The sequence below is a fragment of the Syngnathus acus genome, chromosome 5 (assembly GCF_901709675.1).
Source record: "Syngnathus acus chromosome 5, fSynAcu1.2, whole genome shotgun sequence".
NCBI classification, from domain to species: Eukaryota; Metazoa; Chordata; class Actinopteri; order Syngnathiformes; family Syngnathidae; genus Syngnathus; species Syngnathus acus.
In genome coordinates this window covers 13,131,056-13,189,888 of record NC_051091.1, presented here as the reverse complement: position 1 = coordinate 13,189,888, position 58,833 = coordinate 13,131,056, and the positions used below count along the sequence as shown (strand labels likewise).

The 58,833-nt window shown below is 48.7% G+C and overlaps 2 protein-coding genes across 3 annotated transcripts; both read left to right on the top strand.

Moving 5' to 3' along the window:
• The first annotated feature begins 28,746 nt into the window (after positions 1–28,746).
• On the top strand, positions 28,747–38,820 carry ddx27 (DEAD (Asp-Glu-Ala-Asp) box polypeptide 27). 2 transcript variants are annotated; one of them, XM_037252521.1, is made up of 21 exons: positions 28,747–28,952; positions 32,073–32,222; positions 32,712–32,771; positions 32,851–32,989; positions 33,051–33,109; positions 33,373–33,456; positions 33,855–33,960; positions 34,038–34,214; positions 34,580–34,730; positions 34,923–35,022; positions 35,655–35,796; positions 35,868–36,021; positions 36,237–36,318; positions 36,399–36,576; positions 36,647–36,753; positions 37,101–37,194; positions 37,282–37,373; positions 37,450–37,582; positions 37,665–37,755; positions 38,402–38,461; positions 38,559–38,820. In XM_037252521.1, exons 1-21 carry the CDS (start codon positions 28,869–28,871, stop codon positions 38,572–38,574), a joined length of 2,259 nt encoding a protein of 752 aa, XP_037108416.1. In that variant the 5' UTR covers positions 28,747–28,868; the 3' UTR covers positions 38,575–38,820. The 2 variants fall into 2 exon arrangements, with proteins under 2 accessions (XP_037108416.1, XP_037108415.1); XM_037252520.1 differs by having other exon boundaries at positions 28,757–29,027.
• A 2,404-nt stretch (positions 38,821–41,224) lies between these two features.
• mcm2 (minichromosome maintenance complex component 2) lies at positions 41,225–47,997 on the top strand. Its single transcript, XM_037252506.1, has 20 exons — positions 41,225–41,474; positions 42,030–42,229; positions 42,854–43,026; positions 43,212–43,342; positions 43,407–43,545; positions 44,133–44,230; positions 44,366–44,487; positions 44,603–44,810; positions 44,901–45,035; positions 45,100–45,291; positions 45,404–45,497; positions 45,574–45,652; positions 45,714–45,885; positions 45,952–46,078; positions 46,143–46,255; positions 46,600–46,758; positions 46,826–46,900; positions 46,975–47,157; positions 47,234–47,389; positions 47,542–47,997. Exons 1-20 carry the CDS (start codon positions 41,469–41,471, stop codon positions 47,650–47,652), a joined length of 2,673 nt encoding a protein of 890 aa, XP_037108401.1. The 5' UTR covers positions 41,225–41,468; the 3' UTR covers positions 47,653–47,997.
• The last annotated feature ends 10,836 nt before the right edge of the window (positions 47,998–58,833 follow it).

Sequence of the window (58,833 nt, the reverse complement as noted above, 5' to 3'; positions counted from 1 at the left end):
AAGTCACCTTATTATTGCAATTTTACCCGCAGAATCTGATCTTAGTAACGTGAAAAGACAAGATATAAGTAACTTTAAGTAACCATCATTGTCCAATGTGTCTAACCTGTTTAAAAAATATGACAATAATTTGGATTTGCACTGTAATTACTGATATTGAGTAAAATACACCATGGAATCAAACAAAAAAGAAATTACCTCATACAATGATTGACAGCTCAATCTAAACAAATGAACGTCTGCCGACAGTGTCTGACACATTTGAGTTGCAAATATGAAAAAATAATCTGAAAAAAATCTGAGAGAAGAAACACATTAAAGAGCATTAGAAACATTTTATGTTTCATCTGTAACATCTGGAGACACCAGAGCTCTATAAACTTCAAACGGACAAAGTCGTCTGGCTGTCTGAAATGTTTCTATTGCATATCTTGCACTGTGCTGTCCGTCTTTTGCCGTCATAAAGGTAATTACGAATCGTAATTTACGATAGCCGAAGGTAGTGTTGGCTCGTGAGTGAACGATTCGTTCAAAAAGAACAAATCCTTTCAGTGAACGAGAGTGAACGAATCACTTCCTAAAGTGATTCGTTCTTTTTTTCCTTTCATATATAACTTCAACCAGTAGATGTCAGTAATTGTTAGGGATGTGATGCTGTGTTGTGTGACGTCATGAGGCGAGCCGCGGGAGTTGAATACAGAGAGTGACTGGAACAACAACTGTCGTCTTGGGTCTCATTTATATCAATACATATATTACGCACAAACATGGTGTCAGAAGTGACTGGACCCGACCACGGTTCGGCTGGACGGCGCTGTGCTTCACTGCGGGGCCAGTGAAAGACGGTGAGGAGGGACAGACGGACAGAAGGCAAAGACGAGCGAAACGGCGGTTAGCGACCTGCTAGGCTAACGACACCACCCGCCATGGTGACGAATATACCACCACCGGAGGAGATGAAGATGAGCGGCGACCTGGCAAGCAATTGGGACAATTTCAGAGGGGAATTTGAAGACTATTTACTGGCAACGGGGTTATCAGAGAAAGAGCAACCAGTGCAAGCAGCAACCCTACGGAGAGTAATGGGTAATGAATGTCGTCACATTTACAAGCATAACTTGGGTCTCACGGTGGACCAAGGGAAGGATGTTAAAGTTATTCTTGATGCTTTGGAGGAGTACTTCAAACCAGCTAGAAACGTCATATTTGAGAGATTTGTTTTTGGAACCTGCAAGCAAGAAGAAGGGGAGCCCATTGATGTGTTTGTAACGAAACTGAGGGAGAAAGCTGCTTCATGTGAGTATGGACAACTCAAAGAGGACTTGATCAGAGACAGACTGGTGCTGGGTGTGAGTGATGAAAGTGTGCGCCGCCGGCTGCGCAGACAAAAAGATCTCACACTGGCATCGGCCATAGACATATGCAGAACGGCGGAGATGACAGACACGAGGATACAAGCGATCACGCAGGATAGGCCTCCGGAGACAGTGCACACAATGGATGGCCCGCGGCCACGTCCCCCGCCCAGGCAGGAGCGTCCGGACAGAATTCCACATCAGACACCTAACACATATGACAGCGCTATGTGCAGATTCTGCGGCAACACGCACAGGCGTGGGCGTGATTTTTGCCCAGCCTTTGGAAAGAACTGTAGGAGCTGTGGGACCGCAAATCATTTTGCCAAGGTTTGCATGAAGAGGGGCCAAGCCACAAGACAGCTACACGCGGCAGACGGTGAAGTACCCGAGGACATGGACAGGTCTGACATGGAAGCACACATTTACACAGCGGAGAGCATAGGGGCAGTTCAGGGGCGAGGGAAGAAATGGTTTGTTAACTTGAAAATGCATGGTGGGTTTCAGAGGTGCCAGATAGATTCGGGGGCCACATGTGATGTCATGATTTTCAACCAGTCCCTTACTGAGTCCACCGTCCCATCCTGTTTAAAATCCTCCACTATAGTCCCCCTGCCCAAGAAACGCCACATCACCAGCCTCAATGACTACCGGCCAGTCGCACTCACCCCGGTGGTCATGAAGTGCTTTGAAAAGCTGGTACGGGGTCACATCACAGCACTCCTGTTCAGAGGTTTTGACCCCCACCAGTTTGCCTACAGGGCAAATAGATCCACAGAGGACGCAGTAGCTACAGCCCTCCACGCTGCACTGTCCCACCTGGAGCAGCCGGGGAGCTATGTGCGGATGCTCTTCGTGGACTTTAGCTCTGCTTTTAACACCATCCTCCCCCACAGACTGGTGGACATACTGGAGGGCCTGGGACTTCCACATAATACTTGCAGGTGAATTAAGAGCTTCCTGACGGGTCGCAGCCAGAGGGTGAAAGTGGGCCGTCATACATCCACACCTCTCAGTCTTGGTACCGGCTCCCCACAGGGCTGCGTACTGAGCCCACTGCTTTACACGCTCTACACACATGCATGCACCCCCGCCCACCGCAGCAACACCATCGTGAAATTTGCGGATGACACAACCGTGGTGGGGCTCATCTCAAAGGGGGATGAGTCTGCCTACAGGGACGAAGTGGTCCAGCTATCGGAGTGGTGCGGAGAGAACAATCTGCTCCTAAACACGGCTAAAACCCAAGAACTGGTCATTGATTTTAGGAGGAAAAATAAAACGGACATTCCACCACTCATCATCGACAGGGTCTGTGTGAAGAGGGTGTCCTCCTTCCGCTACCTGGGAGTCCACATCGAGGAGGACTTCACCTGGGGCGTGAACACCTCTGAGCTGCTTAAAAAGGCCCAACAGAGACTCTACTTTTTAAGGGTGCTGAGGAGGCACAGCATTACACGGAGACTGCTGGTGTCCTTCTATCGCTGCTCCATAGAAAGCACTTTAACGTACTGTATATGCGTTTGGTACTCCAGCTGCACTGCTGCTCAGAGGAAAAAGCTCCAAGGGGTCATCAACACAGCACAGAAGATCATTGGCTGCCCTCTCCCCACACTGGAAGACCTACACAGAACCCGCTGTCTCAAAAAAACACAGAACATTCTGAAGGACACTTCCCACCCTGGCCACTCCCTTTTCGAACTGTTGCCATCAGGCAGACGCTACAGATTAATTAGGTCGAGGACTAGCAGATTCGCCAACAGTTTTTACCCTACAGCGGTAGTCACATTGAATGCAGCTAAACGTAAATGATTATGTCTGTGTATGTTCTTCTGTGGGTTTTTAGCTTGTTTTTTTTATCTTTTTATTCTATTTATTCTATATATTTTTTATCGCATGCGCGGATCGGTTGGCACTTTTTAAATTTCGTTGTACATGCGACAATGATAATAAAGATCTATTCTATGACCATAAAAGACATGAGAAGACTTGACCCTGGGGCAAAGCTACTACCTAGCCAGACCAGGCGAGTATTGTATTCAGGCCAATCCATGCAATCCGCGGGCATATTCCGCACAAAGTGCGTAGTGAGGGGTAGAGTACACAGGCTACGGTTCGAAATAGTGAGAAGTGGGCAGAGACCTCTGTTGTCAGGCAAAACGAGTGTGCGGCTAGGATTGGTGCACTTCACCATCCCAGAAGAACTTCTTATGGTGAGACACAGCAGCTCAGGGCCATTAACCAGACAACATCTTGTACAGACGTACGCAGATGTTTTCAACGATCCAGTTGAGTCACTCCCAGGGGATGTTCATTTTGTGCTAGATAGTAATGTACCCCCGGTGCAGGCTTCCCCACGCAACGTCCCGGTGGCCTTCAGGGAGGCAGTCAAGGCCCAGTTAGATAGGTATGAGGCTGATGGCCACCTAACGTCAGTGTCTGAGCCTACTGAGTGGATTAGCAACATGGTGATTGTCAGGCAGGCAGAAAAGTTGAGAATTTGCATAGATCCCAAGTCATTAAATCAGGCTCTAAAGAGGTCCCACTACATTATGCCAACACTTGAAGATATGTTGCACAAGCTGCCCAGGGCCCGCATCTTTACACTAGTAGATGCAAGAGATGCCTTTCTACAGTGCAGATTAGACGAAGAGAGCAGTTACACCACCACGTTCTGGACGCCGTGGGGCAGGAAGCGGTGGTTAAAGCTGCCGTTTGGAGTGTCTGTGGCCCCAGAGATTTACCAGCGAAAGCAGCATGAGCTACTGGCAGGGTTAGATGGGGTGGAACCTATAGCAGATGACATATTGATTGTGGGGTGTGGGGGGACAGATGAGATAGCCACACGGGACCATGATGCAAAGCTGTTAGCGCTCATGCAAAGATGCAGGGGGGTAAAGCTAAGACTGAGTTTTAAGAAACTAGTGTTCAGGGTCAGAGAGGTCAACTTTCACGGACACATCCTATCAGCGGAGGGCCTTAGAGCAGACCCGGAGAAAATCAGAGCGGTCCGGGACATGGCACACCCCGAGGACGCCAAGGCCGTGCAGCGGTTCATTGGGTTTGTGACCTACCTCGCATGGTTCATGCCTCGCCTCTCTGAGGTGTGTGAGCCACTACAGAGATTGTTGGACAAAGATGTCCCATGGCATTGGCTGCCAAAACACGACGCAGCGGTCGAGGAGATTAAGCGACTCGTCACGTCGGCCCCGATCCTGCGATACTACGATGTGACCAAGCCAGTCACCATACAGAGTGACGCGAGTCAGAAGGGACTTGGCTGTTGCCTGCTGCAGGAGAATCAGCCGGTAAGCTTTGCTTCGCGGGCACTTACTCAGACGGAGCGGAACTATGCACAAATCGAGAAGGAATGTCTGAGCATAGTGTTCGCGTGTCAGCGATTTCATTACTATTTGTATGGGCGGGGGGAGATCACAGCGGAAACCGACCACAAGCCACTCATCTCCATTTTCACCAAGCCACTCCTCTCAGCGCCCAAACGACTCCAGAGCATGCTGCTCACGCTACAGGGATATAATCTGAAGGTGGTGTACAAGCCAGGGCCCGACATGCACCTCAGTGACACCTTGAGTAGGGCCACGGCTTCACCGCAGGGGCCTGGCACGAGATATTCAAAACAGACTGTTTGCTGCATGCAGAGAGCACAAGTGGACGCTGAACAGATAAATCAGGCTGAGCATCTGAACGTCACCAACCAACGGCTGAGGCAGATAAAATTGCACACAGTGGGTGATGGGAGTCTTCAGCTGTTGCAGGAGGTGGTGCTCCGTGGTTGGCCAGATCGCCGGGAGGACACTCCATTGGCAATCAGAGAATACTGGTCCATCAGGGACGACGAGATCAGCGCACAGGATGGAGTGCTTTTCAAGAGTCAGCGAGTTATAGTGCCCAAATCATTGCGTGCTGAAATGTTGAAACGCATCCATGCCAGCCATGTAGGAGGAGATGCCTGTTACAGACAGGCCAGAGACACGCTATACTGGCCCAACATGCACGGTGAGATCGTGGACGATGTGAGACAGTGCTCAGCCTGCAACGAATATGCACACGGACAGCAGCGGGAGACGATGATGTCCCATGCACTCCCTACACGACCATGGCAGATCCTCAGCATGGATCTGTTCACGCAGGCTGGCAAGGACTTTCTGATCATGGTTGATCATTATTCGGATTTCTGGGAAGTAGAGTTGCTCCCAGATCTTTCAGCTGAGACCACGGTGCTGAGGTGCAAGGCCCAGTTTGCACGGCACGGTCAGCCTGATCGGGTAATTACAGACTGTGGTGCCCAGTTCGACTGCGAAACGTTCAGGAGGTTTGCGAGAGACTGGGACTTTGACCATGTCAAATCCTCTCCCAGGTACCCAAAATCAAATGGGAAGGCTGAGTCAGCCGTGAAGATTGTCAAGAGCCTGTGCAAGAGGGCAGAAGGGCGGGGACCGACCCTTGGCTGGCCATCTTGCAGTGGAGGAACACGCCTACGGAAGGCATGCTGAGCAGCCCCGCGCAGAGGTTGATGTCTCGCAGACTGAGAACGCCACTCCCGGTTGCTGACACACTTTTGGAGCCGAGTGTGGTGGGGGGGGGTTCCAGACAGGCTGCGAGTAAAACACCAGACAGCCAAACTCTGGTATGACAAATCGGCCAGAGATCTGCCCGAGTTGTGTATCGGACAGGACATAAGGATGAAGCCCCTACCTGGGGACAGGACGGGCAGGTGGCGGAGAGGAGTATGCTTACAGCTGGTGGGCCCCAGGTCATACCTGGTGGACGTCGAAGGGACACTGTACCGCCGTAACAGGGTGGATCTGCGACCTGCGGAGAGTAACGCCGCAATGCCGGGGCAGCACGGAGTGCAGCACATCAGCCCACCAGCTGACAAACCCGGGGATCCACCTGACACCGCGATTGACACTACGGGCGACACTGACACAGTCGCCCAGGAGGTCGCACTGCAGGGGCAGAGTGACGTCCACCAGCCTCAGAATGGATCGCCTCTACATACACCTGTGCCAGGGCGCAGGACGGCCAGTGGCAGGATTATAAGAGCGCCGAAGAGACTGGACTTGTGAGCTGTGTGGGTACTGAGGGGCCTCGCGGTCAATTGGGTTGTTGATGGAAACGAATGTGTAAAAACAAAAAAAACAAAAAAAAAACAAAAAGACTTATATGTTGTACACTGCTCTTTGAAATGTGAGTTATATGTACACTGTTCTTTAAAATGTGAGTTAGGAGTTGTTTAAGTGTTCGCTGATACGTAAAGACAAGAGGGGGAGACATGTTGTGGGAATTTAACTTTGATCTTCATGTATAAGTTGCCATCTATGTGTCACGATCGGGGGTGTGGAAATGGAGCAAGGACGACCAAATGCAGCTTGGACCAGGGTTTATTGTAGCAAACTCAAAAAGACAGACTCGGCAAACTGACGTGACTTAACAACAAAACCGATAGGACTGACCGCCAAAGACGTAAAACAAAAGACAGGAACCAAACAACCTCGTGGCAGTGACACATGCATTGTCCACACATCTCATGCAATGCTCCGACGGCGAGTGACACACAAACAGAACTTAAATACAACACAGGTAACGAGAGGCAGGTGAGTGTGATTACACTGATCATGGGTACACAGGAAGGGAGGGGCGAGCACACAGACACACTGACAAACTATGGACATGATCAGGGACACATAGCAAAAGGGGGGACGAGACATGACAGAACCCGAACAGAAACCATGGCAACCTAGACATCTAACAAAACTGGGGACGAGACATGACACTATGAAAGGGGAGATGTTAGGGATGTGATGCTGTGTTGTGTGACGTCATGAGGCGAGCCGCGGGAGTTGAATACAGAGAGTGACTGGAACAACAACTGTCGTCTTGGGTCTCATTCATATCAATACATATATTACGCACAAACAGTAATGCCCATTGAAGCTGGTGCTACCTCGCCGTAAAACAAAACGAAGAAGAAAATCAGCCAATCAGCAGCGCCAGCGAGCGTTAGATGGAGGAGGGACTTTACGAGTCAGTATATATTATTTCCCGTTCATGAACGAGTCAGTGACGCAATTTCCCGTTCACGACCGGGTGAGAGACTGTTGCCAACGGATCAGTGTATAAGTGTTGTATTATAGAAAGAAATGTGTTAATTACCCGAGCCAATTATTATTATATATAATAATTTGTGGGGGGTTGTGTAGTTGTATTGTTTGATGTGTATGGGTTGTTTCCACTGGATGTAAAAAAAACAACAACGTATCAGTGTGTGTGTGAGTGTGAGTGTGTGTGTGTGTGGGGGGGGGGGGGGGGTAGGGTTAGGGGGGATTCATTGAACGATTCGTTTGAACGAATCCTTTGAGTGAACCGATTCTAAAGATTCAGTTCACCTAAAAGAACTGGAATGCACATCACTAGCCGAAGGTACCGCTCCCGCTGACATGTTTGTGCATGTCTGATATAAAGGGGCGTGATTCTCCAATAAACACGTTAGGTAGGTCGAGAGGGCACGACTGATTCATTGACAGGGTAGCGATCCAATCATGACGCCATTCTCAGCCTGCGCTCCTACCGTGTGATCGATATTACTTTTTTAAAAGTATTGTTAATTTTATATTCAAACTGAAAACATAAACTAAATAACACGGAAGTCATTCAAGTCATCGTGTCTCAAGTCAAGTCAAGTCCCGAGTCTTTAACTTCCAAGTCCAAGTCGAGTTTTTTTATTTTTGTCAAGTCAAGTCACAAGTCATCAAAACAGTGACTCGAGTCGACTCGAGTCCAAGTCACAGTGACTCGAGTCCCCATCTCTGGCTTCTGGCGCCAGCGGCTCCGCGGCCGCCGTCGGATTTCGCTCCAGCGACGGCGGACCCGCGGCCGCCATCGGAGTGCCTCCCGGCGCCATCAGACTCGGGGCCGCCATCGGGCTCCACCCCAGCGTCGCAGGACCCGCGGGCGTCGCCAGACTTCAAGCCAGCTGCGCCGGACCCGCGATCGTCCCTGGCCGGGCTCCCACTGCTGCGCCGCGTGGTGGCTCTTGCAGCTGTGCACTGCTCCGCCTTCCGAATGCCACTGATTGCGGTCCGGACTTCCAAACGCCGCCGATTGCGGCTCTGACTTTTTGTATGCCGCCGATTGCGGTTCGTGTTCCAGAGTTGCCACCGATTGCGGTTCGTGTTCCAGAGTTGCCGCCGATTGCGGTTCGTGTTCCAGAGTTGCCGCCGATTGCGGTTCGTGTTCCAGAGTTGCCGCCGATTGCGGTTTGTGTTCCAGAGTTACCGCCGATTGAGGTTCGTGTTCCAGAGTTGCCGCCGATTGCGGTTCGTGATCCAGAGTTGCCGCCGATTGCGGTTCGTGTTCCAGAGTTGCCGCCGATTGCGGTTCGTGTCCCTAGAGTTGCCGCAGATTGCGGTTCATGTCCCTAGAGTTGCCGCCGATTGCGGTTCATGTCGCCAGAGTTGCCGCCGATTGCGGTTCATGTCCCCAGAGTTGCTGCCGATTGCGGTTCATGTCCCCAGATTGCCGCCGATTGCGGTGCATGTCCCCAGAGTTGCCGCCGATTGCGGTTCATGTCCCCAGAGTTGCCGCCGGCCGCGGTTAGGACTTTGCCATGGCCGGTGAGGTCATTTGGACTGGTGCGCTTCTCCCCCGCCTCCCCTGTTCGCCACGTGGGGGTTTCAGTTTTTGGGTTTGTGGGGGGGGGTCTGTTGTCATGGTTTTTGTCTGTGTGCTCGCCCCTCCCCTCCTGTGTGCCCATGATTAGTTTGATTATTCTCACCTGCCTCTTGTTACCTGTCGTGTATATAGTCCTGTCTGCCTCTCACGCCCCGTCAGATCATTGTTGTCTTGCTGTCTTTTTGGGTCCTGTTGTCGTATGGTCTTGCTGTGTCATGTCCTGCTGTCTTCTTGTTTCACGTCCCGGTCAGTCAGTCAAGTTATTGTTTTGTTAAGTCATGTCAGTTTGCCTTTTGAGTTCCCTTCAATAAACCCTGGTCCAAACTGCATTTGGTCGCCCTGCTCCATCCGATCCCTGACAAAAAAAAAAGACAGCTACACTATTCTCAAATCTTTGACCGCTCTTCTTCTGCATGGGCCTAAAGCAATCCCGTAAGGAACACGTTTCAAATCAACCCCAAAAGATGAAAACCAAGGACATTTTTGCTATACTGTTTTTTATTTTTTGCAGCAGCCCACGAGTAACGCTGCAAATGATTTGGCCCAGCCTGGAATTGGCAATCTTGTAATTGCCGAAGGACTGATCCTTTATTTATTCATTTATTTATTTTTAAAAAATCATTGTCATGCATTAAAATGCATTGTTTTGTAAGCGTACCACGCAAAATGTACATTCCGTGGTTTTCAAATTTAAAAGTAGGCTGATAAATATGTATATACGCATTTAGTAAAAGTTCAGAGTACTGGGGGAAAAGTGTTCAAGTACAGTAGGCAAATATTTGCCCTTTTGGCTTCTTCTCATTTCTGCTAACGAGCTGCTTGAACTTTAGTTCCTCCCCCGCGGATTCATCAAGTCACCCAGTGGACCACTGAGAATTGCCTCACGCACTTCAAAATCTTCAGAGGAAAAACAACCCGAAAGGTCGCGTGGCCTCCGAGGACTTAAATCACAAAAGGATGATGATGAACACGGCCAGCATTTCGGTCTCCTCTGAGGCTTAATTGCCATTGCCAAAACGCGTGGTTTTTTTTTCTCTATCTGTACTGTCAAACAGACAGACAGGTTTTTTTTAAGTCACACACTCATAATATGGCGAGCCATTTGAGCATTTATTCTATATACTTGATACCTGACATTAGTGTTCTTCACTAGTTCAGTCTTTGTCAGTACTAGTTGGACATTGAGCCACACTAGTTATACATATTGTCATACAAGTTGCACAGAAACTTAAACCACTCACTCATTTTCAGCAACTAGTTTGAAAGTTGAGTATGTCAACTAATGCTGACATAAGTGTAGTTAGTGACACCTATAAATACACTAGTAGTGCCAAAATCCCAGCTAGTCAGCTTTTTGATGCCCTTGTGGCCTACTGGACCAAGCTGCCCCAAATATCCACTAGTGCACTAGTGAGGTCTAAAATGTTCACTAGTAGACACAAACAACAGTCAGGATCCGTCCCCCCACCCGAAGGCGGAGGGAGGCTACCCTCTCGTTCACCGGGGTGAACCCCAATGTGCAGGCGCCCAGCCGGGGGGCAATAAGTATACCCACACCTGCTCGACGCCTCTCACCGTGGGCAACTCCAGAGTGGAAGAGAGTCCAGCTCCTCTCGAGAGGGCTTGAACCGGAACCCAAACTGTGCGTGGAGGCAAGTCCGACTATATCTAGTCGGAACTTTTCTGCCTCGCACACCAGCTCGGGCTCCTTTCCAGCCAGAGAGGTGACATTCCATGTCCCAAGAGCCAGCTTCTGCAGCCGGGGATCAGACCGCCAAGGTCCCTGCCTTTGGCCGCCGCCCAGCTTGCACTGCACCCGACCCCTTTGGCCCCTCACACAGGTGGTGAGCCCATGGGAAGGGGGACCCACATTTCCTTTTCGGGCTGTGCCCGGCCGGGCCCCATGGGCGAAGGCCCGGCCACCAGACGCTCGCCTTCGAGCCCCGCCTCCAGGCCTGGCTCCAGAGGGGGGCCCCGGTGACCCGCGTCCAGGCGAGGGAAATCTGTGTCCATATATCTTTTTCATCATAAGGGGCTTTTTGAGAAAATAAGTGACTGATTCGAGTTAAAAAAATATTTCACCAAAAAACTACTATCAGTGATTCTCATTATATACGGCACTGTTATTATGAAAACCGGTTTCCATCACTTCAGTGCCTGCAGGTCAGATTTAATATAAGATGATTGATTATCTTATGACGCAAAAGCGGATCAAACGGCAAACATTCTGACCAAATATATCATCATGAAGAATAAGTGAAAGAATACATCTCAATAACGTAATAAAGAAATCAAAACGGCAACACGGTGACGGATATCTGGAAATCAGAGCAGAGCTTTAACTCACAAACACCTGGTGACAGATGTGAGGAAACGGGAAACGCTTCCTTAAAGTCGGCCTTAAGAAACAGGTGGCGCGTATCAATGTCCTTGAGCATCCTGCATTGTTTGAAAACGAGAATGGTCGCTAGTTTCAATAGAGAAACTCCCCTTCATTTTCAGTGGCAAAAGCCCTGTCAGCCATAGACGTCTTTTAGACGTCTGGTCTCGTAAAGACCTAATTTAGACGTCTAAAATTGGTTACGGTATAGATCTAAAATAGACGTCTAAATTAAAAACATCTCCTCCGTGAGTCGTCTCCTTACCGTGGTGGAGGGGTTTTTCGTGTCCCAATGATCCTAGGAGCCATGTTGTCTGGGGCTTCATGCCCCTGGTAGGATCACCCATGGCAAAAGGGTCCTAGGTGAGGGGCCAGACAAAGCACGGCTCAAAAAGCCCCTTATGACGAAAAAGACATATGGATTCAGATTTCCCTCGCCCCGACGCGGGTCACCGGGGCCCCCCTCTGAAGCCAGGCCCAGAGGTGGGGCTCGAAGGCGAGCGTGTGGTGGCCGGGCCTATGCCCATGGGGCCCGGCCGGGCACAGCCCGAAAAGGAAACGTGGGTCCCCCTTCCCATGGGCTCACCACCTGTGGGAGGGGCCAAAGGGGTCGGGTGCATTGTGAGCTGGGCGGCGGCCAAAGGCAGGGACCTTGGCGGTCCGATCCCCGGCTGCAGAAGCTGGCTCTTGGGACATGGAATGTCACCTCTCTGGCTGGAAAGGAGCCCGAGCTGGTGTGCGAGGCAGAAAAGTTCCGACTAGACATAGTCGGACTTGCCTCTACACCCAATTTGGGTTCCGGAGAGTGTCTGGAGTTGCCCACGGTGAGAGGTGTCGAGCAGGTGTGGGTATAATTGTTGCCCCCCAGCTGGGCGCTTGCACATTAGGGTTCACCCCGGTGAACGAGAGGGTAGCCTCCCTCCGCCTTCGGGTGGGGGGACGGGTCCTGACTGTTGTTTGTGGCTATGCACCAAACGGCAGCTCAGAGTACCCACCCTTCTTGGAGTCCCTGGAGGAAGTGGTGGAGAGCGCTCCTTCTGGGGACTCCATCGTTCTACTGGGTGACTTCAATGCTCATGTGGGCAATAACAGTGAGACCTGGAAGGGCGTGATTGGGAGGAACGGCCCCCCCCGATCTGAACCCGAGCGGTGTTCTATTATTGGAATTCTGTGCTCGACACGGATTGTCAATAATGAACACCATGTTCAAGCATAAGGGTGTCCATGTGTACACTTGGCACCAGGACACCCTAGGCCGCAGTTCGATGATCGACTTTGTAGTCGTGTCATCGGATTTGTGGCCGCATGTTTTGGACACTCGGGTGAAGAGAGGGGCGGAGCTGTCAACTGATCACCACCTGGTGGTGGGTTGGCTCCGATGGTGGGGGAAGATGCCAGTCCGACCTGGCAGACCCAAACGCTCTGTGAGGGTCTGCTGGGAACGTCTGGCAGAATCCCCTGTCAGGAAGAGCTACAACTCCCACCTCCGGCAGAGCTTTTCCCACGTCCCGGGGGAGGTGGGGGACATTGAGTCCGAGTGGACCATGTTCCGCGCCTCCATTGTTAAGGCAGCCGACCGGAGCTGTGGCCGTAAGGTCGTTGGTGCCTGTCGTGGCGGAAATCCCCGAACCCGCTGGTGGACACCGGTGGTAAGGGACGTCAAGCTGAAGAAGGAGTCCTATCGGGCCGTTTTGGCCTGCGGGACTCCGGAGGCAGCTGACAGGTACCGGGTGGCCAAGCGGAACGCGGCTTCGGCGGTTGCTGAGGCAAAATCCCGGGCGTGGGAGGAGTTTGGCGAGGCCATGGAGAATGACTTCCGGACGGCTTCGAGGAAATTCTGGTCCACCATCCGGCGTCTCAGGAGGGGGAAGCAGTGCACCGTCAACACTATTTACAGTGGAGATGGCGTGCTGCTGACCTCGACTCGGGACGTCGTGAGTCGGTGGGGAGAATGCTTCGAAGACCTCCTCAATTCCACCTACACGCCTTCCATTGTGGAAGCAGGGCCTGGAGACTCTGAGGCGGACTCTCCAATCTCTGGGGTCGAAGTCACTGAGGTAGCTGAGGCAGGGCCCCGGGGATGGATGAGATCCTCCCGGAGTTCTTAAAGGTTCTGGATGTTGTGGGGCTGTCATGGCTGACACGCCTCTACAACATTGCGTGGACATCGGGGACGGTGCCTCTGGATTGGCAGACTGGGGTGGTGATTCCACTCTTTAAGAAGGGGGACCGGAGGGTGTGTTCCAATTACAGAGGAATCACACTCCTCAGCCTCCCTGGTAAGGTCTATTCAGGGGTGCTGGAGAGGAGGGTCCGTCGGGAGGTCGAACCTCGGATTCAGGAGGAGCCGTGGAACAGTGGACCAGCTCTACACCCTCGGCAGGATCCTTGAGGGGGCATGGGAGTTCGCCCAACCAGTCCACATGTGTTTTGTGGACTTGGAGAAGGCGTTCGACCGTGTCCCTCGGGAGGTTCTGTGGAGGGTGCTTCGGGAGTACGGGGTGCTGAGCCAACTGATAAGGGCGGTTCGGTCCCTGTATCACCGATGCCAGAGTTTGGTCCGCATTTCCGACAGTAAGTTGTCGAATCGTTCCAGTGAGGGTTGGACTCCACCAAGGCTGCCCTATGTCACCGATTCTGTTCATAATTTTTATGGACAGAATTTCTAGGCGCAGCCGAGGCATTGAGGGGGTCCGGTTTGGGGACCTCAGCATCGCGTTTCTGCTTTTTGCAGACGACGTGGTGCTGTTGGCTTCTTCAAGCCGTGATCTCCAGCTCTCACTGGAGCGGTTCGCAGCCGAATGTGAAGCGGTCGGGATGAGGTTCAGCACCTCCAAATCCGAGTCCATGGTCCTCGGTCGGAAAAGGGTGGAATGCCCTCTCCGGATCGGGTATGAGATCCTGCCCCAAGTGGAGGAGTTCAAGTATCTTGGGGTCTTGTTCACGAGTGAGGGGAGGATGGAGCGCGAGATCGACAGGCGGATCGGTGTCGCGTCGGCAGTAATGCGGACTCTGTACTGGTCCGTCGTGGTAAAGAGAGAGCTGAGCCAAAAGGCAAAGCTCTCAATTTACCGGTCGATTTACGCTCCTACCCTCACCTATGGTCACGAGCTATGGATCGTGACCGAAAGAACGAGATCCCGGATACAAGCTGCCGAAATGAGTTTCCTCCGCAGGATGTCCGGGCTCTCCCTTAGAGATAGGGTGAGAAGCTCGGTCATCCGGGAGAGACTCGGAGTAGAGTCGCTGCTCCTCCACGTTGAGAGGAGCCAGATGAGGTGGCTCGGGCATCTCATCAGGATGCCTCCTGGACGCCTACCTGGGGAGGTGTTCCGAGGATGTCCCACCGGTAGGAGACCCCGCGCTGGAGAGACTATGTCTCTCAGCTGGCCTGGGAACGTCTTGGGATCCCCCGGGATGAGGTGGATGAAGTGGCTGGAGAGAGGGAAGTCTGGGAGTCCCTCCTAAAGCTGCTGCCCCCGCGACCCGACCCCTGATAAGCGGAAGAAGGTGGATGGATGGATGGATGGATGGATGGATGGATGGATGATGGATGGATGGATGGATGGATGGATGGATGGATGGATGGATGGATGGATGGATGGATGGATGGATGGATGGATGGATGGATGGATGGAAATGAAAAACATTATATATGATCATGTTTCGAAATTTTAATGTCTGAACCAGCTGTAAGTTGTATAAATAATGTACAGAAGTTGTTTGGATTTGTGTTTAACAAGCATATTGATCCGTACATGTGAATTGGTTATTTCTGTAACCTGATATAGACGTCTATTTTAGGTTATAGACATCTAAATTACGTCTATGTGTAGACCTGAAATAGACGTCTATATTAGGTTATTTTAGGTTATTTCATAGACGTCTAAATTACGTCTATATATAGACCTAAAATAGTCGTCTATATTAGGTTATTTTAGGTTATTTTATAGACGTCTAAATTACATCTATATATAGACCTAAAATAGACATCTATATTAGGTCTATCTGTCGACCTAATTTAGACGTCTATATTAGGTCTACAAATAGACTTAATTTAGACATCTATTTTAGGTCTACACATGGACCTAAAATACACGACAAAATTAAATGCATCAAATACGAAATATTAAACCGAAAAACAATCTGAAATTTGAATTGAATTGAATTGAATTCATTCGTTTCAAACAGGCAAACCACACATAACCAATCAAATGAAGACAAATACACTCAAAAGCACAAGCAGGGTGAAAGACATTCAAACTATGACTCTGTACAAACAACAGATACAAACAGAAAAAAATCCACTGCACAAAACAGGCAGAGCCTACCTTTTTGAAAAGGAATGGGAAGTTGTATACATTTATAAATTTAATATTCAATATTAATATTGTACAGAAGTTATGATGCTCTGTTTTAAACAACATTGATCCGTGTTAATTGTGGTTATTTCGGTAACTTGATATTAGGGCTATAGAATAGCCTAAAATAGACGTCCAAATTAAATCCATCAAATATGATCATATTTCAAAATATAAAACTCTGAACCAGCTGTAAGTTGTATAAATAATGTACAGAATTTTAAACAATCATTATTCATTTCAACCATACGTCTACTTGTAGATTGTCTGACCATGTGGGCTATTGAATTAAATACATTATATAGTGTACGCCCAAAAAATAGCTCATCAAGTGGATCAGAGTAAAATAATTATTATAATATTTAATAATTATAATAATGATTAAATAATTATTAATAATTATTTAATCATTATTAAATAATTATTTAATAATTTTGTCATCTATTTTAGCTAAAATAGATGACAACATTTGATCCATCAAATATGATCATATTAAACCCAAAACAAAAATGTTTTAAACAACCATTGATCCTGTCAGGGTCCAGGGAGGTGTTCTTTTCAGGTCCACAGGTGGCAGCCGTTAGCAAAGTGGCGGCGGACTCAGGTGCGGCTCATCAGGCTCGTTAGGGTAAGGCTTTTAAGGAGCGTGTTGCCAGCGGCTCGTCAGTGTCTGCCTATGTGATCTCCCCCACGGTTGTGCCTCTTGCTCCTTGATCTCACTCCTAGTTCTCGCCATTGAGTTCTCTGACCAAATATGGTGTGTTTCACACTCTTAGGTTTCCTCCACGGACCATCGCCAAGATCCACCCCGCTCTGGCCGAACTCCTCACGCTCCGTCATCGCTGCTCCTGCTCCTGGCTCAGCTCCTCCCGCTCACCCTCCACGCTATCACCTCCATTAAAGACTCCTTACTCGTTCTGGACTTCCGAGTTGGTTTTCTGCATGTGGGTTAGAACAATCGCTACAACGATGACAGAACACTCAGGCCAATCAGACCCAGCAGAGCCACTCAGACGAGGCCTCGCAGACCAGCAACATCAACTCCAGTCCCACGAGTCCACTCTCCAAGCCCTCCTGGAGCAGCAGCAACGAACCAACCTTCATCTGGAACAAGTGACCAGATTGCTTCAAGATACCCAGGTCAGAGAAACCCCCTCACCGCCAGCTAGCGCCACGAGCACCTCAGTCTCGCAGCAGCGTCTGCACTTCGGCGAGGTTTGTTCCCCTCATCCGGAGAAATTCTCCGGAGAGGGTGGTAGTTGCAGAGGTTTCCTCCTGCAATGTTCACTAGTTTTTAATCGCTCTCCCCAGTCTTTTTCCCACGACGGAGCAAAGATCTCATTTATTTTGGGACTCCTCACGGTCAAGGCGCTAAGATGGGCGAAGCCCGATTTACTGACTACAGGCATTTTGGCTGTTCTTACGAAGAATTTTTGAGAGAATTTAAGCAGACCTTCTCGACCGAGACCGATCAGACTGGTGTGTCTCGCCGGTTATGGGGGCTTAGGCAAGGGAACTACCCCGTGTCAGATTTTTCCATTGAGTTTCGCACGTTAGCAGCCGCGTCCGGGTGGGGCCCTGTAGCCTTGAAAACGGCGTTCTTTCAAGCCTTGGATGAGTCCCTATAGGACGAATTGGCAGTCCTGGAAGAACCAGACACTTTGGACGGCCTAATTTCCCTGGCCATTCGTTTGGACAATCGGATTAGGGAGAGACGGAGAAGCTCCCGATGGGAGCGAACGGAAGGAAGATCAGTCCTTTTTAGCCAGGCCCAGTCCACCGGGGCGATTGCCTTGCCAGTCCTAGCCCGAGCCCATGCAGATTGGCCGGACTCAACTATCTCCGGAGGAACTGCAGCGGTGCCGAGAGTCCCGACAATGTCTGTACTGCGGCTCCCCGGATCACTTAGTCGCCAGCTGTCCGATTCGGCCAAAAGAGAGGGTCCGACGGTCGTAAGGGGAGGACCGCCGGACCATCCTCAGAGTATGAAGTCTCCTCGCCTCTCCCTACCCGCAATGATTTCTGTCCACAACCATAGCTACAAGCTACCCGCGCTGGTCGACTCGGGGTGTGGAAGAGCCCAGATCGAGACGGAACCTCTCTCAATTCCTCTCTCTGTCTCTGCCCTGGATGGGAAGGGACTCTCTAGCACAGGGGTGGGCAAACTTTTTGACTCGTGGGCCGAACTGGGTTCTAAATTTGGACCGGAGGGCCGAACCAGGAGCAGATGGACGTAGTGTTTGTGTGAAGTAATATAAGCGACCTGTAAAGGTCATTGCATAAAAGATTTTGGCCTTTAGTAGGTAGTAAAGCATGGATATTCCAAACAAGTTTTTTGAAAACAAATGCATTTATTAACAGCATTAAAAAAAAAAGATTACTAAAAAACTGCTATCAGTGATTCTCATAAAATACGACACTATTATTATGAATAACAGTCTCCATCACTTCAGTGCCTGCAGGTCAGATTAATGAAAAATGTTTATCTTATGAGATCACATCAAACAGCAAACATTCTGACCAAATATATCATCTTGAAGAATCGGTGAAAGCATACATCCAAATAAAGTAATCAAAACGGCAACACGGTGAGGGGTATCTGAACATCAGAGCAGAGTTTTAACTCACAAACACCTGGTAACAGAGGTGAGGAAACGGGAAACACTTCCTTAAAGTAAGCCTTAAGAACTTTACAGGTTAAGATTAGTCGCAAACAGTTGGTGCATCAATGTCCTTGAGCATCCTGCATTGTTTGAAAATGAGAATGGTCGCTAGTTTCAATCCCTGCTATGTGTACAAATCATATTCAAAATGCATTTTTTTACAACAAACTTGAGAGCCTCCCCTTCATTTTCAGTGGGAACAGTGTTGTTGGTCTCCCTTTTTTGCTAGTGCATCATAGTCTGGAGTAAAATTTGTTGTGGCAATTCTTAGGAGAGATCCGTTTACCTCGATCTGTGACGGGTTGATGTGGCTGAACGTCACGTCGCGTACGTCGAGCCAAATTGGCCACTCTTTTAACATTCGGCACTCACGTCTTTTCTTCGGGCCACTCATTTTAATGGAAGGATTCCAGGGGAAGGTTTGTGGGTGGCTTTAGCGTAAAACTGTATCTGAAAGCTCAGCGAGCGAATTACAAGAATGCTGTCGTCACAGCCCATGCTCTAAATTCGGGACTGATACAAATAGAGCGCGAGTGCGCCATGTCCGTACTACTGAGTACGTACGTACACGCACTTGTGAGTGTGCACCGAGCTTTCTGACACGGCTTCCGGTAGTAAATGCGCAGGCGAGCGGTTCCCCATCTACTGGGGAAACGCAGTCATTGCAGGCAAATTGACAAAAAAAAAAGTTTAATAATACAATTAATTCAGGGTTGGCGGGCCGGATTAAACGGTCCCGTGGGCCGGATGTGGCCCGCGGGCCGTAGTTTGCCTACCCCTGCTCTAGCATCACCCAACGCACCAAACCCGTGGAGCTGCTCATTTCTGGCAACCATCGAGAACTTATTTCATTTTTTGTCTTTCCAATCAGACAGTCAACCCTTGTCCTTGGCTTCCCCTGGCTCCAGAGACACAACCTCCAGATCAACTGGTCAGAGCGCCATATCGAGTCCTGGTTCACGAAGTGCTTATCCTCTTGTCTTCAGTCTGCCGTGCCATCTCGCCCGCCCCTAGTGACACCCGAGGAACCGGCTTTTATTGATATTTCACATGTTCCCGGAGAATACCATGACCTAAGACAGGTTTTCAACAAGAGCAAGGCTTCGTCCTTACCACCTCACCGCCCCTACGATTGCGCCATAGAGCTTCTTCCCGGAGCCCCGCTACCGTCCAGGAGGCTCTAAAACATCTCACGCACAGAATGACAAGCTATGGAAACATACATTAACGAATCACTGGCCACTGGCATAATTCGCCCTTCCTCCTCACCCCTGGTGGCAGGATTCTTCTTCGTGGGCAAGAAGGATAAGACTCTCCGCCCTTGCATCGACTACCGTGGCCTCAACCTCATCAGTCAAGAACCGGTATCCCCTTCCCCTCATTTCATCAGCATTTGAACCAATCGAGAAAGCCACCATCTTCACCAAGCTCAACCTCCGAAACGCATATCATTTGGTCAGGATCCGCCAGGAAGATGAGTGGAAGACCGCTTTCAAGGCCACTTCGAGTACCTCGTCATGCCCTTTGGACTTTGCAACGGCCCCACAGTTTTTCAAGCCCTAGTCAACGATGTCCTCCGGGACTTTCTCAACTTATTCGTGTTTGTCTATCTGGATGACATTCTCATTTACTCGCGAAACCCCTCCGAACACCGCCGTCATGTCCGCCTGGTGCTACAGCGCCTCCTGAAGAACCGATTGTACATCAAGGCAGAGAAGTGCGAGTTCCACAAACCATCCGTCACCTTCTTAGGGTTCATCCTTGAGCGTGGACAGGTTCGACCAGACCCTGATAAGACCAAAGCCGTCCTGGACTGGCCTGTTGCTGAGACCCACAACCAAGTCCAACACTTCCTCGGGTTTGCCAACTTTTACCGCCGTTTCATCCGTAATTACAGCCAGACAGCCGCTCCCCTAGTAGCACTGACATCAACCAAGACAACGTTCACCTGGAATTAAGAAGCCCAAGCTGCGTTCATTACTCTTAGAGAGGTTTTCTCAGGCGCCTATACTCGTACATCCGGATCCCAAGACACAATGGACGCGTCCAATACCGGAACAGGGACTGTTCTGTCCCAACAATCGGACACTGATGGAAAGCTTCACCCATGTGCATTCTTCTCCCGACGTTTATCTCCAGCGGAGAGGAACTACGACGTAGTGGACCGAGAACCTCTGGGCATCAAGCTTGCGCTCGAAGTGTGGCGCCATTGGTTAGAGGGCACCGAACAAACCGTGGTGGTCTGGACAGACCATAAGAACCTAGCCTATCTACAGTCCACGAAACGCCTGAATTCCCGACAATCTCGCTGGTCTTTGTTTTTCTCTCGATTCAATATGTCCATCTCTTATCGCCCAGGCGCCCAGAACACGTAACCAGACGACTTGTCCCGACAATTCGCTCCCGACGAGTCAGTGGAGGAACCAGCTCCCATACTTCCCCCCCCCCCAGTTGCATCGTAGGCTCCCTCTCCTGGGATGTCGAGGGGCTTGTTGCTCAGGCTCAACTTCGGGAACCCGATCCAGGCACGAGCCCACGGGGAAAGACCTACGTCCCTTCCACAGTCTGCTCCCGCCTGATTCACTGGTTTCACTCGGCCAAGTTCTCTGCCCATCCCGGGACCAGCCACACCATCGTGTTGATCGCCAGACGCTTCTGGTGGCCATCCGTCCACAAGGACGTCAGCGAATACGTTCTCGCCTGTCCCATCTGCGCTCGCAACAAGTCCTCCCATAGACTGGACTTTTACAGGCTCTCACCATACCCAAACGCCCCTGGTCCCATATTGCGTTAGATTTTGTGACAGGCCTGCCCGTATCACAGGGAATGACCACCATCCTCACCGTCGTCGACCGCTTCTCCAAGTCATGCCATCTTGTACCGCTCAGAAAGCTCCCCTCGACGTCCCAGACAGCTCAGCTTCTTGTCAAACACGTATTTCGTCTCCATGGCATCCCGCAGGAGATCCTGTCCGATCGAGGTCCCCAGTTCATATCCCAAGTGTGGAAACAGTTCTGCTCAGCCCTCGATGCGAGGGTCTCCCTGACATCGGGCTACCATCCCCAGACGAACGGGCAGACCGAACGCATGAACCAGGAGCTCGAGGCCGCGCTCCGATGCCTTACCTCCGATAACGCGGCTGAGTGGAACAAGTATCTTCCATAGGTGGAGTATGCACACAATTCCGCTGCCACGGGACTCTCTCTGTTTGAAGTCACGCTACGTTATCAACCGCCGCTGTTTCCGGCCGACGAGAGGGAGATCTTGGTCACTTCGGTTCGTCACCACATAAGACGCTGCAAGAACATCTGGGCCGACGCTATTAAGGCCCTTCACCACTCCGTTGAGCAGAACCGCAAGGATGCCGACCGACGACGCACGCCTGCCCCGCTTTACTCCACAGATCAGAAGGTCTGGCTTTCGTCTCGGGACGTTCCCCTCAAGTCCGTATCGTGGAAACTGGCCCCCCGCTTCATTGGAGATCCTGGCGGTGATCAGTCCCTCAGCGGTCACGGCGGGGGAATGCCCGCGAGAGTCACCGAGGCTAATGTTGCCCGGCCAGCTAGCCGTCCGCTCGCCCCCATATATAAAAAAAATATTTTCTCAACGGATTTACACGATTCACGAAAATACTTTAGATGGAAAAAAACATGGAAATCTGCGGATCCACGGAAAATTCTCATCCCTGTTCCACGTCTCCCAGATTAAGCCGGTCGAGTCTAGCGCGCTCCTTCCTCCGGCCGTGCCCGCGCCTCCTGCCTGGGATCTTGATGGGGACCCGGTCTACCCGGTCCAACGGATCGTGGACTCCCGTCGGCGGGGTCGTGGGTGGCAGTACCTCGTTGACTGGGAGGGCTACGGCCCCGAGGACTGGTCTTGGGTGCCCCGTTCCTACATCTGCGCAGGGAAAAAAAAGTTACAAAACCATATACTCCGGATGAGCTTTGGGATGATGGCATGGCAAAGATGTAATTTCCCTTTTTTACCCATGGATTTGTGACTCCAGATTTAGCTCAAGGAGCGGCACGTGAAAAAGTAGGTGTTTATCTTCTGATGTAATTAAAATGTGCACCTAACTTTGTTTTGCGCTCAACACGCCTTGGAACTCTAAGGCAAATCATTTCAAAAGTTAAAATTGTGTTGCGTCACTTTAACAGCGGTTAATGGGTGAATTGTCAAATCAGACATCTTCTTTTTCCCTTTCCCCTTTTCAGACTCCAAGCCTGGAGATAAGAGGAGCATCTGTATTAAAAGCTGACCGGACTCCACAAGGTACAGATTTTTTATTTATTCTTGATTATCGAAGTAATCACATCTGCCTTGCGTTATCTTTGGAAATTGATCTGTTATTGGTGGTTTGAATATACTTATGTATGCTTAGCTACTGTCGCGCATATGCAAAAAGTGTATGCCGTAATTGCAATCTTCAATATGGAACTTGCATTTATGACATGTCATTGCCTTGACTTTCACACTCCGGAAACCATGGCGGATGTCAAAGTGCAAAATAAAACCCAGGTTTACCCTGTACATTTTCATCATTTGGATAAGAACAAGCAATTTTATCAGTACTATTTTAAAATAACATGATTGGATGTGTACAACAGCCAAATTAATTTGCACCACATTCAAAGGCACGGACAGAATGCTACTATTTTTTTTTTTTTTTTTTCCAAACAGGGCAAAGCTAGGAGGTGAGTGTGAAACGCCCATGACAGGGAAAAGTAACGTTTTTTTTGGTAGGCATTAGTCATTTAAAAAGAGGTCATAGCTGCAGTAATTTAAGTGAGTATTTTATTTCTATTTCTCTTTATTCTCAGAGTTTCTGAAGGTCATTGTGGAGCCCCCTCTGGCAATCCCTGGGCTGAGGAGCCTCAACTCTCGTTCAGAATGTGACGCGGCGAGTGGACGGTGCCCATGACTGATCTAGAGACCTTTGACATGATGTCCAAGGAAATAAATGACAAACAAGATGCAAGACTGAATAACAAAATGATTAAACTTGGAATTGGTTAGTCAAAATTTTGGATGTCCCCCCCACACACTGTTGATAGCTTACAAATGGAACCTGTAGGGTTCTGTTTGGTTTAATTGCTGTACTGTCAAAGTTACTGACTTTTCAGTTGTTTTTTGCTTGATTTACAAGAAAAAAAGTCCTCTATTAAATTTGGTCTACTCTTAATTCCACTCTTCTGAGACACTGTTCATAATTCCTTGTATACAGATTGCAAAGCAGTCTTGTGTTAGCAGGCCGCTGATTTGAAGACCTGCATGTTTCCAAGACCATGGACCGGTATTATTAGTTTGAAATCTGTACTGTAGATTAAAAAAAGACAACAGTGAAGGCTTACAATGTGGTGGCTGCGCTCCATGTTGACATTTCTTTCTGTTGTAGACTCTACACAAATGACAATGACAACGTTCAATATGCGTGCGCGTGTGACTCGTGCAGAAAGCCCTCAGTTTTGTTCTATTAAATAGCCCCCATTTTTTAATACTGTATGTATAGTTTTACATTTTTAAACATTTGATTTAAAAACATTGCACATTTATATTTGCGATGGTTGGATAATGTTTGAAAAAATGTATTTATTTAGGTTCAATTATCGTGTTGGTTCATTTTAACATCAAAAGGTGTACTTATATCTGCACGTAACATAAGTATGACTGTTACTGAAACCTATTTCTGTATTAAAAAATGTAAATTTTCACACCCTGGACCATCACTAATCAAATGCATTATCACATCCTGGAACTACACAAAGGTAAGGATCACAGGTTAAATGTATTGAAGAGAACCTCAATGTTGAATAGATGTTCAAATGATCACTAGCTATTAGCAATTAGCTATCATTCGAACGTCTACTCAATAAACGTCTAAAAAACCTTTCACATATAGACGTCTATCCCATAGACTTCTTTTAGACGTCTATAGCATAGACTTCTAATAGACGTTTTTTTAGACGTCTTTTAGACGTCTATATTCGTTACACTTTTAGACGACTTTTAGACGTGTTTTAGCCGAGACGTCTGGTTAGCATATAGATGTCTAATACAGTGGAGCCTCGGTTTTCGACCACAATCCATTCCAGAAGGCTGTTCGAGAAGTGAATCGTTCGAATTCCGAATCATGTTTTCCCATTACAAATAACGGGAATAATTTTAATCCGTTCCAAGCAGAAAAAACCCCACCTTTTTTAAGCATAGTTTCATTTCTGCATTTTTGTCCGATCGCGCAACTGCAGCGCACCGCCGAATGCGCAACCGTAGCGCGTCGCCGACCGCGCAACGGCACCGCGCTGGTCGCATTATTGTGACAGAGGCGGCGCTGAAATTTACAAAATATTTTTAAAGTCCTGATGTACTTTCCAAAATTTAAGTGGACCTCAGTGCGCAGGGAGCTTAATTTTGTCCGATCGCGCAACTGCAGCGCACCGCCGAACGCACAACCGTAGCGCGTCGCCGACCGCGCAACTACACCGCGCTGGTCGCATTATTGTGACAGAGCCGTCGCTGAAATTTAAAAAATATTTTTAATGTCCTGATGTACTTTCCAAAATTTAAGTGGACCTCAGTGCGCAAGGAGCTTAATTTGGCTCGATCGCGCAACCGCAGCGCGCCGGGCGCTCACTGTCGCATTGTTTAAGAGAGTCTTTGTGTTTTAGGATGGCTTTACTGCTCCCACTTGCTTCCTTTGGAGGCATGATTAGAGTTGATGCAATCCTCAGAGTAACGAGAATGTAATAACGAACGGAGTCAGTTGGCATGGTCCTCTCGGCTCATCTCGCGAGGTTCGACAACCGAATTTTGTCTGACATCCGAAGCAAAAAAAATTCAAATTTTCTGTTCGAATACCGATTTGTTCGAGAACCGGGACGTTCGAAAACCTAGGCCCCACTGTACATTGGTTCTCAAATGGGGATACGCGTACCCCTGGGGGTACGTGGAGGTACTCCAGGGGGTACGTGAGATTTAAAAAATATATATACCGGTATTAAAAATAAAAAAAACACAGCAAGCCTGATTGTCTTGAGAATTAGTTATAAAAAGTTTGATGAAATACAAATGTATGTTTTATATTCAGTATTCGATTTTAATCCTTAAAAAACGGACTCTCCACAAACCAATAGCAGTCACCTGCGGTTGCCTTGACGACGCACTGTAACAAGGAGATGTGGCTAAAGCGTAGCAGCGATGCTGCTGTTAAAAACACGGAGAAACAAGTAAAAAAGAAGGCAAAACCAGAGCCGACAAAGTACCGACAGTACATGGAAGACTATTGTTTGATGGGATTTATGTCCACAAGTTGTAACCCACCCAAAGCGCTGTGCTTTTTTTGCGGGGAGAAATTAGCCAACGCTAGCATGAAGCCGGCCCATCTCCAGCGGCATCTCACCACAAAACACGGATGCCATGTTGGTAAGCCACCGGAGTTTTTCAGGAGGAAACTTTCTGACTTCAAGTCATCCCAAGACACAATGCAAAAAGCCTCCACTATATCAGCCAAAGCCCTGGAGGCTTCTTATGCGGTTACTTTGCTCGTAGCTAAAGCCAAAAAACCGTTCACCATAGCTAAAGAGCTGCTACTCCCCGCCGCTGTTGGCCGAAACTATACTAGACAAAAAAATCTGCGGATACATTAAAACCTGTGCCTTTGTCTAATGACACCGTTTGCCGCAGAATAGACAAAATCAGTGCAGACATTGTCGAACAAGTTGTGGGAAAACTTGGAGACTCTTTTTCACTCCAGCTGGATGAATCCACAGATGTCAGTGGGAATGCACAGATTGTTGCTTTTGTGAGATACATTGAGACTGACGACATTTGTGAACACGTACTTTTCTGCAAAGGTCTGGAGGGCAGAACAACCGGAGAGGACATTTTTAATGTCGTTAACGCATTTCTCTCTGAAAATGGTATCCGCTGGAAATCCTGCATCAATGACGGGCAGTGCGAAGGGCTCATTGCGCGGATTAAATAGGGAAAATCCCGACATTAAGTGGACTCAGTGTGTGATTCACAGGGAAGCGTTAGCGTCCAAGAAAATGTTGCATGATGTTTTGAACGACAGCATCAAAGTGATCAACTTCATCAAGTCAAGGCCACTTAATGCACGTTTGTTCCGCCGCCTCTGTGAAAACATGGGAGCTGAACACACACAACTCCTCCTGCATACAGAAGTGCGCTGGCTCTCTCGAGGGAAGATACTCAACAGGCTGTTGGAGTTACGAGCTGAAGTGCACACCTTTCTGACAGAGCACGGATCTCCCCATGCCACCTTGTTCGAGAGCACGGACTGGCTTGCAAAGTTTTGCTATCTGGCAGATATATTCAGCAAACTGAACGAACTGAATGTGTCTCTGCAGGGCAAAGACACCAGCATCCTGAACCTGTTTGACAAGGTGGGTGGTTTCCTGAAGAAAGCAGAGCTGTGGAAAAGGGCATGTGGTCAGGAGAATTTCACCTGCTTTCCTCAGGTGGATGCTTTTCTCTCCAATGAAGATGTGGAGACAGCTCCAGTGAAGTTAGTCATAGTGGGACATTTGGCTAACTTGATAAATAATAATAATAATAATAATTCATTAAATTTGTATAGCGCTTTTCAAAAACCCAAAGACGCTTACAGGGAACAAGGCAAAGACATACATGAGGGGAGGGGGACGGGGAAGAAACAATCGGATAAAATTAAGAAGGGCTTTCATTGCTACTTTGCTGACATGGAGGGGAAATCTGCACAGCTGAATTGGGTGAGAAACCCATTTCTCTTGTCTGAAGCAAAGAGAAGCAAGCTTCCTGTCACTCACCAGGAAAAACTGATGGAAGTGACATCTGACCAGATGAAGTTTGGCGCATCCACTTTCACACAGTTTTGGGTGTGTGTGAGGCAGGAGCACCCTGAGCTGGGACAGAAAGCTTTGGAGCAGTTGCTGCCCTTTGCCTCCACATATTTATGTAAGACCTCCTTCTCTGCAATGACTGTGATCAAAACAAAGCAAAGAAACAGACTGAGCCTGGAGAAGAACTTGATCACAGCAGTTGCCTCCCTGCCACCAAGGATGACAAAGATCCTCAGTGAGGTACAAGCCCATGTTTCTCACTAAAATGTAGTATGAGTGCAAAAGACTCATTCAAGCTTCAAGACTGTTCAATGCTTGTTCAATGCTTGTCAAATCAAAATCAAATGCTCAATGCAACAATTCAATTTTAAGAGAAAAAAGTTTCATTTTTTTGTATCCCAAAAGAGGTAAAGTTGATTATTTTTATGAGCAAATCTTTATTTATTATTAAGTTATCAATTTATTTTGTAAAGAAGATATTTATTTATAATTAAGTTAATTTATTTTTGTGAACACATTTTTAGTTATGTATATTTTTATTTCCTTGCAAGAAATTATTACAAGAAAGATTAATATCAATTAGCAGTGTTCTGCATACAGTATTTGAGGTTTGAAAGGGTTTATGCCTTCTTGGTGGTCACTGTTTACTGTTTATCTTTTTTGTTTCTATATGCATTGTTTGAAACATAAATGTGTCTGCCAGGTACATTGCTACAAGTTGTTTAACTTTAATAAATCAAACACCGATGGCACAATCCTGTACCTCTTTCTTTTCGGCCAGAAATGTGTTGCACTGGTCAGGGGGTACATGGCTGAAAAAATATTTCAAAGGGGGTACATCACTGAAAATAATTTGAGAACCACTGGTCTAATAGACGTCTATTAGACGTCAAAATGCTCGCAGGGAGTGTTGTTGGTCTCCCTTTTTTTTACTAGTGCGTCATAGTCTGGAGTCAAATTTGTTGTGGCAATTCTAAGGATAGAGCCGAGCTGACACACGTAGGTCGAGCCAAATAACTGTCCACTCTTTTTTAAACACTCGGCACTCAGTGTCCACCTTTCTTTTTCTTGGGCCACTCATTTCAATGGAAGGATTCCAGGGGAAGGTTTGTGGGTGGCTTTGGCGTAAAACTGTATCTGAAAGCTCAGTGCGCGAATCTCGAGAATGCTGACGTCACAGCCCACACTCGAAATGCAATCTCGGCACTGATAGAAATAGAGCGCGGAGTGCGCCGGGTCCATAATACTGAGTACGTACGCGCACTTGTGAGTGTGCACCGAGCTTTCTGGCACGGCTTCCGGGAGTAAATGCGCGGGTGGGCGTTTCCCCATCTACTGGGGAAACGCAGTCATTGAAGGGAAGTTTCACAATACAATATTTCAGGTTTGGCGGGCCCCGCGGGCCGCAATTTTTCCATTACGCTCTACCATCAGCGACTCCCGGAAGTTCTTCTCGCGTGCCCCGGAAACAGACTCTTACAACTTCCTGTTGACTCGTCGCACGTGTAAGTCGGTAAAGGTCCTGGCCGCTAAGGATTCGAAAACAAGAAGGACGCAAGACAAACTGTTCTTTCGCTATGTTGGCGCAACTGGGCCTGATCGGAACCATCCGGGACGACGAGCAGAGTCCGGAAGAACCTGACAGCGAGTCCGAGTATGAGGTAAGGGAGGTCGGCCGGGCGGTTCCGGGAGCCGATCTCTTCCCGAGGAAGGCGCACTTCCACAACTTCAACCATGTGAGAACAACCAAATTGGAAAAATACTTATTCCTTAAAGCAGGGGTCACCAACACGGTGCCCGCGGGCACCAGGTCGCCCGTGAGGACCGCATGAGTCGCCCGCAGGACTGTTCTAAAATTAGCTCGAATAGCGGCACTGGTCAGTGAACTGCATCTATTTATTTTACAGTCAAACCTCGGTTTTCGAACGTCCTGGTTCTCGAACAAATCAGAATTCGAACAAAAAAATCGAGATTTTTTTGCTTTGGGTGCCGAACAAAATTTGGAGGTCGAACCTCGCGAGATGAGCCGGGAGAACCCGAGAAAACCCGACCGCGCGGCCCGGATGCCGACTGACTCCGTTGTTATTGTATTTTGTTACTTTGAGGATTGTATTAACCCCTAATCATGCCTCCAAAGAAAGCAAGTGGGAGCAGTAAAGCCATCCTAAAACACAAAGACGCTCTTAAAGCAATGCGACAGTGAGCGGCCGGCGCGCTGCGGTTGCGCGATCGGACCAAATTAAGCTCCCTGCGCACTTGGGTCCACTTAAATTTTGGAAAGTACGTAAGGACTTTAAAAATATTTTGTAAATTTCAGCGACGCCTCTGTCACAATAATGCGACCAGCACGGTGCAGTTGCGCGGTGGGCGACGCGCTACGGTTGCGCGTTCGGCGGTGCGCTGCAGTTGCGCGATCGGACAAATATGCACAAATGAAAAAATGCTTAAAAAAGGCGGGGTTTTTTTTGTCTTGAAACGGATTAAGATTTTTTTCCATTATTTGTAATGGGGAAAAATAGATTCGGAAATCGACCGATTCGCTTCTCGAACCGCCTTCTGGAACGGATTATGGTCAAAAACCAAGGTTTGACTGTATCTTTGCTATTCTTGTTAAAATCACACTTACACGTGAACTGGAAATGACAATAATAACACATAGTGAAAGCCAAATTGAGCAAATTGGCTATTTCAGAAGTGTGTGTCAAACTGGTAGCCCTTTGCCTTAATCAGTACCCAGGAAGTAGCTCTCGGTTTAAGTTAAAAGTTAAGTTAAAGTCCCAATGATCGTCACACACACATCTGGGTGTGGTGAAATTTGTCCTCTGCATTTAACCCATCCCCGTGTGATTTTGATCCATCCTCTGGGGGAGAGGGGAGCAGTGAGCAGCAGCGTTGCCACGCTCGGGAATCATTTGGTGATCTAACCCCCCAATTCCAACCCTTAATGCTGAGTGCCAAGCAGGGAGGCAATGGGTCCCATTTTTATAGTCTTTGGTATGACCCGGCCGGGGTTTGAACCCACAACCTTCCAGTCTCAGGGCGGACACTCTACCACTAGGCCACTGGGCTGGTTTAAGAAAGGTTGGTGACCCCTGCCTTAAAGAAACAACATGTTTGTTTGCTATTTACATGGACATTTTTATTCACATTTCGTCTGTATTTCTTCTCCACTTTTTTACCAACTGTTATGTTACATTTCAAATTTCCTCTGGGTCAATGTGTTTGACCATCAAAATAGAAAACGTAATAGATGAAACAATCACACAGAAATGGAACAACGGGTGCTGAGATGATTTGACAATTTGACGTCCTGTAGCGCAGTGGTCCCCAACCTTTTTTTGCGCCACGGACCGGTTACGTGTCAGAAATATTTTCGCGGACCGGCCTTTATATAAATAAATAATACATTTATATAAATAAATACCGTGTTTTTCCATGCAAAATGCGCCCCCGTGCATAATACGCACCCTAAAAATGGCATGTCGATGCTGGAAAAAAGCCTGTACCCATCTATAATACGCACCCAAAATTTGACTCTTAAGTCCGTAAACGTAAAATTATTTCAGAAAAAATATCATCTTTGGGAACAACTGGATGTTATTCTGCCGGTCAGTATCACTGCGCATGCGCTAGCAAACTCGATAGCGAAGAAATGTTTCGGATTTGTGTAGGGTACATTGTGACAGCAAACGAGCAGGTGATCGAGCAAGCGTCTGATACGAGAGCATTGTGTTCGTATGGAGCGTGTTTGAAGTGAACAGCAGAGAAGAAAGGAACAAGGCAAAGTGTTGTGAAATAAAATATTACCTGTAATACGCATTTTGTTATTTGCTGATTGAAACTGCTAATTAAACTGTGAATTGAAACTAATAGGTAGAGAACTGAACTCTCGCTCTTTCTTTAGCTGACGTGTCTTGCGCATCCGTTCTGCGCATACTGTCATGGCGGCCTCCGTATGATATCCGGTCTGCGATGGAGATTAAAAAACAAACAATATTTGACAATAACACACCATCAAGGATTGCACCATCGCATCAAACGATGTGTCGTCAATTATGAATTTTACTGACTAAGTGTGTTGGGCAGGATGGCTGAATGCGATGCGCGATTGACAACAAACAAGAAGAAAGGTGTGATTTCAAGTTTTATTTCGAGGGAGATTTTCTTCAAAAATTGTTGTAACCATGCATAATGCGCACCCCAGATTTTAGGACAATAAATTAGTTAAATTTTGCGCATTATGCATGGAAAAACACGGTAATACATTTATAATGAATATATAAATACGATGAAATAAAATGATATGACTGGCATAAAAACCAGTATAAACGACATAAAAATAAAACTCACCATTACGTTGAATTAGTGGGAGCACTGAGCTTGTTTCTCAGAAATGAGCCGGTCCCATCTAGGCGTAATCAGAGACAATGACACCCGAAGTGGTTAAGCTTTATCTTTTAATGCACGATGCTTGGTCTCCATGTGCCGAAGCAGTTTTGGAGGCTTCATTGCCTCGTTAGCTAGCCTGACCCCTGCTGTTGTGATGAATGTGCTACAAGACAAATCATTTGAGACTTTATTTAAATTAAACTTGCCCAATTGTGTCAATTGTAAATATTTTGCCATTTTGTAGAGTCCAGGTCTCGTCCTTGGATGGACGTCAGTTGTTTTGTTCGGACACCCAAAGGGTTGTTGGAGAACGGCTGACAAGACCGCCCAAAGGGTTGCCGAACGTTTGGTGGCGTTGTCCAATTTGTGATGGCCTTGCGTGTGCCTTCCAGGAAGAACCCATCGTCCTGAACCGGAAGAAGAAGTTTGGCAGCCAGGGCGCCGGAGACTTTGACCGCAACTTTGTGTTTGGAGAACAAGACACGTGGGACCTTGGCGATGACTGGGCCGTGGCAGACGTCATGAAGCAGCTTAAGAAGAAGGTACGAAGACACGCCAGCGTCCTGTTACGGGCTGACTGCTTGCAAGTTGTGCGATTTTTGCCCGGGGAGACATCAAGCTCTGCGCCACCGCCCTCTCTCTTTGGATTCTGGCGGCCGTGGGCTCCTTTCCGCGCACATGCTTTTGGCAGCAATTGCAAGGAACCTTTTGTGCACAGCAGTTTGTAAGTCATGTCCTATGTGTTAGTCCTGGGACACAAATTGCTATTTGGCCCTTCATCCCTGAAATTGTGTTGGTTTTTTAACCCCCAGCCCTTTGTGGGTTTTCATTTCAAGTTTATAACCCCCCCCAACAACTTGTATAATGGACAATCGGTCTGCTCCAAACTGGGCTCTGTTTCCCCTCAATTCTCAAGTCAAGTTTATTCACTTAGCAAGCTAATGCAAGCTTTGCTGCAGACAAAGTGCAGAATGTGCGTTTTTATTTCTTAAATCTCACTTGATTTCCTGCTGCTGTAACATGGGGCGTAGAAAAGTCTCACCACTCTGGACCAGAAGATTGACAAGGTGCGGAAGAAGAGGAAGGCAGAGGTATGTCAGCCATCAATTTCCCGTCGGCTCAGCCTCTCCTTCCTGGCGACGGAGGCTCTACTTTCCATCCGCTGGGCAGGAGAAGGCGTCTGCGGGTCAAGAAGGTTCTGCGGAGAAGAAAGAAATGGCCAAAGGCGAGGGGGATGCAAAGTCCGAGGATAGTGAGGATGCTGAGGACGAGTTCAACTCTGCCGACGAAGAGGTTCTCATCCAAGCAGGTGAGGCTATTTTTATTTTCATTTTTCTCTTTGTGACTGACTTCCTGTTTTGTGCCGGCAGACACGCTGCGGGAGAAGCAACGTCGCGGGAGGACGAGGAAGTCCGATGAGGAGGGGGAGGTAAGCAAGGCCCACTCGGAGCATCGGAAAGCAGGGGCTTATCTTGTCATCATGGTAAGGGCCAAGCCTTGCCACGTCTTTGTGTCGAGGCCCCGGCCGTCCATCCATAGAGACAGCTGCACAACGGACGACGTTCTTGCACGCTTGTTTTTGGCAGCGCTTGCCTAACTGGGAGGTTTTGCACCTTGCTTCTGTTGGCGAGTTCCCAGGACAGCCGTTGACAAATTTGTGCACGCGTGTTTGATGCCTCTGTGCGTGTTCAGGCGCAGTCGTTCCACGAAGACGCCTCGCAGTTTGATGACACGCTCACCTTTGATGACATGAACCTGTCCAGACCTATCCTGAAGGTAACCGTGGTGAATGGCCAATGCCAGGTCTGGTATACCTAAGACCAAATACCGAAAGAAAGAAAAAATAAATAAAAGGAAAATCTGCGAGTGACAAACCCTGTCAAGTGTAGTTTGAAGTTCTAATATCGCCATTCATCATCCGTCTTGGACTGGCCTACCAATGTCACAATGTGATGAGGCCTAGTTTTTTTTACATCAGCAATATGCGGGTGTGAGGGCGTAACTACAGGAAAAAATGCAAAAGAAATTACGCCGAGAGAACAAAAACTCAGAAGAAAAGAAAGCTTTTATATTAGATGAGAAACTATCTGAACAATTACCAAGAAATTGTCTTTTTCAACCTTCATTTGTGTACCTGTGAGTGACTGTGCTGGCGGTTGCTGCCCCTCCCGCAGGCCGTTGCGGCCTTGGGATTCAAGCGCCCCACCCCCATCCAGAAGGCGTGCGTCCCCGTGGGGCTAATGGGCCGAGACCTCTGCGCCTGCGCCGCTACGGGCACAGGTACACCGGCTCCCTGTCGGCTGCAACTTGCCCGCGACTGTCCGTCTCATTTTGGTTGGTTTGTTTGTCGGCCACAGGAAAGACTGCCGCTTTCATGTTACCGGTTTTGGAGCGCTTGGTTTACAAGCCCGGTACGACGTCCCAGGTGACCCGGGTGCTGGTTCTGGTCCCGACCCGAGAGCTGGGCATCCAGGTTCACTCGGTGGCGCGGCAGCTTGCCCAGTTCACCTCTGTCACAACATGCCTGGCTGTCGGTGCGTCTGCCCCTTAAGTCATCAATTTTATTGTTTGCATTCAATGTGCGTTTTATTCCCGGCGAGGCCGTTATCGTTATAAAGAAATGCAGCAACGGTGTCACAGTAGAGGCATCTATCTTGGGCTCCTTAGAGGTGTCAAAACAGAGCCCTGATCAAATTGTTTGACAAGCATTTCAAGAAGCAGCTAAACCCTTGGAGCAGTTGTCCAAGTGCTCTGATTGCACACGGTTGTTCTTTGCTTGGGACTTTGCCACTGATAGAGTCTGACTCAAGACCCTGGGAAACGTGTGTCTAATATTTTCGGACGAGTATTGGGGCTGAGTAGGCGGGCCTGACCTCTTCCCCTCTGGGCATCCTCTCAGGCGGTCTGGACTTGAAGTCTCAGGAGGCGGCGTTGAGAGCGGGTCCGGACATCCTCATCGCCACCCCGGGCCGACTCATCGACCATCTGCACAACGCGCCCAGCTTTGAGCTGACGCACATTGAGATCCTCATTCTGGACGAAGCCGACAGGTAGAGTCGCATCGCTTTACCAAAGGCGGCTGGGCTCGATGGCCCATGGCAGTTCGGTTGTGGCGTTTGTTGAAAGCTTGATGTTTTTTGTTTTCCCCAAGCATGCTAAATCGTTAGCGCGGCCGCGGGCAAACGCACGCTCACGAGCGACCTCGGCGAGTTGACCTCAAATGTTTTTGCTTTGCTCATTAGGATGCTGGACGAGTACTTTGAGGAGCAGATGAAGGAGATCATCAGGCTATGCTCATACAACAGACAAACCATGTTGTTCTCCGCCACCATGACCGAGGAGGTATCCAGCGAGCGAGCGACTCACCACTGCCTGTTCACTCTCAATGGAACCCCGTTGCGCGGCCGGTTTGGGGGCTTTGAGTTGAGAGGTGAACTCGCGCCCGGGCCAATTGTTTGATGTAGAGGGAGAGCCGTGCGCTTTGTTGGATTAGACGCAGCCAAGGAGGCAGACGATTCAGAATTGGACCCCAGCTTTGTTTTCGGGGAAAAGGGCAAATTTGGTGTCACAACTGGTAGGGGGAAAAAAAGCATACAATCTTGATTTCAATCAGTGCCTCCATGCATACAACATTTCTTCAACAATAGACAGCTTTGAAGAAAAGCTACACTGTGATGACAAAAGAAACTTGAATCAAGATCACATTGGCAGATGCAAAGCCAGAACAAAGTCGGCGCGCTCGGGTGCAAAATGGTGGGTTGAGAAATAAGAGCGCTGGTCTGGCCAAGTTGCTTCCGGTGCACCTGTCTGGCATTCCGTGGCATGTTGGACTTTGCCCCGAGTGGCTCTTATTTGCACGCGCGAAAGTGAATTCAATTCAATGAATGAATCGGATCTCAAGTTGGTTCGTTGATGCGGGACCGCGAAGGAAGTCTTTTAGACATTTTCAATCAGAAGCTTCTCTGCATCCTCAGGTGAAGGACCTTGCGGCTGTCTCGCTCAAGCAGCCCGTCAGAATCTTCGTGAACAGCAACACAGACGTGGCTCCATACTTGCGGCAGGAGTTTGTGCGGATCCGAGCCAACCGCGAAGGCGACCGCGAGGCGGTGGTGGCGGGTGGGTTGTCGTCGTGTCGTGCCCAACCCGACGCTCCCTTCCTGTCCTGACTTGTCACGCTTGTGTCACAGCTCTGCTCACCAGAACCTTCCAGGACCGTGTGATGGTCTTCACGCAGACCAGGAAGCAAGCACACAGACTGCACATCCTGCTGGGTCTCATGGGCCTCAAGGCCGGCGAGCTGCACGGGGAGCTCAGCCAGAACCAGAGACTGGAGAACCTCAGGCAAGTACCTCACCTCGCCCGGGAAGTGTTGGCCGCTGAATTTAGTGCGCGTTTACCCTCCAATCTGATTTCAAGATCCCAGCTTATCGACGGGTCGCTCTGATTAGCCACACTTTTGCCTAGCTTGGAAAGTGAATCTTGTGGTGAAGCCAAACTTGACAGCCTGTCCAAAAGCCTGCTGTTCAAAGACAAGCTGACGGGAGAACTTTGTGCAGGCGCTTTAAAGACGACCAGATCGACATCCTGGTGGCGACGGACGTGGCGGCCAGAGGTCTGGACATTGACGGCGTCAAAACGGTAATAACCTTCCTGCGCCGTCCGCACGCGCTCAACCCGCTCACACACGCTCACACACGCTCATTCTGCGTCCCTATCAGGTCATCAACTTCACCATGCCGTCCACCGTCAAGCACTATGTCCACCGCGTGGGCCGCACGGCCAGGGCGGGACGCTCGGGACGATCCGTGTCGCTGGTTGGCGAGTCGGAAAGGAAAACGCTGAAAGAAGTGGTCAAGTCGGCCAGAAGCACTGTCAAGGCCCGCGTGCTTCCTTCAGGTAAGCGCGCAAGTGCGCGGCGCCGCCTTGGCTCACCGGCTCGTGAAAAACTGCGTTGCGGCCGTTGCAGACGTCATCCTCAAATTCCGAGACCTCATTTCCAAACTGGAGAAGGACGTAGAGGCCGTGGTGAGGCTGGAGAAGGAAGACCGAGAGATGGCCGCCTCAGAGGCCAAGGTACGCACCCTAATTTGAGTACCTCAATCCCCCCCAAAATGCCACAGGATTTTTTTACTTGCCTTGCGTGCCACTTCAATCTTTGTTCATAGACGGCAGATAGTTTGGATTAGAGGCCAGATCTGTGATTGGTTCGAACGTCATCGTTTGCGTCATCGATCGAATAAGATGTTGCGGCAAACACAATCGCACACTAACTATTTAGGCGGAGGGGGTTTCACACGGTCTTCTACCCAAATAAATGTGTGAAGTTTTCTACTACTGATCAATATCGGCATCAACTCTGGAAACAGACTTGCTTCTTCCCAGCGCAGTTGTGGCTCAATTTTGTGTGTGTGTTTTTGGAGTTGAGTGTGGCCCAGAAACGTCTGGACGGCTCTGCCTCCGACGACACTCCGCGAGTTTGGTTCCAGACACAGCAGGAAAGGAAACAGAGCCGCAGTGAGTAGCAGTCCATGGCGTGCCACCAGCCGTTCAGCAGAACAGAACGTGCTCATTAACCAAATTGTGTGTCACATGTGCGTGTAGTAAATAAGGCGCTGCAGGATTTCGACTTGGCCCTGCGAGGGAAGAAAAAACGCAACAAGTTTGTCAAGGACAGCAAGAAGAAAAACATGACGGTCGGGGCCTTTGGCGTGTGCTCAAATTGTATGTATGCGAGAAGGTGTGCCCTGACAGGTGATTTGCGCCTCGTAGGCGGAGGAGCGCGCTCAATTTGAGATCCTGAAGGCTCAAATGTTCGCCGAGCGAGCCGCCAAGCGTGAACGCCGGCCCAAGAGAGCCCGAGCCATGGCAGAGGATGAGGACTGTGACATGGCGCCCCTTAAAGGTCAGAAAGCCAACAAGCGCTCCACCATGTGCCTGGTGCGCCCGACTCACCTGCGTGCGTGCGTGTATGTCTGTGTATACAGCCAATCTGAAGGCGGCAAAAGGAGGCAAGTCTGCCTTCGACCAAGAGTTGATCAACGTCAGCAACAAAGCCCTCAAACACTACCGAGCTGGGTGAGAGCACTCTCGATTTTGGATGGGACGAATGTTGCGCCGACAAAGCGTTCGAGGTGCCACGTTTTAATTGGGACTTCTCACACGATTGCTTTGGAGCCTTCTTTCGGGCCTCCTGGTGGAGAACAGCAAAGGACAAAACTGCCCAAATAAAATGTGCCAACGCTTGGGAGCTTGTATCAAGCAGGAACAGGCGTGCCGAACCGATTTGGAGTGGTTCGTCCTTTCTAAGAAATCCACGTGAGCAAGACCTGCGATTGTGCAGATGACGTGTGGGCACGGTGTCTTTGTTGAACGTTTGTCACTTCATGATATGGAAGTGCGTGCACGTGTTGCGAGCTTCAAAGTAGTTGACCGCTTGGAGAAAAGAATACTTGGTGTGTCAGATTGCGCTTTGGCGCCTGCTCCATTTAGCTGAGGTGGGTGAATGCTCAGATGCCACAGTTTCCCGTTATAGAGTTTACAGTTTTGAACTTTTTGGTTTAATTTATACTCTTCTTCTGATGTTCTATTTCTTACGTAGGCCTTATTTGCATTACATGCCCAAAAGCTTGATGCCTCACGTTCCGATGTTCTATTTCTTATGCAGGCCTTATTTGCACTACACGCTCAAAAGCTTGACGCCTCACCGTTTGTATTTTCTCAGGCCGTCCTTCACAGACAGGAAACGTCTCGGTTTGGACCGGAAGCGCTCGGGAGGCTCCAGGTTTGTTCTTTTGTCTATCTTTGTCAAGTTCTTTTCTTGTCCTGCTTCATCTTCTGCTTTTTCTTTGTGTGTGTGGATGGGTGCATGTGTCAAACAGGTTCAAGAGGAAGTGAGTGGGCTTCCAAACGGCAGTTGCTTGTTTCTGGTGGCTATAGTGTTCATGCTTTTCTTGTTGTTTTAAAATAAAAGTCATAAGAATATTTCTTTGTGGTGGGGGGGGCTTAATACCAAAATGCACCTGTCCGGTGTTCTTGAACAACAAGATAGGCTTGAAAAAGTCATCGTGGCCGTTGCTCACCTACAATTGTGGAACAAGCGCCCCAAAACGGATGTTAAAGATTCTAAAAAACAAAACAAAACACCTTATTCCTACACCATGAGCCTTTGCATAAACTAGGCGGAACTGAAACTGCGAGCGTTTTGTTTACAAGGTAAACCTTACAGACTTCAGCAATTGTGGGAATGTAAGTTGTTGCACCTGAGAAGAGAGACCAGTTCATTCCTGCTAATGTCGCAGAGTAGGAGAAATAATAATGAGGACAATTTTTACATTTGAGTTTTCATTTCACACATGCAGCCATTAAAAAAACATTAAACAAAACTGAACAAAAATCTACAATCTTAATATGTAACACATGTATGCCTACCACAAGCCCAGTTCACAATCGCATATCTTACGTTTTCTCCCACGGCGTCTTGTTATTGTGGATGTTGTGCGCTAGTGTTGGCTCGTGAGTGAACGATTCGTTCAATAGAATGAATCTTTTCAGTGAATGGATAACTGCCTGAAGTGATTCGTTATTTTTCAGTTCATATGACTTCAACCAACATGCAATAACGTAACTTGTTCCACACAGTAGGTGTCGCATGCGGGGGTGCCACCCCGCCGTAAAAGAAAACGAAAATAAATGACGTAACTTCCTGTTCACAAACGACTCGGTGAATTGCATTTCCCGTTCATCAACTGAACGGATCTGTGAGTGAACGAGTCAGTGAATGAGTGATTTGCCGTTCCCGTTCAGCGCGAGAATGGATCAGTGAGAGAACGAGTGCTGACTTTCCCGTTCGTGAACGAGTCAGTCAGTGAACCGCCTTCCCGTGCATTAACGGATCAGTCAGTTGCGTCTCCTGGCGTGAGCAATTCAGCGAATGAACGTGAACTATGTAAGCCAGAATGTAGATTTACCATTTTCCAAGGAAAGAAAGAACCACTCACAAACACCACTTCTTTCGTGCTCATTTTCTCCAAGCTAACGGCTAACTTTATTGCGTGAAGGGATGCGCCGGTACGCAACAGCGGGGAGGTTGTGCTTCTCTTAGGGAAATCTTCACAATACTTACAGTAGTTTTTAAATAACGTGTATGCATATATACGTCTAAATATTGTTATCCAATATCTACTGCAATTTCACATTAGGTTGCTGGTTTGAAATTTACTTTTATTATTTTAACGAACTTTTATTTTCAAAAGTCAAAGTCTGCTTTATTGTCAATTTCTTCACATGTCAAGACGTACAAAGAACTTGTCTGGTGTTTGAGGGTTTTATTACTTGGTTTTATTTTTGCGCATGAAAACATAAAAATCTGACATTTGGTTAACCGTTACCTGCTTTATATGATAATATGTACGTGTTTTACGTTATGTGTTAGGGTAAAACAAATGTAGGCATATTGTGTAACGAGGTCCCCCAATGGCCCAATGTCTTTGTTTCAGTATCTTTATTAATTTCAATATTTTATTATTGTTTATATTTGTGTGCATTGTGCAATAAACCTATATAAACAGCAAGTAGTCAAATACACATTCTTGACACGCATGATCTCTTCTCAGGGAATTTGAGCTCACACAAACGTGTGTCGGCAGGGAGAGCAGCAATGCTGTCTGTCACTCACTCGTGAATCTTCGCGAACGCCCAATCAGCAGCGAGCGTTTGATGGAGGAGGGACTCGGATTCAGTGACGCAATTTTCCGTTCAAGAACGCGTTAGTGATGTGCATTCCAGTTCGTTTAGGTGAACCGAACCTTTAGAATCAGTCCACTCAAAGGATTCGTTCAAACGAATCGTTCAATGAATCCCCCCTAACCCCCCCCCACACACACTGATACGTTTTTTTTTGTTTTTTGTTTTTTGTACATCCAGTGGAAACAACCCATACACATCAAACAATACAACTACACAACCCCCCACAAATTACTATATATAATAATTGGCTCGGGTAATTAACACATTTCTTTCTATAATACAACACTTACACACTGATCCGTTGGCAACAGTCTCTCACCCGGTCGTGAACGGGAAATTGCGTCACTGACTGGTTCATGAACGGGAAATTACGTCACTGACTCGTAAAGTCCCTCCTCCATCTATCACTCGCTGGCGCTGCTGATTGGTCGTTCGCGAAGATTCACGAGTGAGTGACAGACAGCATTGCCGCTATGCCATTGCCAGCCGACACACTTTATGCCGTCACTTTAGGAAGTGATTCGTTCACCCTCGTTCACTGAAAAGACTCGTTCCCTTCGAACGAATCGTTCACTCACGAGCCAACACTACAACGAGTCAGAGGGATAATGGTACACTCGCCTGTCTTGTGCGCGTGACGATGTGTAAGTGTGACCGGGAAAACGACGCAACTTCCCGTTCACGAAGGAGTCAGTGACGCAATTTCTCGTTCACAACCGAGTGGGGTGACTGTTGCCTTGCTTTTCCCATTCAACAACGGATCGGGGTCGAACAATTTGGTGAACGATTCTTTGGAGTGAACTGATTTTAAAGATTCAATTCACTTTAAAAAAAAACCTGGAATGCTATGGTGCGCAAACGCAATATTTCAGAACGACAAATTTCGGGTGCCTGCCTCCTCTGGCTCGCCACAACCAATCAGAGGTAATCTCTTCGAATATTCATGACATTTCGCGGGCTTTCTGTACCGCGTGACGAGGCTTGGCGGGAAAGTGAAGGTCTGGCGGATAGAAGCTCGGGAGGACGCGAGGAGAACAAGCATAATGGCTGTGAGTTACTTTCCGTCTTCTCTTCTTACTTTTGATTTGGTTATAGTTTTCGTCTCTTTTACGCGCGGTCCAGACTCAGGCGTGACGAGGGTGACGTGTTATGTTTCGCCGAGTTGAGATTGGGCGAGTTTGTAGTCGAATCAAATGGCGCAAAGTTGGTCCAAGGTGGACGGTGCAGTATCGCTTGGGTTCGTTTAGTGGCGTTTACGTGGTAGTGCCTTTATCCTTCCTACGAGGTAATAAAAACAAGCCAGAAAAGAACATTTCCACCAACCATCATTCAAATACAGGCTAAATATTGATCATAATGAGGATTTATCCCAAAATTGTTGAACAGTAAAAATACATGCAATTTATCCATAGCTGATTAGACTATTGGGGAAATTAGCATCATGTTATATGAAAAACTTGAAACTTTTAAGTCAACATTATGTTGGAAGAAGAATAGAAAATTATATAACAAAGTTATAGTTTCATTATTACAACACTTCAATTACATGGAAATTGTGTGTGTTCTCCTTGATTTGTGTCTAATAATACATGTTGCGTGGACAGGATTCATCCGAGTCGCAGCACATGGCTGCGGACAGCCCTGAGCCCCTTTCCAGGCGGGGAGACCTGACCTCCAGCCCTGGCAGAGACTTGCCCCCCTTTGAGGATGAGTCCGAGGGCCTGCTCGGGGACGTCGCCCTGCCCACAGACGAGGAAGAGGAGGCCGGCGATGGCGAGGAGCTGATCGGAGACGGCATGGAGCGGTGAGGAGCGCCGCCGCCACAGTTTGCTCACATCGACAGATAATTGCGGTTGGCTGCAGTTTACCACAAGGTTGCGGCAAAGCATCACTTTTGTCTAAATAAGGCTCCTCAACTTCCTTCCAGTCAAGCATTGTAACTTAGGCAAAATGAAGATGGGTTAGCCCTACCCCAAGACCACCACCACCACTAGCTTTGAAATGCTTAGAACTATCTAAAAGGGTGTTGAAGCACTACCGCTGTCCAATTTATGCACCTTGGCTCACCGAGTTTTATGGCCCTGAGATGTCAAAAATAGGTGAAATAGCACAAAAATCCTCAACTCACTTCGACTCAGTGGTTGGGAGTCAGGATGCCAAAAGGTGATAATTGGGCACTCCTTTTAGCAAAGCGAAGCCTCCCAATGTCATCGTGCTGTCGTGTTTGAGGTGTCACCTAAAGCAAAAAATCCATATCAGTTTAAAAAAAAAAAAGAAAAAGGCTTGCCGGTCGGTGCATTCAGGGCCAGCTGAGCATATTGTGATTTGTGGCTTCCAATGGTAATTTTTGATTGCTGGAATTATACGGGCGCGCGTTTGCTACGTTCGCCGAGATGTCTGGTCACGTGCGCCATTGTCGCTGCCACAGGGACTACCGGGCCATCCCGGCGCTGGATCGCTACGAGGCAGAGGGTCTGGACCTGGATGAGGAGGACCTGGTCGAACTGTCCCCGGGAGCCCGGGCGGCTGCTGAGGAGGCCATGAGGAGGCGCGATCGCGAGCGTGGCCTCAGCGGGCGCCTCAGGAGAGGCCTGCTTTATGGTCAGACACGCTGTGCTGCACCTGCTCGCTCGCTCACTCGCTCCTTTCGACTTGCTTGTAATTCATGTTTGGGGTAGGCCGGACGTTGACCGCATATTGGCAGGTCCGCGCTTGGGTTTAGTTTTTGTGGTTATTTTTTGTCTGGGTGTGTGATTTTTGTCAGCGTTTTTCATTTGGTTGCTTAGACAGCGAAGACGAGGAGGACGAGCGTCCGGTAGCGCGGCGGCGGAGGCTGGCCGAGCGGGCGGCCGAGGGCGCGCCCGACGGCGAGGAGGAGGAAATGATCGAAAGCATCGAAAACCTGGAGGACATGAAGGTTGGCCCCCGCCTGCGCCGCCTGCCTTCGGCACACTCAACCGCCTCGTCCCGCTCCTTGTCAGGGTCACACGGTGAGAGAGTGGGTGTCCATGGCCGCCCCCCGCCTGGAGATCTACAACCGTTTCAAGAGCTTTCTGCGCACGCACGTGGACGAGAGCGGCCGCAACGTCTTCAAGGAGAAGATCAGCGACATGTGCAAAGGTGAGGCCCACCCACCGTGCATGCGATTTCAAGTTTGAATAGGTCCGCATGAGTTTGCGGTTTGGTGCTTGATTTATTCATTTATTTTTATAAAGGCTTTATTATTAGTTTTAGCTTTGTTAGTTTTAACTTGAGCGTTATTAATTTCACAGGTATTGGGCTATAAAATTATGTAGAATTCTCAAACAACTGTCTCTGCAGCAAATGTAAAATTGGTGCGTTTCCAATCAAGCTTGAAAGCTTAAGTGCTGCTCGAAGTGGCAAAGACAAAAATGAAAGACTTTTTGTTGCCCCCTGAAGTTATAGTAAGTTTCTTTATCATCGTAAAGCCCTTCCATGATGAGTATTTGGAGACGGGGTGAAAAATAAAAATCTAAAAGTTCTGCCAAAACACTGCTCGATATTCAAAAGATGGAGAATTGGGGCGAGGGTTTCAAATCAACACCCATCGCGTGTGACTGCTTTGCAACAGGTTTTGCAACAGGTTTTGCGTTACCGCGATAAATATCTGGCCATCAAATTTTGCGTCAAGTTGGCACACTTGAGTAGATTGCGTTAAGTCGAGTGACCTTGGCGTGTGTACGCAGAGAACAAAGAGAGTTTGGCGGTGAATTACGAGGACCTGGCGGCCAGGGAGCACGTACTGGCTTACTTCCTGCCTGAAGCCCCCACCGAGATGTTGAAGGTAAGCCGGAAGAGACGGCTCACCTCCGGCTCACCGCTCAAATGTAAGCCGCTTGTTCTTTCCTTGCTTCATCGCTGTCTTGCTCTCTTCCTGCTGTCCATTCTTCCTGCTTTCCAACCCTAACCCTTCCTTCAGGTGTTTGACGAGGCAGCCAAAGAGGTGGTGCTGGCCATGTACCCCAAATACGAGCGCATCGCCCAGCAGATCCACGTGCGCATCTGCAACCTGCCGCTGGTGGAGGAGATTCGCTCCCTCAGGTGGGGGCCGCCGCATGCAGGGGCTCTAGGAGCAAGGCGGCCAGGGCAACTCAGTGGGTCCGGTCCATGTCCCTTTTTTAGCCTGTTGCCATTTCCCGCCTTGTCTGCTCTGCAGGCAGCTCCACCTGAACCAGCTGATCCGGACCAGTGGGGTGGTGAGCAGCTGCACCGGCGTGCTGCCGCAGCTGGCCCTGGTTCGCTACAACTGCAACAAGTGCAACTTTGTACTGGGACCCTTTTTCCAATCCCAGAACCAGGAGGTCAAACCGGGCTCGTGTCCCGAGTGCCAGTCGCAAGGACCCTTTGAGATTAACATGGAGGAGGTGAGCGCCGCCGCCACCACTGGGCTCTTTCTTGAGCTGCTTAGACGCCGCTTCGCCTCACCCCGGTGAGTCTTCTTGGGCTTCCTTCAGACTGTGTACCAGAACTATCAGAGGATCACCATCCAGGAAAGTCCTGGCAAGGTGGCCGCCGGCCGTCTGCCGCGCTCCAAAGACGCCATCCTGTTGGCCGACCTGGTGGACAGCTGCAAGCCGGGAGATGAGATTGTGAGTGATGGCGCGGGCCGCCTCTGCAAAGCGGGCCTGCTTAAAAAATCCTCCGCACTCCCAGGAGCTGACGGGCGTCTACCACAACAACTACGATGGCTCTCTGAACATGGCCAATGGCTTCCCGGTCTTCGCCACCATCATCCTGGCCAACCACGTAGCGCGCCGGGACGAGGGCGTGGCCGTGGCAGAGCTGACGGACGAGGACGTCAAGGCCATCGTGGCTCTGTCCAAGGACGAGTGCGTTGGAGAAAGGGTGAGGGAGGGAGAGAAACTGGCTGCCGTTAAGTGGCGCCCGCTCGATCAGCGGCCAGTTTTCATGACAGTGTATTGTGACTAAAAAGAAAAAATCCGCATTGTCTTACCAGATCTTCGCCAGCATCGCGCCGTCTATCTACGGCCACGAGGGCATCAAAAGAGCGCTTGCTGTGGCCGCGTTCGGAGGCGAGCCCAAGAATCCTGGTAACAGTCACGCCGTACCCTTTCTGCAGTGCTCTGCCGTCTCACTGGCACCCTTTACCGCTGGCCTTTGTTTCAGGCGGCAAGCACAAGGTGCGAGGCGACATCAACGTGCTTCTGTGCGGAGACCCCGGGACAGCCAAGTCGCAGTTCCTCAAGTAGGACAGACCGGGGGTAATGTGGGGTATGGCTTGCCATGACACGGTTTCCCTCGTGCAGGTATGTGGAGAAGGTGGCCAGCAGGGCCGTGTTCACCACAGGCCAGGGTGCGTCTGCCGTGGGCCTGACCGCCTACGTGCAAAGGCACCCCGTCAGCCGCGAGTGGACGCTGGAGGCCGGGGCGCTCGTGCTGGCCGACCGCGGTGTCTGCCTCATAGACGAGTTTGACAAGGTAACGTGGTCGCTGGCATAGCACTGGCGGCCTCCCTCCCACCAAGGCTAACGCACGCTCATGCAGATGAACGATGCAGACCGCACCAGCATCCACGAGGCCATGGAGCAGCAAAGCATCTCTATCTCCAAGGCGGGCATCGTCACCTCGCTGCAGGCCCGATGCACCGTCATCGCTGCTTCCAACCCCATCGGTAGGGCGCTCGCTCGCCCGCCTGCTTGTGCGCACGCTGACGACCAGCGAACCCGTTCTTCCAGGCGGCAGGTATGACCCCTCACTGACCTTTGCCGAGAACGTGGACCTGAGCGAGCCCATTGTGTCACGTTTTGATGTGCTGTGCGTGGTCCGGGACACAGTGGACCCTGTGCAGGTACGTGCACACAAGCAACTGTTCCTTGCATGTCAGCTTGCAGTCGAGCCCAACGCGTTCCATGCAGTTGCTCATACGCACGCACAATGAAAACAAGAATTGGCCATCGTAAGATGCCTATTTGTCACTTGGAAGATTCAAATAACAAAAAAGTGTCATATAATACAGTATACCACAATCAATCCATCGATTGAAATCAGGCCCAGAAGCCGGCGTGAATGGGCTGTCATTGGAGTTAGTTTCAGTTTGCGTTTATTTTTTTGAAAAGCAGTTTTGCATTTTACAAATGCATTTTCAGTTTTGGTTATTATTCACCAACAATGACGAGCGTGGTGCCCGCGCAGGACGAGATGCTGGCTCGCTTTGTGGTGGGTTCCCACGTCAAGCACCACCCCGGCAACAAGGAAGCAGCCTCGGAAGGGGTGATCCTGCCCAACTCGTCCAACGTGGCGCCAATCCCTCAGGAGCTGCTCAGGAAGTACATCATCTACGCCAAGGACAGGGTGGGCGGAGCCTCAGGCCCTCAGTCATGTGGCACGCAGCCGGCAGCTGATTGACGCTTCTTTGCAGGTTCATCCCAAACTCAACCAGATGGACCAGGACAAGGTGGCGCGCATCTACAGTGACCTGCGCAAGGAGTCTATGGTAAAACACGTGCACGCGCACACATCCACGTGCACATGTACGGCACTAATGCGCCCACGCCATGCACGCGGCAGGCAACGGGCAGCATCCCAATCACGGTGCGCCACATCGAGTCGATGATCCGCATGGCGGAGGCGCACGCAAAGATGCATCTGCGCGACTACGTGATAGAGGACGACGTCAACATGGCTGTCCGCATCATGCTCGAGAGCTTCATCGACACGCAGAAGTTTAGCGTCATGCGCAGCATGCGCAAGGTAGGCAGCGCTATGCCGCCACGAGCTAGTCAACTAAAAAAGACTCAATGTTGCACTCGTCCCTCCCCACCCACAGACCTTCTCCCGCTACCTGGCATATCGCAAGGACAACAACGAGCTGCTGATCTTCATCCTCAAGCAGCTGGCGGCGGAGCGCGTTTCCTACCAGAGGAGTCGCTACGGAGCCCACGATGATGCTGTGGAGATACCCGAGAAGGACCTGCATGACAAGGTAAGCAAGAGTGCCGGTGGCTGCTTCTGAACCGTCAGCCAAAATACCCGAACACCGCTCAAACCTGCAGCATTTAAAAAAATAAAAATAAAAAAATTAAGGGAAAAGTGCACAATGTCCCCCCCCCCCCCTAAACTAAGCGTGTCTTTTAGGCTCGTCAGATCAACATCCACAGCCTGTCATCATTCTATGAAAGCGAGCCCTTCCGCGCCAACAGGTTTGTGTACGATGGCAAGATGAAGCTCATTGTGCAGCAGTTCTGAGGCAGGCCAGGGGGGGAAAACAAGCAACCTGTAAATAAGTGTACATGTTCGTCCATTCACCTTGTTCGCAATTAAAGGTGACTTTGTTGCACGCACACAGACGTTGGGAGTGTCTTTCTGATGTTTTTAAATTTAAACTGTTTCTGTAATTAGCCCTTGACATAAGACTTGACGCAATGCTGTTTTTGCCACAACCAAAACCTTAAATTTAATTAAAAAAAAACTGGTTCACTCGAGATTTTGCCGGGATTGGGATCTATTTTCACTTGACATTAGTCCCCCCCAAGTCTTTTTCCATTCACATTGCGTCATTGCCAGTTCAACCCATTAGGTTGGCCAGTGTTTTTTAAAAAAAAAAAAAAAAAAAAAAAAAAAAAAACATAGGCCAACCAATACATTTTTGTAAAAAATGTTGAAATCACCAAATTGTGTCATGTTTGGATTCCACCCCAGCGATCTGAGAAGTCCTTTTATTGTATGTACCAAACTTTGCAATGGTAGTGGCGACACCCATAGGGCTGTGCAGGTGATCCGTGGACCGGTCAACTCTCTGGTGAGGCTATCATATCGACACCCAAAAACTACTATTGATCCTTGACCTAAATCTATCCATTTTCTGTATTGCTTGTCCCAATGGCGGGGGTGCTGGGGGCTATCCCAGCCAATCGCAGGGCACACAGAGACGAACAACCATCCGTACTCACACCTATGGGCAATTCGGAATGCTTGATCAGCCTAACGTGCATGTATTTGGGATGTGGAAAGAAACTGGAGTGCCTGGCGAAAACCCACGCAGGGACGGGGAGAACATACAAGCTCAACACAGGGGGGTCGGACATGGAATCAAACCCGCACCCTCTGAACTGCGAGATGGACGTGCTATTCAGTGCTACCGTGCCACCTCCTTGACATAAATCTCTTTTAGATTTCTCGCTGTTCTCTCTTTGGTTCGTGTAAGAGAGTGGGACATACTTGTGGCAAATGACAGGCAGGGGTGGGCGTCCGAGAATAACCGCAAGATCATCCGCCGCCAGCAGAGAGCGCAATTTATCTTCTGCAGTGCAAGTGGGGGGAAAAAAACTGTCGAACGAGTTCAGGGTTTACTGCGCCTACCGCCCAAAGACTGCCGGGAAAGGTTCCAGCACACCCGCGACCCTCGTGAGGATAATAAAAAGCTGTTCAAGAAATTGATGAATGGTAAATAAGTTAGTCGCTGGCACGCTAAACAGTCAAATCTAAAGTTAAAGTCCCAATGATCGTCACACACACATCTGGGTGTGGTGAAATTTGTCCTCTGCATTTAACCCATCCCCGTGTGATTTTAATCCATCCCCTGGGGGAGAGGGGAGCAGTGAGCAGCAGCGGTGCCGCGCTCGGGAATCATTTGGCGATCTAACCCCCCAATTCCAACCCTTAATGCTGAGTGCCAAGCAGGGAGGTAATGGGTCCATTTCTATAGTAGGACCCGGCCGGGGTTTGAACCCACAACCTTCCAGTCTCAGGGCGGACACTCTACCACTAGGTAGCTGGTTAGCAATTAGGTAGACAGTACATTGTCAATAGAGCTGGTTAGCAATTAGGTAGACATTGTCAATAGAAATGCCACTCGTTTCAACTCCGACATTGAAACTATAACCCGAGTATGCCAGTACGTTCACAATGGAGACAAGAGTTCTTTGGTATTACTTGACGAGCTACTGTCTATAGCGTGTATTGGCAATTGGCTACCGCTAGATGACGCCTTTAGACCATCGGATGTAATAAATGTCCGGTGGGTCTTCGGTGAATACAAGCACGTTGAGTCAGATTTTAAACATTAAATGATTTCACACTTTACGATTAGAAGTCAAAGAAATGACACACTTGAATCTTTCTTTCTAACCAGCTCAGTGGCCTAGTGGTAGAGTGTCCGTCCTGAGACTGGAAGGTTGTGGGTTCAAACCCCGGCCGGGTCATACCAAAGACTATAAAAATGGGACCCATTGCCTCCCTGCTTGGCACTCAGTATTAAGGGGTGGAATTGGGGGGTTAGATCACCAACTGATTCCCGAGCGCGGCACCGCTGCTGCTCACTGCTCCCCTCTCCCCCAGGGGATGGATTAAAATCACACGGGGATGGGTTAAATACAGAGGACAAATTTCACCACACCCAGGTGTGTGTGTGACGATCATTGGGACTTTAGTCTTAATCTTTAATCTTTTTCTTTCTTTCTTTCTTTCTTTCTTTCTTTCTTTCTTTCTTTCTTTCTTGTCATTCATCAAAACAAATACAACTTAAAATATATTCATATTCACCTATTTATGAAAGGTAAAGTCAATAACCCAATAAATGTTTACTTTATGTGTAGGCACGCATGTGTGGTTGTGTGCTTAGGAGAAAAATGATTTCATTAACAACTCATTTTCTTGTTATCTCTCGCACACAGTGATGCATTCTCGGGTGCTCACACAACACGTACACGACGCGAGCGTGTGTGTGTGTGTGTGTGCGTGTGTGTGTGTGTGTGCGTGCGTGTGTGTGTGTGTGTAGTGGGGATTAGATTTAGTGGAGAGGATTATATAGCGCAAGGATTTCCCACCTCTCGCTTACCTGTCAATCACCCCCATGATGAAGACGACGCTAGCACCAGCGCCACTTTCAAACATTTGGAAAAAGGTGGGCCCGATGCACTCCTCCAATGATGACGGCGCCAATCAAATATGAGGACGTTTAAATTCATCCATCCATCCATTTTCTGTACCACATGTCCCCACGGAAGCCTATCCCAGCAGTCATCAGGCAGTAGGTGGGGGACACCCTGAACCGGTTGCCAGCCATCACAGGGCACGCAGAAACTAGCAACCATCCGCACTTGTGTTTTTGGGATGTGGTAGGAAACCGGAGGACCCGGAGAAAACCCACGCAGGCACGGGGAGAACATGCAAACTCCACACAGGGAGGGTGGAATCGAACCTGCACCTCCGAACCTCCGCCATCACCGTGCCGCCCCTGTCCAAATTAAATTTAAAAATAGTCAAACAAACAATTGACTGGGTTTTGATTTCAAAACTAGTTATCCAATTTTTTTGTGTATGCGATAGTTGATCAAACATTTGTGTTTGTGACCAACATTTGCGTGAATACAAACACATTTGTGCTCACAGTCGCCCACTTTAGAGCAGGCCGGGTCACAGTCTGTTAAGATAAAGTTAACTCCTTCCACTCAGCCGACGAGTTCATAACATTTTTCGCTCAAAAGATTCAATCTATTAGAGATGAAATCACGATGACCGTTCCAATCACTCAGTCAAGACCGCCGATTACGAGAGCTGACGATCACACCACTCTCAAATTTTAAAAGCGTGTCCCTTAAACGGCTTACACAATTGGTTAGTGCGGCTAAAGAAACAACGTGTTTACTCAACCCGCTTCCAGCCAAACTCGTTAAAGAATTATTTCAGATTTTAGGACCATCCGTCTTAAATATAGTAATTAATCTGTCTGTCTCCTCTGGTAACGTGCCAACAGCCTTTAAAACCGCCATTATTAAACCACTACTTAAGCAACCTAACCTCGACCCGAACTGTCTCAGTAATTATAGGCCTTTTCAAATCTCCCGTTCATAGCAAAAATTCTTGAAAAACTAGTAGCGCAGCAGCTTATTGATTACATGGTCGCCAATAATCCATTTGAATTGTTTCAGTCTGGTTTTAGAGCGAACCACTCCACTGAGACAGCACTAAAAGATCTCATCTCTCTCTTGGGCAGTCCATCGATTTCGATGATGATGTTGCTCCAGATTAAAAGTATGGACAGTTATTGGGGTGTTTTGCGGCGGTGTATAGCCATGTGGTTGTGCAGGCCGATGCGTGATCCGCAGGTCTTGCCACATGAGGGACAGGGGTATATGGTACTGGAGGGCGTTTGCCCTGCAGCACGCTGATGCCTCTGTGCACGGCATTGTATCCTCCTCTCTGTGGCCTGCTCCTGAAGGTGAGTAATACCCTGGTGGCATGTGGAACTCCAGGTGTGGCGAACAGCAGCCAGGGACTCGAGTGCTGTAGGTGTAATGTCACACTTCTTCAGGAAGGTTTTGAGGTGATCCTTGTAGCGCTTTTTCTGCCTCCCTGCAGATCTCTGACCACCCAAAAGCTGGCCATAGAGGATCTGCCTAGGGAGGCGGTGGGTAGGCATACGGATCACATGACCTACCCAACGTAGATGTTTCTGCACAAGGAGCGGGGCAATGCTGAGTGTGTGGGTCAGGTCGAAGATCTCAACATAGGGCACCGTGTCTTCCCAAGACACACCCAGGATCCTTTGCAGGCAGCGGATGTGGAAGGCCTCTAAGGTTCGTATGTGCCTCTGGTAGGGTGTCCAGGTTTCCGAGCCATATAGCAGTGTAGACAGACATACTGCCTTATACACAGCTGCTTTGGTGGAGATAGTAAGACTCCTATTCTGGAAGACCCTGGAGCTGAGCCTGCCAAAGGCAGTGGAGGCTAGGCCGATGCGGACCTGAATATCGTCGTCGATGTTGCAGGAGGGGGACAGAATACTGCCTAGGTAGGTGAAGTGTGGGACGATGGCAAGGGGATGACCATCGAGGGTGAAGGTGGGCGCGCAGGTTTGGGGGGTGGACTCTTGCACAACTATCTGTTTTCTTGATATTAATTTGAAGACCAATGGCGCTGTACAAGGAGGCGACCACATTTAGCGCACGCTGTAGGGACTGTGGTGAGTGAGCGAGGAGAGCACAGTCGTCTGCATACTGTATAGCTCCAGGATGTGCTGGTTGGTGGTTTTGGTGAAGGCTCGGAGGCGCCGAATATTGAATCGGTTGCCATCCAATCTGTACTGTATCTGTACCCCATCGGAGGGGCCAAGGAGTTTAGGAGAGAGGAGGGTGACGGTAGAGAGGAAAATGTTGAAGATGGTTGGTGCTAAACACACCCTTGCTTGACCCCCACATCCACACTGAAAGATGTGGATTGTTGGCCACCAACGCTCACACAGGCTTGCATCCCGTCGTGGAACTGACGCAGGAGGTTTCTGAACTTGGGTCGAACCCCCAGCTTTCCCAGCACTTCCCACAATAGTTCCCGGTTGACTGTGTCAAAGGCCTTGGACAGATCAATGAAAGTTAGGTACAGGTCTTTGCAGTGTTCTCTGCATTTCTCCTGTACCTGTCTAGCAACAAAAACCATGTCAACAGTGCCTCACTCACGCCTGAAGCCGCACTGGGATTCAGGCAGGATGTTTTCACTGACATGGGATGCTAGACGGAGTAGCATGATCCTTGCTAGCACCTTCCTGGCCACTGATAAGAGGGAAATGCCTCTGCTGTTCCCACAGTCTGCTTTGTCACCTTTGCGCTTAAAGATTGTTATGATGTTGGCATCCTTCCAATCTTGCAGGATGACTTCAGATGACCAGATGGTGGTGATCAGCTGGTGTAGTCTGCGGTTGAGGAGGTATCCGCCATGCTTCAGAATTTCTGCTGGGATTCCATCAAGGCCCGGGCTCTTGTTGTTCTTCAGGCCGGCGATGGCTTTCCGTACCTCGGCGAAGCAGGGTGGGGAGTCCAGATCAATGACGGGTGGCAGGCAGGGGAGGTCGGCAAGTGTGTCCATGCGGGTTGGGTATGAGGTGTTCAGCAGGGTGTTGAAATGCTCCGCCCATCTGTCAAGGATCTGTTGTTTGTCCTTGTACAGGATGGTACCATCTGCTGATCTGACCGGGGCTATGTTCTTTCTCTGTGGGCCATAGATAGACTTGATGGCATCGTAGAAAGCATGGGAGTTGTTAGTATCCGCGTGATGCTGTATCTCGCTGGCTTTCTTGACCCACCAATCGTTCTCCATGGCTCTGAGGGTGCACTGGGTTTCAGCCCGGATGTCGTTGTAGCTGGCTTTCAGCGAGCTGGATTGGGGGTTGGAAAGGTGATCTGCAAGGGCCTTGTGTTTTTCCTGAAGTAGGTTGTGGATACCAGGTGCACTGTTGTCGAACCAGTCTAGATGTCTCCGTCTGGTGTACCCTATGGATTCTACTGCCGCCTGGTGAATGGCAGTGCGAAGGGTGCTCCAGGTAGCGCTGATGTTGACATCAGTTGGTGTTTCAGGGATCTTAGACAGTTGTAGAGCAATCTGTTCCCTGAGCAGGTTGACTGAGTGCGTGGACTTCAGTGCATCACAGTTGAGCCGCCTGCAGGGTGGTGTTTTCCTGAGAGGAGGACGGAGTTTCAGGATGAGTTTGTGCTCTGATTAGACGGTGATCTGTCCGGCAGTCAGCTCCACGCATGACTCTGGTGACTCGCACCTCCTTCCTGTCAGCTTGGCGGACAATGATGTAATCCAGGAGATGCCAGTGTTTGGAGCGAGGATGTTGCCAGGAGGTCTTGAACTTGTTCTTCAGCTGGAACAAGGTATTTGTGATCACCAGTCGATACCCAGAGCAAAATGTGAGGAGGCAGAGACCATTCGCATTGAGCTTACCAACACTGTGCTGCCCAAGCACATCCTTCCATAAAACACTGTCAGAGCCCACTCTCGCGTTGAAATCGCCGAGCAGAATGAGTTTGTTGGTGGGAGCTGTTTTATTCATGGCGATGGGCAGGGAGGCGTAGAAGAGTTCCTTGCACTCAGGGTCAGCATCCAGTGTTGGAGCATATGCACTGATGAGGGTGGCATATCGGTTGTTTGTGAGGGGAATCTGCCAGGTCATCAGACCTGATGACGACTGGAGATTCAGGGATCCTCTGAAGTAGGCTTGATCGCACAGCAAAACCTACACCGTGGAGACGGCGGGAGCCTTCCGGAAGCCCCTTCCAGAAGAAGGTGTAGCCTTCTCCCACCTCTGTTATAGAGTCCTCTCCATGGAAGCGGGTTTCGCTGAAATATAGTATATGCAATATCGATGTTGTATCTCTGCAGCTTGTGGGCAACCAGTGCTGTTCTTCGGGGGCGACATATTACGAAGCACTCAGACTGTCACGCTTGCATTGTTTCAACTGGCTTGGAACATTGCACGGGCTAAAAAGCCATACAATGAAGTGGAGTTTGTTAAAAAATGCCTCAGTGACGTTATTGAAATCTTGTCTCCTGAAAACGACAAACTAAAACGAATGGTCTGTCCCGCCACACATAGTAAGTGAAAAAACGTATGTTTTTTTTGGTGGAATTTGTTGAACTGAGAGTTTGTCTGTGTGAGACAATGCACACAATGTTCATTGTTGAAAATGTAGTCTTTGGTCTGTGGTTTTAGTACTGTAGGAGTCAATTTGTCATTATCATGTTGGTGCGTGACATGATAATGTCACACAATAAATTTGGCTGAGCAGAGGTGTGTGTGTGTGTGAGTGCGCGCGCACGTTTGTGCGTGTGAGTGTGCATGTGTGTGTGTGTGTGTGCGCGCGTGTGTGAGTGTGTGTGTGTGGGGGGGATGTTCATGTGTGCTCATGTGGCTCCTTGCGATGACACAGTAAAAAATGTGGCTCTTAGTCTCTGACTGGTTGGCCACCCCTGGCATACAGTGCCTACGGGGCGTGCAATATTATTCGGCCCCCTTGCACTAATACTTTGTAGCGCCACCTTTTGCTGCAATTACAGCTGCAAGTCGCTTGGGGTATGTCTCTATCAGTTTTGCACATCGAGAGACTGGAATTCTTGCCCATTCTTCCTTGCAAAACAGCTCGAGCTCAGTGAGGTTGGATGGAGAGCGTTTGTGAACAGCAGTCTTCAGCTCTTTCCACAGATTCTCGATTGGATTCAGGTCTGGACTTTGACTTGGTCATTCTAACACCTGGATACATCTATTTGTGAACCATTCCATTGTAGATTTGGCTTTATGTTTTGGATCATTGTCCTGTTGGAAGATAAATCTCCGTCCCAGTCTCAGGTCTTTTGCAGACTCCAACAGGTTTTCTTCCAGAATGGTCCTGTATTTGGCTCCATCCATCTTCCCATCAATTTTAGCCATCTTCCCTGTCCCTGCTGAAGAAAAGCAGGCCCAAACCATGATGCTGCCACCACCATGTTTGACAGTGAGGATGGTGTGTTCAGGGTGATGAGCTGTGTTGCTTTTACGCCAAACATATCGTTTTGCATTGTGGCCAAAAAGTTCGATTTTAGTTTCATCTGACCAGAGCACCTTCTTCCACATGTTTGGTGTGTCTCCCAGGTGGCTTGTGGCAAACTTTAAACGAGACCTTTTATGGATATCTTTGAGAAATGGCTTTCTTCTTGCCACTCTTCCATAAAGGCCAGATTTGTGCAGTGCACGACTGATTGTTGTCCTATGGACAGACTCTCCCACCTCAGCTGTAGTTATCTGCAGTTCATCCAGAGTGATCATGGGCCTCTTGGCTGCATCTCTGATCAGTCTTCTCCTTGTTTGAGATGAAAGTTTGGAGGGACGGCCGGGTCTTGGTAGATTTGCAGTGGTCTGATACTCCTTCCATTTCAATATACCGTTTTTTTCCGTGTATAATGCGCAAAATTTAACTAATTTATTGTCCTAAAATCTGGGGTGCGCATTATACATGGGTACAAATTTTTTTAAATTTTTTTTTTTTAAATTTTTTTTTTTTTTTTTTTATTTTTTTTAAGAAAATCATGGTACAACAAAACCAACAACAGGACTGACCGACAATAGTGTGTTTGTACTGTGCTCTGGTCATTTCGTCAAAGAAGGGATAATAGTCCTCTTCTCTTCTTGACTGACAATGAATGTGATAGTTTAATACAATCAGCAAATAACAAAATGCGTATTACAGGTAATATTTTATTTCACAACACTTTGCCATGTTCCTTTCGTCTCTGCTGTTCACTTCAAACACGCTCCATACGAACGCAATGCTCTCGTATCAGACGCTTGCTCGATCACCTGCTCGTTTGCTGTCACAATGTACCCTACACAAATCCGAAACATTTGTTGCGGCTCCGAGTCACGACGAGGGGCAAGTTTTGGTTTCCAAGGGTGTTTTTATTCCTCTTCAACGTCTCTCCCATACAGAGCCGCCTTTTTCACATGTCCGCACGTCACTTTCCTCTCTTTTCATCTGATCGCGGTGGTGCCTTTACGGGCAGTCGGAGAAATCAACGCCAACAAAAAAAAAATACATCCAGCCTAGTTAAGACCATACCAAAGACTATAAAAATGGGACCCATTGCCTCCCTGCGTGTGTGACGATCATTGGGACTTAAAAAAAAAAAAAAAAAAAAAGCAAAAAAAAAAAAATAATAATAAAATTGGGTGCGTATTATACATGGGTACAGGCTTTTTTCCAGCATCAACATGCCATTTTTAGGGTGCGTATTATACATGGGGGCGCATTATACACGGAAAAAAACGGTAATTGCTTGCACAGTGCTCCTTGAGATGTTTAAAGCTTGGGAAATCTTTTTGTATCCAAATCCGGCTTTAAACTTCTCCACAACAGTATCTCGGACCTGCCTGGTGTGTTCCTTTGTCTTCATGGTTCTCTCTGCGCTTTAAAGTCAAGTCAAGTCAAGTCAAGTTTATTTGTATAGCCCTAAATCACAAGCAGTCTCAAAGGGCTTCACATAGACAAAAATTGACAATTATTCTCAAAGCATCCCCTGATCTTAAGCTCCCAAAAGGGCAAGGAAAAACTCAAAACCCCTGCCCGGGGAAAATGAGAAACCTTGAGAAGGGACCACAGATGGAAGGATCCCCCTTTCAGGATCACCAGGTTGTAATGGATGCAGAGAGGGCACAAATAATACATAATATGAAAATCAAAAAAGTGGATGTCCAAGTCAGAGCGAAGGGCTGCCGGAGGAGCCCTCTACTATCCTGGCAGTGGAGGTTGAGCTGCAGTTCCCCCAACCTGAATTGGCCCACGAGAATCCAGATAGCCGCTGCCAGCTTGGGTGCCACCTAACCACCTCCCCGGCCGGGGAGGGGGGGGGGGGGAGAAAACAAAACAAACTCCGGCCGAATCGGCCACTACAAGTTAGTTAAAGGCCATGTCATAGAAATGTGTCTTTAAACGTGTCTTAAATGTTTCTACTGAGGTAGCAGTCCTAATATCCATTGGGAGGGCATTCCAAAGCTCTGGAGCCCGGATAGAAAATGCTCTAGACCCTGCAGACACTTTCTTGGCCCTCGGTGTCGCTAAAAGGGTAGCGTTTTGCGAACGAAGGTTACGAGACGGAACATAAGGAACAACTAGGTCGACGAGATACGAAGGCGCTAAGCCATGCAGTGATTTATAGGTTAATAGAAGAACCTTGAAGTCACATCTTAAATGGACCGGGAGCCAATGTAAGTTGGCTAATATTGGGGTAATGTGATCAAATTTTCTTGTCCGTGAGAGCAGACTTGCAGCAGCATTTTGTACTAACTGTAGACTTTTGATGCGGGACTTAGGAAGACCAGAGAATAATACATTACAGTAGTCCAGGCCCGACGTTACGAACGCATGTATAATATCATCACCGGTCGAGAGGATCGGACGAATCTTTGCAATATTACGAAGGTGAAAGAACGCAATTCTGGTTATATTCTTAAAGTGCTTTTGAAAGGAGAGAGTTTGGTCAAACATTACCCCGAGATTAGTTACAGTATCGCTCTGAGTGATAGTACGGTTATCTATAGTTATAGCGGTTTCCTTGAACAAGTGTTGAAAACGAGTTGGACCAATTATCAACATCTCAGTTTTATCTGGGTTAAGACGAAGGAAGTTGAGAGACATCCATTGCTTGATCTCCGCAAGGCATGCCTCAAGATTACAACAATCCCGCGGATCTGTCATCGATAACGGCATATATAATTGGGTGTCATCCGCGTAGCATTGAAAACTAATATTATATTTACGTATTATGTCCCCAAGCGGAATCATATAAATATTAAATAAAATTGGTCCGAGAACCGATCCCTGTGGGACACCACACGTAACATTATAGAGCTCAGAGGACGCATTGCCATGGACCACTCGGTGCGTCCTATTTGATAGATAGGAATGGAACCAGCCTAGTGCTGACCCTGAAATACCAACACAACTTTTAAGACGCCCTAATAAAATATCAAAGTCTACAGTGTCGAAGGCAGCACTAAGATCGAGTAGTAACAGTACAGATGAAGTGTTTGAATCCATAGCTATGAGGAGATCGTTAGTCACTTTAGCAAGTGCTGTCTCAGTGGAATGATTAGCTCTAAAACCAGACTGAAAAGAGTCA

Bases quoted from the DNA above. Each gene is read 5' to 3' on its own strand.
- ddx27 (XM_037252520.1), top strand. From the start codon at position 28,869: ATGTTGGCGCAACTGGGCCTGATCGGAACCATCCGGGACGACGAGCAG. The intron at 32,990-33,050 runs GTGAGGCTATTT...TTGTGCCGGCAG, and splicing joins AGAGGTTCTCATCCAAGCAG to ACACGCTGCGGGAGAAGCAA. The intron at 33,961-34,037 runs GTACACCGGCTC...TGTCGGCCACAG, and splicing joins CTGCGCCGCTACGGGCACAG to GAAAGACTGCCGCTTTCATG.
- mcm2 (XM_037252506.1), top strand. The intron at 45,653-45,713 runs GTAGGACAGACC...TCCCTCGTGCAG, and splicing joins GCCAAGTCGCAGTTCCTCAA to GTATGTGGAGAAGGTGGCCA. The intron at 47,390-47,541 runs GTAAGCAAGAGT...CGTGTCTTTTAG, and splicing joins AGAAGGACCTGCATGACAAG to GCTCGTCAGATCAACATCCA.